The 68,861-nt window shown below is 56.7% G+C and overlaps 1 protein-coding gene across 2 annotated transcripts; it reads left to right on the forward strand.

Annotated features, from left to right (window-relative positions):
* Positions 1-8,517: 8,517 nt before the first annotated feature.
* GRM4 (glutamate metabotropic receptor 4) lies at positions 8,518-44,495 on the forward strand. 2 transcript variants are annotated; one of them, XM_064635805.1, is made up of 11 exons: positions 8,518-8,722; positions 14,915-15,673; positions 22,316-22,532; positions 29,309-29,444; positions 31,392-31,546; positions 32,035-32,175; positions 35,607-35,807; positions 36,494-36,630; positions 37,123-38,058; positions 42,433-42,679; positions 43,683-44,495. In XM_064635805.1, exons 2-11 carry the CDS (start codon positions 15,155-15,157, stop codon positions 43,730-43,732), a joined length of 2,739 nt encoding a protein of 912 aa, XP_064491875.1. In that variant the 5' UTR covers positions 8,518-8,722; positions 14,915-15,154; the 3' UTR covers positions 43,733-44,495. The 2 variants fall into 2 exon arrangements, with proteins under 2 accessions (XP_064491875.1, XP_064491876.1); XM_064635806.1 differs by lacking the exon at positions 8,518-8,722 and adding an exon at positions 9,281-9,674.
* The last annotated feature ends 24,366 nt before the right edge of the window (positions 44,496-68,861 follow it).

The following is a 68,861-nucleotide window of genomic DNA, read 5'->3' on the forward strand; positions in this document are numbered from 1 at the left end:
AACGCGCTCCCACCTCGCCAGAACCACAGAATTATGGAATCATTTAGGTTGGAAAAGCCAACGCTGCGGTTTCCTGCTGCCACCTAACGGGGAGAGGCTCCGGTAGCGGGGCGGGATAAGAGGGGGCTCCGCATCCTTCCCCCACCCGTTCCGTGGTGAGTCCCAGCATCCCGCACCGGGAGCAGGACGGTGCTGGGGTGGGCTCGGGCCAGAGCGGGGCCGGGCAGGGCTGAAGCGCGTTCCTGCCGCTCCCGCACGCAGCCCGCCCTGGCAGGGCCCGCGGGGACTTGCTGGGTGCCCTGGGAAGGGATGGGCGGGGGTGCTGGTGACCCCGGCTGCAGGGCTGGGCCCTCCACAGGCTGTTCGCTCTGTCCCCGCACTGCAGGGGCAGCAGTTTGTCTCCACCAGGGGCCCCCCAGGCACGTGGCATGTCCCTGACCCTGCGATGCAGCTCTGCCATTCCCGGGGAAATGTGACATCCAGCCCGGCCGGAGGATTAGAGAGGGCTGGAGGATTAGGGAGGGCTATAACGGGCCGGGTGGTCACCGACCGTTCCCGGCTCCGGTTACGCTGCCTGGCCCGGTGCTGCCTGGCCATGCCAGGGGCTCATCTTTCAAATGACAGGGACACACTCACAGGGGGGCTGTGGGGGGCACCCAGAGGGTCAGGAGCTGGGAGAGGGGGGCCACAAGGCTGGAAACCACCATGGGGCCGAGCATCCCACCCCTCCGTGTCCCAAACCCATAGTGGGGGGAGCAGGCTGTGGTTATCCCCCCGGCCCCTGCCCAGGAGGGGGGTCCCCCACGGCACCCGCCACCTTCATGACTTCACTGTGGGGGGCAGGAGGACCCCGTCCTCCAGTGCCCCCATCCATCACGAGAGCAGCCGAGGGGGTGTTTGCCAGGCTGTCACCCACCTTAGCCGGCTCCAGGCCTGGCAAATGGCTCCCTTGGCAACTGCTCCTCGTCCGTGGGTGCCGCAGGCGCAGGCGTGGCCCCCTCGAGGGAGCGTCACGACACGGGCTGGGGGCGGCTCGGCGTGACTGGGAGCTGGGGGAGGACAGCAGTGTTCCCGTTCCTGACGAGCAGTCCCATGGGCCCTGGGGGGGGAGAACACCCTTGAACAAGCCCACCCTCAGGCCAGCACCCACATGTCGCCCCTAAACAGAAGGATGTGGCTGCCTGGAGGGTCCCCGTTCCCCAGCACCCGCGGGGAGAGACTTGGGGTGCATCAACTGGAGGGGAGATCTTCCCTGGAGATTTAGGGAAGGCTCCTGGGAGTCGTGGAGGATGTGGCCTATGTTTCATCTGCTACACAAGGGTGACAGGAAGGTGTTTGCACGTGGGGCAGAAGGGGACAGCCCCCAATGCAGCCATGTGTGTGTGGGGTGGGGATTTAGGCTAGTGATTGCCCCAAACACCTTCCCCCCATTCCCCCTGGGCTGGAGGGATCCCAGTGTGCTGGATCTGTTCTGCTGCGTTGCTGCAGTGAGAGCAGCTGCCATGAGAAGGCACTGGTGGCCTTTGCTGGAGATGCTGAGCCCAGCTTTGAGCCCGGAGTGCTGGTGTGGGAGTGTGGGCTGGGCTCTGTAGCAGCCAGGGGTCCCAGGGGCTGGCAGATCCTGCAGGACCTGGCTCTGGCCAAGGTTGGCTCCAAATCCTGGCTGCACAAGTTGCTCCAGATTGTTTTTTCATCACTCAGTGAAAACCACCCCACTGTGCTGAGCACCCTCCTCCCAACCCTCCTCCCCCACTGCTGGGGTGCCTTCTCCCTCTGGGATCCCACAGCTCCCTCCTCCCCTTCCCCAGCACTGAGCCCCCCTGGAGCTGAGAAATGCACCCACCTCTGCCTCCCTCTTGTCCCAGGAGATAGGGCTTTGTTGGACTGTGCTATAGCCAGTGCAGGAAAAGCCCCAGGACCCCTCGCTTGGGAGCTGTGGGAGAGAGAAACAAAACCACCCAAGAAAAAATAATTTTGTGCAGCCTAATGTGGCTGAGGCCTTTGCTGAGCTCTGCAAAGAGAGGGAAATAGGAAGGAGCTCCTAATGAATTGATTAGCATCCAAATTGGGAGCTGAAAGGGGCTGGGGGGGGCTGCTGGCAGGCATGTGAGCCTGTGTGTGTGTAAGGGGCAGTGGATGCGACGGGGATGGGGCTGGATCTGATCCAGGGTGATGATGGGGGAGATGGTCCCTCCTGGTGTGGCTTTGCTGGTCCAAAGATGGAGCCATGAGGATGGGGAATCTCTTGAGATGCTGCTTAGCAGTGCGGGGTCCTTCCTCCCTCTCCCCAAACCCTTTTATGATGCTTCCAAAAGCCACTTTCTTGCAGAGGGAGGGGCCCTTCCCAGTGCAGCCCCTGCAGCCCCCGATCGATGACCAACATAATTACTCCTGCAAAGGCAAATCCGTGCTGGCCTCGGCTCTTGGTCGCACTCCAAGGAAGACAGTGTTTCCTTGCAAGGATGAGGCCATGAATATTTTATGTCCAAAGAGGATATTTCTTTCAGGAGGTTGTTGCATGAATTATGGAGAAGTTGGGAGGAGAAGACGGGTGCTGTTCTCGGGGTGGGCTCCGAGCTGGAGGCTCTGCTGGCACCGCGGGGCTTTACCCACGGTCCCTTCCCTGGGTGATGGGCAAGCTCTGCCCCTCGCCCCTCACCACAGCAGCAATCAGGGGTGTCTGGAGGAGCCTTTGCTGCAAATCCATCCTAGCTGGGGGCACTTTGTGTTCCAGCAGAGCAGGTTGGTGCCCGCAGAGGGAACGGGGCAGTTCTTGTGTGGGGCCGGACGCAGGAGGGGGGCTCAGTGTGGTCTGTGAGAGGAGGGCAGCGGCTTCCCCGGGCACTTGGAGGGGAGAAGCAAGGCAACAGAGGCTCCTGGCCTGCTCCATGCTCCCCTCCCTGCTTTCCCCTATATCCTGGGAATCCTCATGCCTGGCTGGGTGCTCGAGATGCCAATGATTGGTGCTGGGCCCATCCAGCACCCCGTGGCTCTGTGGTGCCAGTCCCTCGCTGGCAGCTCATGGCTCCTTCTGGCTGAGAGCCAGTGATGCTTCTCTCCTGTCCATCTGCCCTGTCCCCTGCCCATGTCCTGTATCCTGGGTGCTGCTGCCACCCTGCTCTGGCACGGCTGCTTGGGCAGAATGAGGGGATTGCCTTCCACACCATCCATGGATTCCATCTTAGTTAATATGTAAAGATTTTCCTCTAATTGTCCTGTGAGTGCAGAGGGAGTGTGTGCTGTCTGGCCGTCACAGTTAATTTTACCACCAAATGTTCTCTCTCTTTCTCTTTTCTCCCTTTTTTTTTTTCTTTTAAAGAAAACATTTCCAGCTGCTGACGATCCCTGTGGGTGGAAAAACCCCTCCTGCACCCAAACTGAAATGCAGACAGAGCCATCTGCCCCCTTTCCTTGCAGAACCTCCAGTGCTGGGGTTGGGGGACAGGGCAGTGTCCCTGGGACATTGCCCTGGGGACAGGGGGACATCTCTGGCTTTAAAGATGAAATTGGTGGGAGAACAGGAAGGTTGGTCCATGGGAGCAGGGTGGCACTGCCAGGACCCTGGTGTCTCTGAGGCCACATGGTGGGTGCAGGTTCAGGGGCAGGTCCTGCCCTCTCTGGAGCGTCAGCAGAAAAAGCTGCTGAAGGTGCACAACGAGGGATTTCCAACGGAACACTGTGCCTCAGCTTTTCATGTTTCTGTATTGTTTAGACCCAAAATCCGGAGAAATCACTGCCCAAAATAGCCTCTGCATGTCCCTGAGCCTGCGCCGTTTCCTCCTCATTTATTAGCAACAGCTTCTGACTGGGATGGGGCCCATTCACCAGTTGCATTAAGTGGGTCAGAGCGGAGGGCACAGCCCTCATTCCCCTGTGAGCAGCAGAGTGGGCTGCAGGGCTGGGGCCCGGGGCTCCCGAGGTCCCTCTCCCTTCCCGGGGTGGCTGTGCCGGAGCAGCAGCTGCAGGAGGGAGGCAGGACATGGCCCAGAGGGTGGAGTCAGCAGAACTCCCCATTTCTGGAGCCGCTGGTACCTGCTCATGGGGCAGGTTCTGAGGGCAAAGCAGCAGCTTCTTGGTTACCACAGTGTGAGCCTGGTGGGTCCATCAGTGTGCTGAGCTGTGCTGGCCTCTGCTCTGTGCCCGAGGGGGCCAAGGTGTGCCATGGAGTGATGATGTGGGTGCTGTGGGGTGCTGTCCCCCTGCCCTGGGCTGGCTGTCTCTCTCTTGCCATTAGGTGGAAGTGTTGTAGAGGAAAAGAGCAGTGGTGCTGCCCGACTGCTGGCTCAGTGAGTGGCAAAAACCAGGCACAGGTTCTTTGTCCTCTTGAAACACGGCAGCAGTGAGGTATAAAGGGGAATTTTTAGGCTGGATACACCCAGGAGAGAGGAATAAACCCCTGAGAAGAGGCTCTGAGGCTGCAGCAGGAGGAGGTTTGGCCGGGTGGGCATTGTCACAAAGCAGCAGTGCTGGCTGCTGCTCGCAGAGGAGCAGGGCTGGATCCCAGCACGATCCATCCCCTCGGTGGTGCCTTGAGGAAAGCCCCCAAGTCCAGGAAATGTCCCCTTGATGGCCTCTGAGAGGCAGGTCTGGCCTCTGGGCCCCAGCCAGGGTTCCTCTGGGGTCCCACAGCAGCCGGGTGGGATGTGGGTGCCCGGCAGGACCCCGGGCTGCAGGAAAGCTGCTGCTGGGGTTTGGCAAACTGGGTGAGGGGCAGCCAGGGGGGCTGCCAGGGAGTTGGCACGACTGCAGCAGGAGTTGTCATCACTCAGCCTGCAGCCGAATCATCCCTCCTTCGTTGCTAATTCCTCCCCCCGAGCCCGGATGGGCTTTTTTTTCCCCACATTTCTTTAAAATGCAACTCTTCCAATCGAGATCTGTTAGTCATGAGGCGTATAATGAGTTTTATATATATTTAAGTGGTCTGACATTCGGCATCCCATTATCCCCACTCCTCGAGAGAGGCACGGACCCGATGTGTGAATGTCAAGCCCATGTGAGCACAGGCAGTGCCGGTTCTGCTCTCTGAAAGATCCAGATCTATTGCCCACATTCATGTGCTGGGGGTATGTGGGAGTCTCTTGTGGAAAGAAATTCAAGGCTGGGTTTTTTTTTTTCCCCTTGGCCTGTTATTTAGGTATTTTTTGGGAGAGGGACAAGCTGCATTATTTTGTTGGTTTTGTTCTGCAGTTCTGTTTATCCCTTCAGTAACTGTCCCAACACAGGGTGACTCGATAGCTTTTTGTAAGCAGCTCAAGCAATTCCTGCTGAAAAATGTCTGTGGGGGCTGAGCCAGGGTCACCCACTCATGCCCAGCCTAGAACACCCTGCCAGCTTCCACTGAGACTTTTCCCATCCCCATCCTCTTGCTACAGCTCGTCTCTGCCTGACGTCAGTGAAAACCTTCCCTTTGCTGCAAAATCCCCAAGGAACAGGACAAAAGTGTCTTCTTCCCCTTAAATCCTTCTTCTACTCTTTTCTTCCAACCTGTCCCTTTTCTTCCTCCTGCATCACTGACACTGGCAGGACCCCTGTCCCTGTGCTGCTGCTCCTCCTGGCCACATTTCTCCCTCGGACAAGTGGGACACGGGAAAAACATCCCCAGCTTCTCCCCCCCCTTACCCTGAAAACGTATTTTTCTTTAAATACACATGAAAATAGCTCTTGCTGGGCCTCCTGCTTTTTAATTGTGTAGATATTACAGCTAATTACAGTTCTATTAATATTTCACTTTGAATTAAAGATTTATTTTCCGCACCCTTCTAATCAGGAGGGAATTAAATCCACACCCAAGGCAATTGCAGGCACTGGCAATGCAGCTCCCAGTTGAAAAGGACCATGTGTGATTCCTGAGCCTCCATCTCTTTGACAAGAGTGACCCATGAGGAGGAAGGAGGAGGTGGTGGCTCGGACATAAATTATTCAAAGCCCTCTTGCAGAGCTGAGCCGGAAAGTCCAGTCCATAAGATGAGGTTTCATGTTTTCCTATATTAAAAAAAAAAAAAAAAATTGCAAGCAATGTGTCTCCCTGCTGGCGCTTGGTGGCCTCAGCAGTGGACACAGTGACCTTCCTGGCTGGCCAGGGGCCAGGGCAGGGGGAGGCCAGAGCTGTGCCTGCCTGGGGGGCAGCCACGGGCTGAGGGGGGTCAGGGCACCCAGAGCTCCTGATGGGTTCTGTGAGCCCTGGAGTTCAGGGAAGGGCTGCAGGGGGCCCTGGAGGTGCTGGAGCACCCTGCAGCCCCTGGACAGACGTGAACACGGAGCTGGGAATCCACGGGGGTGTACCCCAACCCTGCCCCCAGGACAGGGGAGGCAGCCACTGGCTCAGTTCCTCCTGCTTTGTGCCTGCCAGGGAGATATCGATCCTGGCGACAGATCCGTGTCCATTTGCTGGCGGCACCGAGCTCTCCTGGAGGGTTTGATCAGCTTTGTCCGTGCTCTGAGCAGGAGCCCCGGCCATCGGCACAGAGACCTTTGCTGGGTCTGCACAGCCACCCTCGGGGTCACCCCGTGCAGGGGCTGTGCCCCTGGGATCCCTGGGGTATCTCCCATCCCTCCCTGCAGCCTCCCAGAGCCCCCTCAGCCCCCACATCGTGGCCTTTCCCCCTGTGCCAGGGGAAGTTCAGCCTGAGCCAGGTTTCCAAATGTTAATTGGGTTTTGATGTTCTCGATGGTGACACGAGCACTGTGATGGTATTTTGGGTTCTTGCTGATGGTTGGGAGAGGGGTGTGAGAAGGGGAGACGTGCAGTCCATGAGGCTTGGAGAAAACAAGAGAAACACTGCCAGCAAGAGCATCCCCAACCCCTGGGACTCAGGTCCCCAAGACTTTGGGGATGAGGATTTTTCATCAGAGCCAGGGCAGCAGTGAGCCAGGGCAGCTCAGCAGCCCAAATTCTCCATAATTTATCCCAGAGACCTTCCCCCAGGGATTCTTTGGGATCTGAGCAGAGCAGTGCAGGGTGGGCTGGTGTCCTCGTGGCCAGGTGCTGCAAGACCCCGGGCTGTGAGTGGAACACCCTTGTTTCTCCTTGAAGGCAAGCACGTGTTTTAGAAATCCCTGGGAGCTGAGGGCTTCACCCGACTCGCAGCAGGGAGCTTGACCTCAGGGTGCTTCTGAGAGCTACTTTTGGCCAAGGGATTTGAGCTTGGCTTATCCCGAGGTATCTGGAGTCCCCTCAGCCCTGGCTTGGGGCAGGCAGGGGTTCCTCTCCTCCCAGGGGCTTGGTGTTTGTGTTCCCTCCCTGTTGGCCACCGTGCAGAGGTCCTTTAGCTTCAGTTCCTGGCATCGGCGCTGGCGTGGCTGAGGGATGCACACACATGGGGCTGCATGGGGCTGGCCCCCCCCAGCTGCCCTCCCCTGCCCCAGAGCAGAATAACAACAAGCACCAGGGGTTCTTGGTGAAAACAAAATCACTGTGACAGCCTGGTCGCTCTGCAGGAGACAGCACTTGGGCATCATCCGTGAGCACCTGAATCCATGGGAATGTTGCATTTATTTTGATGGCAGGAGGGTGGCTGGGCAGCTTCTTAGAAGATGCATCTCACTGGAGAGCCCAAAGCTCCTTCACAGGCCCAGACAGGGCGTTGTGCTGGAGCTGGGCAATCTCGAGTGCTTTTGGAAAACTGGCTCCTCTCTGGACTCCTAACCAGGATCTGGGCAAAAAGGAGCCCTTTGCAGGGGCACCCTGCCTGCCTGGGCCCTGGCTGACCCCTCTATTACAAACAAGCAACACAAGTCACCCCTTAGGGAAGATGAGGCTGGAATTGTGTGTTGGAAGGTCCGTGCTTTGATCTTTGGTGCTGGAAGGGGCAGGTGGAGCGGCAGAAAGGCCTCCCCGCAGCCAGACCCCGCTTTGTGTGCAGGGAAGGGTCCCCGCAGGGTCTGAGAGCTCTCAGCCCCGAGTGCCGGCAGGTGAGCGCCGGGTGTGCCCTAATTGCTCCGGTGACCGAGCAATCAGCACCGTGTCGTGGCCGTGATGGATCGCAGCAGTTAACGTGTCAATGGTCATTACCGGGGGGTTGTGTTTTCTCTGGATTAATGAATCGACACAGCACGACAGGCTCCTCAGAGCCGCGGGGGCTTGGGAGGGGATTCGATGGGGAGAGAAGGCGATGCAAGAGCCGAGCTCGGTGGGCATGTGTGCGGGCCGGGAGGTTGGCATCGTTTTATGGGAGGGCGAAGAGAAGGGCATCGGCTTGGAGGGACAAACATTCTCCCGCATCGCTGACTAGGGCAGCTGCTCCCACCTGCGAAGGGAATTTGGGGCTTGGCTGTCAGTGCAGGGAGCCGGAGACCCTCAGCAGCCTGGCGAGGGAACCCTTCCTCCGGGAGCCGGGGGACCACCGGGGCGGGGGTCCCCGCGCTGCGCTAGTGCTTTAAGAGGCTGGCAAAGCCGGCGGCGGGCTTCCCAGCTCCTCTTCATGCAAAACTTCCCCGGCCTCGGCTCTCCTCCTCCTCTTCCCCCTCCTCCTCCCCCTTCTCCACCTTCTCCTCCTCCTCCTCCTCGCCGCGGCTGCGGTGCGCGGAGCGCGGCGGGTCCCGCCCGGCTGCGGCTCGCTCGGCTCCCGGGCCGGGCCGGGGCTGGGGGGGCCGGGGTCACCCCCGCCACACGCTGCAGGGCCCCCCCGGGCTGCCCGCGCCCCCCGGGCCGGGGGCGGATCGCGGCACCGGGCACCGGGCGGAGACGGGGCCGGCGGCGCCGCCAACTTGGCGCTGCCCGCGGGTAAGTGCGGGGGGAGCATCCCCGGGGCGCTCGGTGCCCCCGGACTTTCGCCAGGGGCTGGAGTGCCCCCCGCTCCCCCTCCCCGCAGCCTCGCCGCCCCCCCCCCCCCCCCCGCCACGCTCCGGCAAATTTTCCACCTTTCCTTCTTATTTTTGGTTTTGGGGGGGCTGCGACAGCGGGGGCTGTAGCCCGGAATCCCCAGCCCTCCCCCGGCTCTCCCCTTTCCCACTCATCGCATTATTTATTCATCGTTGGGGGTTGAGAAGCGCTGCCCCCCCTCTCGCCCCGCTGCCCCCGCCGCGAGGGGCACGGGGGGCACCTCCTGCCCCGTTCCCCAACCTGCCACCTTTGTCCCCTGAGGTGCCCACCGCCCGGCGGGGGCTCCGGGAGGGGAGCTGGGGGGCTCATCTGGACGGAGGGGGCTGGAAGGGCTTGGGGCAGGAGGCAGCGGGGGTGGCCGTGGCCAGGGCCGAGCCGCCGGCGGGGGCTGCCCTCGCCTCGCCGCAGCGGGCAGCGCCCGCAGAGCCGCCGCAGGGCAGGGCAGGGGCGGCAGCGGAGCGAGGAGGGGGCTGAAGGCGCTGCCCCTTCCAGCTTGGAGGGGCTGTGGGGGGTAAGACCCGACCCCGCGGAGGCACCCCCGGGCCGGGCAGAGCCCCGCTCCAGCACGGGCTCGTTTCCTCTCCCGAGTGCTCTCCCGCTCCTTGGCGCTTTCCGGGCGAGCGGATCTGAGGCGTCGGGAGCCGCTGGGGAAGTTGGCAGCCGTGGGAAAAAAACGGAGAACTCTCCCACCGCCTGCCCGGGTGCAGCCCCGCCACCCTCCTCCTCCTCCTCCTCCCCCTGGTGTGATGAGCTTGCCGTGCTCTGCCAGCCGGGCGATTTTCCGGGGGCTGCTCCCGCGCTGGGGGATGCCCGCTGCCTTCGGCGGCGGCTGCGACGGAGAGAGAGGCTGCGGGTGAGTCACTGCCTTTGCCATCGCCATCGCGCTGCAGGTGACCTGTGGCTCGGGGCTCGCCGGGGTGGCACGAGGCAGGGCTGCGGTGACCGGGGGAACCCACCGGCACCGGCCGCGTGCCCCGGGCAGGGCCTGGGGAGGGAGGGAGGGAGGGAGGGAGGGAGGGAGGGATGAAGGGAAGGAGCAGAGCTGATCTGTTGAATGCAGCGAGGAGCTCGGGAGAACGCCACGAGAACTGCCAAAAGAAAAAGCTCATTTCCTTCTCTCCCTTCGCTCCCTGTAAGCAGCATTTATCTGCATCCGGGCAGCGGATGGGGGGTGCAGGGGACGTGCTGGGCAGGGCTGTGGTGGGGGGAGAGCTGGGGCAAGACCTTCTTCCCTGTGACCTGCTGCCTCCGTGCTGGGAGCCACGGTCCGATGGGATGTGCAGAGATCCCAGCTGATTTTGGCCAGCCTGGCCGAGCTGGAGGGGCAGTGCTGGGGGCTGCAGTGAGGGTGGTCCCTTTCTGCGAGGGTGGAGGGACCCCATGGGCAGCACTGGCTGTGGCTGCCCCAGGCTGGGGGTACAGGCAAAGCCCTTTTGGGGAGGGCATCAAGCACTGGGCTGGGGGTGCTGAGCTGCATCCCACAGCAGAGGATCCTCCCATGGGAACCGAAGCTCGGGTGCAGCCGTGGCCCGGCCCCGCGGCCCGGGGGCAGCATCGCCCTGCAGGGGAGCCCCATGGCTCCCCGAAAGAGAGCATCACGTGCTTCAACTTTGGCATCAGGCAGGAGGAGGATGGATTTGTCAGCTCAGCCACCCCCTTCCAGCTCTTCCCAGAAAGGCAACGGCTTGGAGAAGTGGCAGGTCCTAATTATAACATCGCGAACCCGCGCCCGCCGCGGGCACCGGCTCTTCCTCCCGGCTCCTCATGGGGGGCTTTGCTCTGCAGTTCCCCGGATGGCCCCGCTCAAAGCCTGGCTCAGGATGGGGGTCTCTGCTGCAGCTGGGGGGTGCGGGCAGGGGCTGGCACTGCCAGGCCGTGGTCTTGGGGTGCGGGTGCGTGATGGGGAGCGGGAACGCCGTGTGGTGACACGGGCACTGCCGGGCACCGGCAGTCAGGCCGCGCTCCCGCTCCGAGCCAGCGCCATCCCAAACTGCAGACGATGATAAAAAATTAATTGCGGGATTTTGCTGCACGTGGCAGGAGTGGGGATGAGCAGCATCTTCCCTCCCTCCAGCCTCTCCTGCTGGAGCTCTCTGCTGCCGGCGGAGACCCTGTGCCGGCCCCGCAAGGTGAGCTGTGTTATCTCTGCTGTTCCATGGCCGTGTCCCGCTCTCGCCTTCCCCCGCCGTGCCATCCCATCCTTCAGAGTGAGGGATTAGCCCTGACCTGCTTGGCAGCAGGAGGGAGGCGGAAGGAGAGGGCTCACTGCAGCTAAGGATATATATGGTGTGATAAATATTCCCTGGGTCTCATCCGCGCCCCATGGGACCACTTTTGTTTGGACTTCAGCATCCTTCAGGGGATGCTCCAGGGCAGTGAGGTGGGTGGTCATACCCAGCTTTCCCCCCCATGGGGCTCTGAGCTGGCCACTGACAGGACCTGGTTGCAGAGAGGACGAGTTGGCACCTTGGCAATGGGCTTGGGCTCGTGCGAGTGTCGTGGTATCTGTTTGTGCATCGATCGAGAGGTTGCTGGGGCAGGGACTGCGTTTTGGAGCTCCTTGGGTGGGTTTGGGTGGTACAACCTGGGGTCTCTGCTCACCACTGCCTGCTGAGCCGTGGCCTTGCTTCTCCGAGCGAACGCTGGGTACTGGACCTGAATACTTAAGGTTTTGCCTGTTGAGAGAGAACTTAACTGCCATCCCCTCCCTCCCTCTGTGTCTCAATTCCACTGTACTTCATGGAGCTTTTGCAATTAAAAAGAGCAGGAGCCAAACTCAGTTCCCTGTAACTGCTTGCAAGCAGGAAGAGCGAGTGTGTGCTAATTGGGATATTGTGCTGCCTGCTGGCTGGCCCTGCTTGCTGGGGAAGTGCAGGTGGGGAGAGAAATGGCCTGATTTTTGAAAAAGATGCTGTTGAGCTGGTGGAAGCCAGCGTGGCTTAAGCTGGCACAGCCCTCCCAGTGCTGGGGCCGGGCTGGGGTCTCTGTGGTGTTGTGCTGGTGGCACTGGGCTCCTCGGCAGCTGGGGATGGGGACGTGCAGGCGAGTGCTGGGCACAGCCTCTTGGCTGCTCATTCCTGCATCTCCTGGGCCGTGTCACTGGCTCAGCCTCTGCCTGGTTTAACAACCCCAGAATGTCCTGGCTCTGAACTGGGAGGTGATGGGTCCTGCTGCAGGCAGAGCTCTGCGGTCCTTGGGTGCGGGGTCTGTGTCCCACTGCAGCCCAGCTGGAGCAGCACTTGCAGGGATGTGCAGGAGGAGCTGTGGGAAGGAGCAGCACAGGTGATGCCTGAGATGGCTGGTACTTCTTTTGGGCACTGGATGTAGTTTTGCAGTAGGAGCTCTCCATGGTGTGGGGGAATTTTTAAAGTGTTTGATTTCATAGAAGCACAGAATGATTTGGGTTGGAAAGGACCTTAAAATTCATCCAGTTCCAGCCCCCATGGGCAGGGACATTTTCCACTAGACCAAGTTACCCCAACGGGGGCTCCCTTGCCCAGGTGAGTCCTCCCCTGCCCTTTCCAGGGACCCCTGTGTCTGGCGATGCCGGTGGCCCAGTGGCTTGGCCACCACTAGAGGGGGACAGGATGCCACCGTGCTGACCAGCCCTATGTCCCGGGGTGCCAGGCCCCGCAGGGCTCTGCCCATGCCCCCCATCTCTGCCTGTCCCAGGGTGGCAACATCCCCAGCACCCGGCACCTGCCTCTCTGCCCTGGTGCTCCTCAGCCCACCCCGGCTTGGACAGGTGATGATGCAGCCCTGGGGGCTGGAGATCTTCTCAGTTTGGTCTGAGAAGTCCTTGCACTGCGTTCCAGACCCGGGCCAGGCTGTGGTGTGGCTGGGATGAGGGCAATGGGAAGGCTCCTTCCTCACCGATGTGTGGTGGAAGCAGGAGGAAGCAGCACTGCTCCTTCCTTTGGGGCTGGGGAAGCACCACACCGGGCCATTCCCACCTGTTATTCCCACCCTTGGGGTGCCCCTGTGGAGCTGTGCAGGGGGCAGAAGGGCAGCTCTGGCCCCTCGCTGCCTGGAGCACATGGGTAAGGCTGTTCCCTGCTCCACGAGCACCTGCTGTAGGCAGGTGTCTTCTTCCAGATGTGCATCTTCCTCCAGATGTGCAGCACCAGCCTCCTGGTGGAGGGCCTGCTTTGGGGAGGCTCAGGCACGATGGGAGCAAGATCTGGGCTGTGCAGGAGCAGTGGCTCGTGTGTGGCTGTGGGGATGGGGGAGGCAGGTGGAGAGGACAGGGATGCTCATCTGCCCCCCCTTCCCGGGCCGTTTGCAGCCCGGGCTCATCGGGTGATTCACACTCCATCTCCCCTAATGATTCCGTGAGGGATCTGAACCAGCTCCCTCCTCCCCTCCCCATTATTGGCGCTTTCTTCTTGCCTGCCGTGATATTTTTACCTTCAGTTCGTTCAGATTATGTGATCAAAGGAGCCACAAAGGGGAGAGAACAGAGAGGAAAAAGCTTGAAAGAAGAAAGGGAGAAGCAGTGGGCTCTGGGGGCACTGCCAGCTCCGTGGGAGCTGCCATGGGCTATGAGGGTTTTCCTGGGAATGGGTCTGTGTTGTGACCAACCCAGCTTTGATGGGCAGAAATGTCGCAGCTCCAGGGATGAGGGTGGGAGCAGTGACCGCTCTCGGCTGGTGCAGGGCTGCTGGGGGGGACAGGACTGTGCTGTCTGAGCATCCCTTGGTCGCCCCATCATCCGCCTCCTTGGCACGGGCAAAGCATGACCCGCTTCCAGGCCGTGCCAGGAGCCACGTTCCCCTGCTCCGTGCCCGCCGGAGATGCATGGGGTGGTTCTTGCAGAGGGGACAGGACTGTGCAGAGGGCTGATCCCTGTCCCTGATCCCCACCCGAGCAAGGGCTGTGCTCCCAGGGGCTCTCCCAGCAGGCTGGGGCGGGCGATGTGCTGCAGCATTCCCAAGTTCCTGCCTTTGGAAGCACCGGGTAATTCTGGTTCCTTAAAAGCCCTGGCTGTCAGAATCGCTTTGGAGATGGGCCTTCAAGCGGCTGCGGCGGGCAGGGACGTGCATAATTTATGGAGGTGAGTGGAAGCCAGGGTCCTCCCGGCCGGGGGAGCCTCCCCCGCGATGTGACGGGCTCGGCACCGGCTCGGGTGGGCAGCACCCCCGGCGCCGGGGAGGATCCGGCCGCCAGCCGTGGGCTTGGGTGCCGGGCTCTGTGCTTGAGCTGAGATTAATTTAAGCTGTTTCCTTGGTCTCGCTGTTGCAGCCTGTCCTGCCTGGGGAACGCATTTGCCTGCTCGGCTCCGCGCTGCTCTTGCTGCCTGCATTAATCACGCGCTGCCCTCGGCATCCATCAGTGGCTGCTGGGAGGCAGCAGGGACGGGCTCGAGGGAGAGCCTGCCGGGGGGAAACTGAGGCAGGGGCTGTGCTGCCCGGGCAGGGGCAGCTCAGGTGCTGTCGATATTTGCTGCTGGAAGCTGTCGATAAGGGAAGTTTGCAAGGAAGCAGCTGCTGGTTCAGGAGTCAGCCTGAAGGCAGAGCAGCAGGAGCACAGTGCTTTGGGTAGTGACTGGGGTCCATAATGCTGGATTTTGTCAGTGCCTGGCTCTCGCTGAGGACACAGACCAGCACTGAGCCTGCTCAGTCTGTGGCGCTCAAGACTCGTGGGCTCACGACAGGTGACTGAAAAACCCGTTGGGAAAGAGGAGGGATGCTCTGGGGCAGGCAGGGACCAGGGCTGGGGGTGTATGTGGGATTTGCCCCCCACTCCCCACCCAGTGCTGTCCTGGGACCTGTCCCGCCCTCGCAGCTCCCTAAAGAGGCGATGGGGGTGAGTTCCAGGGCCTCCCTCCAGCCCTGAGCTGGCCACTGACCTTGTCCTGCTCTGTGGGACAGAGCGTGTGTGGTGCCCTGACCAGCCCCTCTGCCCGGATGCAGTTTGGGCTGAGCCAAAGCCGCTGGCATGAATCAGAAATCCAGTGAATCCCAAACCTATTTTTTGCAATAACCTCCAGTGGTAATTTCTGCTGGACTCCCTGACAAAAGCTCGGAATAGCCGATGTCCTCTTCATGCTCCTGCTTAATTTTCTCTCTCGCCCCTGTCCCCCTCCCTCTCAAGGTCTCCAGAGGAAGGACGCGAAGGGCTCGTGTCTCTGCTGCTGTCTCTCCACCCTGGTGTAGCCATGCAGAGCCCGGCACCCTCCAGCAGCCCGCCCGCCCACTGCTGCCCTGGGGCCGGCGGCACCGGCGGGAGCCGCTGACGGTGCCGGAGCGGGATCCCCCCGGAGCGATGGCACCCGCCAGCCCGGCCCCCTGAGCGCCTTCCCGGCCCGAGCTCTGCCCCAGCACGGCCTTGGCGATGAGCGGGGGTCACTTCTGCATGGAGCGTCTCTCCTTCTGCCTCCTCCTGAGTGCCTGGAGCTGGGGGTGGGCGCCCGGGGGTGCCGCCAAGCCCAAGGGCCAGGGCTACCCGCACATGAACTCCATCCGCATCGACGGGGACATCACGCTCGGGGGGCTCTTCCCCGTGCACGGCCGGGGCGCTGAGGGCAAGGCCTGCGGGGAGCTCAAGAAGGAAAAGGGCATCCACCGCCTGGAGGCCATGCTTTTCGCCCTGGACCGCATCAACAACGACCCCGACCTGCTCCCCAACATCACCCTGGGCGCGCGCATCCTGGACACCTGCTCGCGGGACACGCACGCCCTGGAGCAGTCGCTGACCTTCGTGCAAGCCCTCATCGAGAAGGACAGCACCGAGGTGCGCTGCGTCAGCGGGGGCCCCCCCATCATCACCAAACCCGAGCGGGTGGTCGGCGTCATCGGCGCCTCGGGCAGCTCCGTCTCCATCATGGTGGCCAACATCCTGCGGCTCTTCAAGGTAGGGCTCGGCCGGGGGGAAGGGACCCCCTCGGCACAACCCCCCCGGGTGCTTTGGCAGTGTTCCTCCGTGCGTGCCTCTTCCTCCACAGCTGGGGGAAGGTGTGAGCTGGTGTCGTTAAAATGCTTCTCCTGCCTCCCCCGGGTCCCCCGGGATCCCTTCCTCCATCCCCCTCCACTGACGGCACTTGGAGCAGGAGGATTTTTATTTCTTCTCCCCTGGCTTTGTGGTGAGGGGGGATGCTGGGGGGGGAGGTGGGCTGAGGATGGGTTATGACACCAGTTATGGGGGTGCTCGATAAGGGGTGTGGGTTATACCCCAAAGTGTAAGGTCCCACCTGAGCCAGAGGGCTGGGCAGCTGAGGACAGGATGGCTGAGGAGTGCAGGGACAGCTGGGATCGCTCTGCTCCAGCCCATGGGACATCAGCCAGGCTGGGGGCACTTATTCTGTGCCACCAACCCCAGAGGTGCTCAGGCTGTGATGGGATGAGGGCAGCTCTCCCTCCAGTCAGCTGCAGGAATGCCGAGGTGATAATTCCTCTCCCCCTTGCTGTGTATTTATTTATCTGCAGCCACGTCCATCCCTCTGCAGGAATGAGGGAAGAACGTAAATATTCTGTACCCCCAGCAGGGTGGGAGCCCCATCCCAGCTTGGCCTCCCCCCAGCACCCTGTAACCCCTCTGTTCTGCAGGATTGGTGCTGTTTCCCTTTCTCTCTTCCCCCTCCTCTTCCTCTGCCAGCCCAGCTGAGAGCCGGGTGCCCTCCTGGGAGGGCTGGGAGCTGTTAGTGAAGACAGAAAATCCAGATTGCTGATGGAGTTTGATTTTTCTGGGTCCCTTTTTTTTAAAATGTGTTAATGTTCCAGGCAACGAGTGAGAGGGCTATTCAATAATTAAAATAATATAAATTAGTGGGAGTGGGAGGAACTTAAAAGCTATTTGCTGAGACAAGAAAGATTGAATGCTTGCTCTGGAGGAGGCAGGCAGGCAGTGGGGAAGGAGGCAGGAGAGTGACAGTCAGAGGTACCTACAGTCTTTCTAGGTTCTTGTTTTTTTTTTTTTTTCTTGCCCTTCTCCAGTTTTGATCCTTGTGTGACCTGTGCAGGAAGGATGTCCCCGAGCTCAGGTGCAACCCTGCCCCAGCTGTGCAGCCAGACACTGGTGCTGCTGGTGGTACATCTTGAGCCTCAGCAGCTTTAATCCAGAGCTGATCCCATCCCAACAGGACAGGGAGGAAACTCAAATGGGGGGAAGGGCAGGTAAAGAGAGGATGGAGACCTCAAAACCCTCTAGGAGGGGAGGACAAGGTCAAGCTCAGTCCTTCCTAGACAGCAGCAAATCCTGGTGTGGGGCTGAGCAGGTGCACAGAGTTGGTGCACTCCCAGTGGTCCCCAGCACAGGAATACCATTCCCATGGGATGGGGTCTTGTCCCACCCCACTGTCTGGGCACAGGCAGGGGCTGGGGAGTTCTGGGGTCTCTTCCTCCTGCCAGGACCTGAGTGCTGCTGCCGCTCTTTGTTATTCAAACACTGGTTTAATGGCTGGGACATGCTGAAAATGAAAATAAGGCGACTTCCATCTCGCGCCGCCGCTGACCTTTAAGTGTGGGTGACTCTGCTCGGGGGCTCAGTGAAGCTCTGCTGCCTGTGCCCATTCTCTGGGGAATGGCACTTGCTGGAGCTCTGCTCCTGCTTGGCCCTATGTTGCTGTGCCACTTGTGTCCCCCTTGGTGCTCCCTCAGCACAGGGACACTGGTGTGAAGTGCTGGGAGCTGGAACGGGGGATGTCCCCTCCCTGCGGGCAGCGGGGGCAGTTGTGCTGCTGTCTAAAGCACCCTCTGAGTGCTCTGGTTTCTGAATTGCTGAAGTGCTTCTCTGGGATGGCTGCAGCACATCTTGGGGGGGGTGTAGCATATTTGGGAGGGCTGTACCATATCCAGTGAGCGGTGATGGCACAGGATCAACTAGAAAGTCCAACAGGATGAGGAGAAAATACAAGTCCTGCCGAGTCCTGGCTGGGAGGGGGCACAGCAGCCCCCCTAGTTTTCCCTGGGAGCCTGGTGCAGCCCATTCTGTCCTGTGACCAAACACACAGCAGGGGTGGCTGTTCCTGTCTCTGGATGATGCTGTCCTTGCCACGGTCCCTTGCCACATCCCACACTCCCTCCTGTGCACCTCTCCCTGTTCCATCCCTGCTCTCCGTTGCACAGCCCCCAGCCCTCCCTACCAGGCTGGTCCTGCCCCTCCCTGACAGGGCTTTTCTCGCTCCTGTGCTACATAAATAAATAACAGGTCCTTCGTTAGCTGCCGCTGCCTAATTAAAGCTGTACATCAGTAGAACAACTTGCAGATGCGGCATCCTCTGTCCAAGCTGGTTTCATCACTCCTCATCGCTCTGCCTGCAGAAAATCCTTCCCCCAAGCCGGTGCTCTCGGCTCTGTGTGATAGCATCTCTCTGGCGTCACTGCCAGAGCGCTCCGGCACGTTCCAGCTCCTTCCCACCCCTCACTGCTGGCTTTCCAGCCCCAGCTCTACCCACTGTCTCCTGAACCACCACAGCGGGGATGGTGCGAAGAAACCAGATCCGTGTCCTGTGAGTGTGATCCCCAAAAACCTGCGTCAGGGTTTGGGGGGCGTTTTCCATCCCCATCCAGAAAGAGCTGTGACAGGATGGAGCCCAAGTGCTCAGCCAGGTTGAGGAGCATCCTTGGCCAGAGGATGGACTTGACACGTGCCAGGGCACTTTGAGAGGCTTGTTTTCTCCGTGTCAGTGAGTGCAGCCGCTCTCCTCAGCGCAGGAGTGTTGTACAACATGAATAATTCACCTGGGGACGGTGCTGCCTGTGGTGTGTGCGGCACAGCCACGGGCACTTGGCACCTGCAGGCACACGAGGTTGTGCTGCCTGGGGCTGGGGGTGCAGAGCAGGATCAGCCCCTGGTGCTGAGCCCCCCGGCTCGTGTTGGGGTGCCCGAGGCTCTGGGGGCAGGAGGGATGCTGCGTTTGGCACACGCTTCCCCACGAGGTGGGTGAATAACCTTCACCAGGTGGGAAGGTGGCAGCCGGCTGGGGACGCTCTGATTAATCACCCCCTCCTGCCACTTCAGTTCCTTGCTCTTCGCTGGGTTTATTTAAACAAATTGCAGCTACCTGGCTCCCCTGGGCTGCCCTGGCCCCACAGCCCTGAGCTGTTCCCTGGGCACGGCTCGGTGAGGAGGAGTGGGAGGCCGAAGGGACAGTGTCGAAGGGCAGCATCCTCCTGCACCTGCTGTGCTTCCCAGGGCTCTATTTTTACCTTACTGCTCCCCGAGGAGATGCTGAGGGCTGGCCCCTGGCTCAGCACTGGGCCAAGGAGAAGGGGCAGCAGGACAGAGCTGCAGCTCCTCTGCTCCGATGCCCGACCAGCCCCGCTCAGCCCTCGCTGCTCCAGCCCCTGCGGTGCTTTACGCTCTCCCTAATTAAAAGCTGCCATCCAAATGGCTCGATGATGGAAATTCTAATTAAATCAATTCCATCTTGTCAGTGAACCAGAGGTTTGCATAAGATATGCATGAAATTAATAATTATGGGTAGGGAATTGGCTGTTCCCGACCCTGTTTCTGGGATGGGGGGGCTGGTGCAGGAGCCCCTGCTCGTGGGGTGCTCCTGACAAGTGTGCCCAGCTCTGGCTCTGCAATGGCCCTGTTGGTTTGGGGTAATTCCCTCCTGGCTGCTCAGGCCGGTGTTCTGATCGATGGGTTGAGCCTTAGCTGGGATGTGCTGAAATTGCTGCCTTTGATTCTCCCCAGGCTGGGGGATTCTGTCCCACACTGGTGGAGAAAAGGCCGCAGCAGCTCCTGAGCCGTGTTAATGATGGGTGACAGTGACGGGCACAAAATCCAGCTTTTCCAGCACATTGGAAGTCAATCACACCAGTGCATTGATCCAGGACGCTGGGGGAGCAGGATGACATCCTGAACCCTGGCTCCCACCTGCTCTCTTATCCCAAGGGACATTTCTCCAGGCTGGGGGTGCTTCTGGATGATGCCGATTCTGGTTTTTGGTTCAAAAAAAGAGGAGGAAGGAGATTTTATCCCCTGCCCTGGGATTACTCCCCACTCTGACTCACAATGAATTCTTGGGGTGCAGGAGAGCTTTCCTGCCCCCTCCTCAACCTGGTGCTTGTTCTAGGCTGGAGATGAGCCAGGCAAGGGACTACCAGTGGCCAAATATGCAGCTGAGATATATTTCCAGCTCCCCCTTCCTGCCATATCCTTCTTTCTAAGAACCTTGAATTCCCTGCCTGCATTTTGCTTTTATGGACCTAAAAGGACTTTTGTCTTTTATCTGAGAAAATAGCTGGTGCCAGGAGTTGGGCTATCAAAAAGGCAGAGGGGGAAAAGGCAGAAGAAATCTATGAAATGGTCATTTGGGAACTGGTGTTTTATTTTCACTTTCATCCAAGGCAGAGGAGCGAGAGAAAAAAAAGCTCTTTTCTTTTGTTTATTAAAATACAGCTTCCAGTTTGTAGCCTGTGGATCAACAGGTATTTTCTGGGCTTTGTTTTCCAGCTGAGGTTGGAGCAGGATGGGCAAGCCCGAGGTTGATCCCAGACCACCTGAGCTTGGATGGGGTGGTGCTGGCATGGGGAATAGCTGGGAAGCCTCTTTCACCAGTGCCCTGTGCAGAAGGCAGGGGTCTGTTTTGGTTAAACCAAAACACTTCTCAGGGGAAAAATCACTGGGAAAGGATCCTCTGGAAGGGCAGGGTTGCATCCCTGCCTCCAAATCACCTCTGAGGTGGGCACTGCTGCCTCCTGTCCCGGTGGTGTGGGCACCCTGCAGGCACTGCCTCCGTCCTGAGCCCGTGTGGGTCCTGCGGGCACGGCAGGAGGGAGGGAGGAGCGGGCTGGGAGCAGCCCCCCCTGCCCGCGGGATGAGTGATTGCCAGGCGGGCGCCTCACCTGCTGAGCAGAATTTTAATCGAGTCTCAGGCACCGGCTCCAGTCACAGATCCCCAACGAGCAGATCAGAGCCCCTCGGAACGGAGCACAAAGCAGATTGTCACAGGGAGTAATCCTATTTGTGCCTTGATAAAGATTCCTTCCTCTCCCACTCCTTCTCCATCTTTCCTTTTTTCATCTCCTATTTCTCAGGCAGGTAGAAGGGTGGCTGCTCCTTTCCAGGGGCCTTTTAGCATTCAGGTGGAGTCATGGGTTTATAACACAGGAATTGCATTTAACAGAGAGAGAGGCAGGAGTGGGAGAGGGGAAATAACAGAGAAACAAAGGAGAAACTGGGAGCTGCAGGAGTGGAGGAGGATGGAGTGGGTTCTGGGGCCGGGAGACCCAGGAGGATCTGTGGGATTGCCCTGGTGCCCATCTCTTTATCCTCGGGATGCTGTGCCCCAGCAGGGCTCCCAGAAAGCTGGCTGGATTTTATAACACAAACTAGGGTGTGTTATAACACAGTTATAACAAAGACCCCAAACCTCCCCCTGGCCCCTGCAAGCCCACCCAGGTGTCTCTGCTGCTGGGAATTGGCTGACTGCTTATTGGGGAGGGGCACTGGGTGAGGCAGCCTGAGCTGATTTGGGCATCCCAGTGCCTGCTCAGCCTGGAGGATGACTGGGATCCTTCACAGTCCCCTGTGGTTCTGGCAGCTGCAATTACTGAATTATTCCTAAGTGGATCAGAGGGAACAGGAGAGGAGTCCTGGAAGAGCTTGGGATCATGCTCTGCACCCGCTCACCCCTGAGGCACGGGGTGGTTTGGGGTCAGTAATGCCCTGGGCTGTTCCTCCTCTGTTTTCTCTGTCCTGCAGTAAAGCAGCACCTGCAGGAAGGTGAGAGGGTGGTGGGTGGCCAAAGCCTTCCCTAGGATGCACCAGCTCCAGGCAGCCCTGCTGCCCTGTGGCTCCAGTCCCTGCCATTATTTAAAACCTTGCCATTATTTAAAACCAGGTTTGGGGCAGGGCTCTGCCAGCCCTTGCTGCACCTGGGGCAGATACCTGCTGGGGACTGGGATGGGGAGACGGTGGATGGGGCTGTCTGGATACTCGGGATGTCTTTGGGAGGGAGCTTCAGGCTGGTGGTGAGAACCTGGGCTTGATAATTTAATAAGCCTTTTCCATCTTGAAGATAAATGAGGATGTGTGGTGTGGTTTGGAGATGGAAAGTGCTGTGTAAGTGTTAAACATCGCCCGATCCTGCGCTGTTAATCACCCCGTGCACTGCGGGAGGGGCGGCGGATCTGGTTCATTTACAGGGCTTATTTATGGCTTGGGTGGGCAGGACCCGGCAGGGGGGTTGGATCTGTCCTTCCTGGGGGAGGAAGCCGAAAGGAGTCCTTGGCAGTGCTGGCCAGGGCAGAATTTGGGTTTTCTCTTTGGCCTTTTCCACGCCAGGCACATCCGATGCTCAGGGAGCCCCTCTGGGGTCCTGCTGGGTGTCCCTGAGCTGCGGGTGGTCCCCAAGCCCCGATGTCTCCCGGAGCCCCCCCTGCCCACCTGGTGGCTCGTGCTCCACCTGACCCACGGTCTTCCTCCACTCCCACCTCCCTCTCCCTCAGATCAGGGCTTTGGGAGCAAGGGCCAGGGGAGGGCATCGCTGTGGGGTGGAGATCACCTGCTGCCCCTGATGCTTTGCCTTTCCCTCCTCCACCCCAGATCCCCCAGATCAGCTACGCCTCCACCGCGCCCGACCTGAGCGACAACAGCCGCTACGACTTCTTCTCGCGCGTCGTCCCGTCGGACACGTACCAGGCCCAGGCCATGGTGGACATTGTCAAAGCCCTCAAGTGGAATTACGTCTCCACCCTGGCCTCTGAGGGCAGCTACGGGGAGAGCGGCGTGGAGGCCTTCATCCAGAAATCCAGGGAGGATGGTGAGTGGATTTCTCCTGGGATGGGAGCAGCTGTGGCTGGAGGAGAAAAGGCAGTGGATGGGGTGGAGGGAACACGTGAGCTCCCTGTGCTGAGCTGGGATGTGTTTGGGGTGATGAATAGGGTGGGTGGTGCAGTTTGGGGCATGACCCCAGAGCAGTGCTGGTTTTGGGGCTGCTGTGCTGATTGCAAGGACAGTGAGGTGGCCAGGAAGGATTCAAGCTTTCTAGCAAGGGTTGGGACCGGCAATACTGGGCTTCCCTCTGCAGGGCAGGCTGCTTTTGGGAAGCATCTCAAGATCCCATTCCCTGCTCCCCAGGAGACCTCAATTCCTCCAAGCTGATCCCTTCCCTCTGCATCTGAGCCACGCGCTGGGCATCTTCCAGAACAAAAGGCTTTTACGAATATTCCCAGGTTTTAACAGAAAATAAAGTTGGCACTACCGTGCAAGTTGCCCAATTTTAGTGGAATTATCCCTGAGGGCAGGTGCTTTAATTTGTCTGTGAGCTTTGGACAGGCAGAAAGTCCATGCTCAGCAAAACTCTTTGGGAGGATTTGTCTAGAGCCAGAAAGCGTTTTGCTGATGGGAGCTCTGGGATGCTTAAGGGGGATTAGCAGCCTCGGGAGCAGTGGGGGAGCTTGTGGGTACCTGAGCATCAACCCTGGGGCAGCTGGGATGGGTGAGGAGCCCTGGGAATTGCTGCTGCAGGCACTCTTACTGTGCACTTGGAGCTGCCCCACGGAGGGCTGGCACAGCACTGGGGTCCCTCCTGGCTCTGGCAGCACCTCACCTGTGCAGCATCACGTGCACAGGGTGAGATGGGAGCTAAAGGGTGTTTTTTGAGGCAGTTAAAACCCTGCAGCGCTCAGGCTGCTGCCTATTACTGGCTTAAGTGTGTCTGAATGGCACATTAGGTTCTGGCAAAGTCGGTGGGACACCAGCCTATCTGGAGCCAGTCAAACTGTGTTATGGCCTTATAAATGGATAAAGGGAATAAAAACTTCCAGGTGACGAGCTCCTAATCAAAGCCCTATAAATAGGAACAGCGTTAATTCCGTCTCGCGCGCCCTGGCACTGGAACCAGCCACGCTTTTAGTATGCAGAGAAACCCATCTGGGGATCCAACCTGGGAGCTGCTCTTCAGGATTTTCACTTGAAAAGCAGAATATTTTCATGGGGCTGTGGTTTTCCAAGAAGGAGCGCGTGGGGATGCTCCGGAGCAGCTGCTGCAGGGGGTGTGTGAATCTGGGGTGCAGAGGTGCTGCTGGGGGTGTGTGGATCTGGGTGCAGAGGTGCTGCAGGGGGTGTGGATCTGGGTGCAGAGGTGCTGCAGGGGGTGTGGATCTGGGGTGCAGAGGTGCTGCTGGGGGGGTGTGGATCTGGGTGCAGAGGTGTGCTGAGGGTGTGTGGATCTGGGGTGCAGAGGTGCTGCTGAGGGTGTGTGGATCTGGGGTGCAGAGGTGCTGCTGGGGGTGTGTGGATCTGGGTGCAGAGGTGCTGCTGGGGGTTGTTTGGTGCCTGGCAGGTCTGGGGGAGTGGCTGGAGGATGCTCTGCTGCCCCATCCATGGGTGCAGCCCCCCGGGGGTCCACGTGGCCAGGAGCACAGGCAGGATTCAAACCCGTGCTCCTCCTCCATCAGGCACCAGTTAAGGAGCAGTGGTTGTGCCTTGTGGTCCTGCTGCAGCACAAGCACTTCTCCTTCGAGATACCTGTGGTTGCCACAAACTCCTCTACCCAGATGTTAACGATCTGACAGCGTAATTGCAGAGTAAACGAGTGTACATGGAGCTGAAACAGCCCCGTGTTAATCCAGGGCTGAGAGAGTCCTGTAATTTGTGTATCCACATAACCCAACGATTATGTGCATTAGTGATAATTTAGTTATCAAAAAGCATAATTCCCCAGTGACTGCAGTGTAGCAGTGGTGTGAGGGCAGCCCAGTGGTGACGCCACGTTCCTGATGCGCTGCAGGAACAGATATTTGTAAGAGCTGTCGTGTGCCAGCCTGAGCACAGGACCTGGGTGGGCCCTGACCTGCTCTCTGGAGCATCTCCCATGGGGGCGAGTGCCATGGCTTGGCCTCAGATCCTCAGTGAATAATGGCAAGGCTGGACTGAGAACATGGTTTTTCTTTTCTTTCCTTTTTTTTCCCTTTTTTTTTTATCTGAATCCCCCCCAGCCCTGCCCTCTGTGGTGGTGGCTGCCAGGCTGGAGGAAGAGCCAGGCTGTGCCCACTTCACCTGTCTGTCTTCCCCTTTGCAAAGGGCTCTGCTGACACCAAAACCAGTGTGGATCCACTGGGAAGGATCCGTCCCCTCAGTGATAGCTGGGTTGGATATGTTTGGCTCTCAGTTGCATTTCTCCAGCAGCCTAAAGGGTCCTGTGATTTATTGCTGCTCCAGGGGCCTCAGCCTGTCAGAGGGATGGAAAGGGCTGTCAGCTGAGGGAGGATCTGACCTGTGCCAGGGGCTCTCCAGCTGTTGGTCAAGCAGTGGAGATTATCTGTGCAGGGGTGTTTATGCTGGGGGAACAGCCAGTCCCAGCCCAGCCCCTGTCCCAGCCCCAGCAGCGACCACGCTGGCTCTGCCCAGGGCGTTCTGCACCAGCCCAGCTCAGGGGGAGCATCTCCCCACTCTCATCCCCACAGCGCTCGGCTTCATTTCTCATGCCAAGCCTGAGCTTCAGAGTCGGGTTTTATTTCCATCAGGCAATAATGCTCATTGCTGTCGTTAGCAGCTCGCACTCAAGCTGTTTGCTTTCTGATGCATTATCAACTTGACCTTCAGTTTCAATTTTTAGCAAAGCCTCACGTTGAAGCTTCACATCGCAGAGCAAAGTGTTTCTGCTCGAGGCTCAAACCGACCTCCAATGACGAGGGGGGAAGAAACTCACCCTGCAGATGGGTTATTCTTGCAGCTGGGGCTGGCCCTGGGCTACCACAACACACTGACCCGTCTGGCTGTTATATCTTTATTTATATATCTTTATATCTCTATGCATATTGCACTTACTCTGGCGATGATGCTGTTGGCCCCTGGCGATTGCTGGTGGCTGCACTGGTGGCTGGAGGGTCCTTACTCACTAGAGTGCTGGTTTTTTGGGTGCCAGAATTGCAGAGATGTTAAGACTGCAAAGGACGAGAATTCTTCAGCCATTTCTGAGTGTTTTAAGTGCTCCCCCAAAGCATCCTGCTCCCAAAAAACATCCTGCATAGGCAGTGGGTGTCAGCTGGATTTCCCTTGGGCACCAAGGTGCACAGCAGGGCCAGCATCGAGGTGTCCCTGGTGTCCCCACCTTCAGCCCTTCTGTCCAGCACCTCCCCATGCCCCTGACCCCTGGCATCCTTTGGGTGGTTGGATAGACACATCTGCAGCCCTTTGGCTCTGGGTGGTTGATGTCTCTGCTGTCACTGAGCTCTCAGAGATGAGGAATTGGATTGATGTTTATGTAACAGAGCTGGTGAGCACAGCGTGTTGTGCTGTGTGTTGGAATGTGCAGTGCTGGGTTTGTGAAGAGGGGAATATTTCCAGCCCAATACAGGACTCCTTAGTCATGTGTCTGGATCAATTTTACTGTCGTTTCCCCCCTCTATTGTTTTATCCTTCACTGAGTTTTCTATATTTTTAGTTAAGAGCCTGATGTATGTTTATGATGCATTTGCTCATCCCCATGTGACATCCCTGGCTGTCTCTTTCTGGTTTTAGCTGGGTTCATTACTTTTGGTTGATGCACCAGGATGTTGCCCCCAAAAAGCCACTCCCAGGTCTTAAGGCAGGAGGTTTGACCACAGCATATCGGTCTCACCACGCGTGGGAGCTTTGCCTCCATGAAGACACAGATCCGTGTTCCTAATGACTTCCCCTTTAATGAGTTGGTTCCTGGAGGCTTTGAAGTCACAAGAATAATGAATCCTGGAGCAGGGGAACAGCCCATTGCTCCCAATTAAGACTCTGGGCTTGGGAATCTCATGTGAAGGGCTGGGGTTGGGACGGGAGCCAGGGGTGGGCACGGGAGCCATGCGGGTGCTGCTCACAGAAGGCCACTGCTGCTGGGCTGTGCAGAGCCCAGTCCCTCCTCAGGGTGCCCAGGACTGCTCGGGGTGCCCATCCTGGCGGGGGGAACATGCACATTGCTGTTCCCAGCTCGGCTGGGCCAGGTCCCCCTTACCCAGGTCCCTGCTCACCCCGTGCTCGGCAGCCGCCGGCTCTGCGGGAACCCTGGCACAACCCCCTGAGTGCTGGGGCAGTCAGTGCCAGCAAAAGCTAATTAGCCACCTGCAATCAGGAGGGGAACCCGGAGTGGCTGCACTCCCACTGAGCCATAATGGTGGAGATTAAACCCTGCCCCGTGTTTGACAACAGGCACTACCCCAGTGGCGTGAGGAGAGTCCCCGGGGCCCTGGCGAGGTCCCCCCGGGCTGGGGACGATGCTGCTGGCAGGGACATGGCCATGTGCCTGAGGATGGTGCAGGCAGCCTTTGAAGGGGGAGTTTGGAGATGGCTCAGGTTGGGTTTGAGGCTGTTTCTTGCTGCAGGTGCCCTCTGTGCTGCCATCCATCAGGGACAGCAGGCACGGGATCTCAACTGAGCATCCTCCAACCCAGAACCTGCCTCCAAACTGCCTCCAGCAGCTGGTTGTGGGTTCTTACCCCCTTCTTGGAGGCTTTCCCCTCTATTCCTGCTCCTCTTGGCCTTTTCCCAAAACTGGGGGCGGAAAGGGGCCCCCATCCCTGACCTCCTGCCTTCTCCTGGAGTCACATCACACCTTCTCACGAGTCAGGGAGCAGTGCTGTGCCATCCTGCTGGAAGAGGGAGAGCGGTCGCCTCCTCCCCATCGCCTCCACCTCCTCACTTTGATTTCTTGCTTTAGAGGAGTGTTTTGACTAAATGGATTTTTGTGCGAAGACAGTGGGAGCATCGCTTGGCAAATCCCTTTCCTCTGCGGTGCCAGGGGCTGTGAATAATGCAGGTGCTGAGAGACAGGGCTCCCCAAAACACACAGCTCTGCCTCCCCCGGCCACTGCCTGCCGACCCCCCGCACCTCCTTTTCATTATTAACTTTTCATTAATTAAGAAGATAAAAACATTAAATGGTGCTGTCAGCGTCTGCTGTGGCAGAGAGGGGCTCCCAGGCCCTGCAGGCTCTTACCTGGAGGAGCTGCTTTCCTTGTTAGCTTGATTTAGTGGAGAAGCTGAGTAACGTGGTCATATCTGAATTGCCATCGATTTAGTCTCTTTTCTTGTTTATTTATGGGCTCATCTCCTCTGTCCCCACTCGTTGCTGTCTCAGGGAAGTCCTGAGGCTGGGTTTGCTCTGGCCGTGCTGGGAAGGGCCCGGTGGGCAGCTGCCAGGTGCCTTGAGCCCCCTGTCCCTGCATGGCACACTCACGAGTGCACACGTGTGCAGTGGCACGTGTCACAGCGGGGTTTGTGTCACGGTGTGGCCCTTCCTGCACTCCCTGTGCCCAGGGCCGAGCACACACAGCACGGGAGCCCTGGGGTGGTGGTGCCAGGGGGCATCAGGGCTGTGCCCGTGCCAGGGGGCATCGGGGTGTGCCCATGCTAGGGGGCACTCAGGGCTGTGCCCGTGCCAGCCCCACACTGCCATGTGTGTGCCATGCTCCTGCCTGGCTGTGCACAGGCTTTTGAAGGTTCTCCTGTTTGCAAACTGCTGCTTTTGTTGGATTTTCTCCATTTATTGCCGTGGAAACTGTAATTAAGCTGCAGGGTGGCCCCTGGCAGCGTGCCCTGCCCCCTGGCCTGGCCCGGGGCTGGGTGGTGACCGGGGGAGTGTCCGAGTGTCCCAGGGACGTTCCCGTCCTGCCGGCACTGCCTGACGCTGCCGGTCTCGCCTGGCTGATCTGTCTGTCCGGGTGTCTGTTTATCCAACTCCCTCCTCTCCATCCATCTGGCTCCCCATATGGGAAACAAACAGCAAATTGGCCCAATTTCTTACCATAGGAAAAAAAAAAAAAACAAAACCCCCTGAAAAGTGCTGGCCAGCAGGTTCAGGCTGGGGATGCTGTGCCCCCATCCCCACAGCCCCCCTTGCTGCCTGCTCAGCACCCAGCAGATCCCCCTTCTCTCCTTTTCTGGCTGCAAGGGGCCAAATTTTCAGTTTTTCTGCAGCCCCATGTAGGGACCAAACCCTCCCAGAGCCTGTCCCCATCCAGTCCTGCCCTGCTCCTCTCCAGGGCTGTGCACTGGGAATCTCTCCCTGCCCTGAGTGCTAATTATGCCGACCTTTGCTTAATCTGGGATCTGTTAGTGGCAGGAGGCATCAGCCGTGTCATTTACTATGCAAATTAAGACCATCAATTACATCCAGAAGGTCCCACAATGTTTAATTTTCACTCTCATCCCTCTCTTTATTGGCATCTGCAGAAATGCAGGAGCAGGAGGGCTCTGGCTTTCCGGAGCTGGGAGCCCAGCAGCCATGTGTGTGGGCTCTTCCAATTGCCAACTTCCCCTTATCTCTTTTAATTTTAATTACCTGCTTTTGCAATGGCCCCTTGAAAAGCTGGGCTGGAGCTCAGCCGGTGCCGCAGGGATGGGAATAAAACCCTCTGCAGGGTCTGGCTGCTGTCTCGGGGTGAGGGGCTCATCTGCTCTTCCCACGAGCTGGTTTTGCCAGAGTTTGACCATTCCATGTGCAGAACCCTTTGCAGCTCCTGGGCTGGGGAGGGGCTGGTGCTCGGAGCTGGAGCCCTGGGAAGAGGCTTTCCGGGGGGACGGGAGCTCCGGGGGTGTCTCAGTGCCGGGCTCTCTCTGCCGCAGGCGGGGTCTGCGTGGCCCAGTCCGTCAAGATCCCGAGGGAGCCCAAGCCAGGAGAGTTTGACAAGATCATCCGGCGCCTCCTGGAGACCTCCCACGCCCGGGCCGTCATCATCTTCGCCAACGAGGACGACATCAGGTGTGGAGGGGCCGGCCTGGCTGGGAGGGGTCTGGGGCAGGGGGGACTGACGGGACGTGTCTGCAGTGGGGAGAGGATGCCCCATGAATGAAGCGTGGCAGGGACACGGTCACGGCAGGGACCCACCAGAGCTGACCTCAGAGTGGCCACTTGGCCCATCATTGCCATCTAGCCACAGCCACACAGAGCTGAACAGAGGGAAAATCCACTTTCCGTTGGGTTTGGAAGCCGTGGCTGCCATGGCCCACTGCTTCCCAGCTGGACAGGGCTGGCCTGGGCAGGACCCAGGCACTGGTTCTGCTTTGCTGTGCAGCCCCAGCAGGGCAGAGGAACAGGTCTGGGGGACCTTCCAGGGACCCCCCCCCACTCTGCTGCCCAGCAGGGCTGGGGACGAGGCCACGCTCCGGGGTGAGGAGCTGCTCTGCGGGTGAAGAGGCGTCTGTGCCTCTGTTGTTTATGGAGCAGAATGATTCACATGGAGCTACCCCTGATTTCCTAAGTGTCTAATTTATTAATCAGCAAACATTATGTAAATGTGGGTAAACTGTGAGTTTAAATCAGTTTACATCAGATGTGCAAACGCTCCCAGTTTCCTCTTTCCTTCCTCAATAGAAATGTCTGTGGAGCTGCCATCAGGTGGGGGTGAGGGGGCAAGGGGGTTTACCTTGATGGGTAAATGGCAGGTCCCGTCACCAAGAGTCTAGAAATAGTTACCCATCCAAATGGGACTGCAGACCTGGGCAGTGGGGTTCCAAACCACCTGGCTTTAGCTTGGGCATGGGGTACTCCATAATCCTGACCCTCTTGCCAACTTGAGCTGTGGAGCCTGGAAGATGGGGATCAGGGCCATGCTGCTGGACAGGATGGACTGGGAAGGTAGTTGCTGGAATTCCTGCCTGGCTCAGACAGGGTATAAATCAGTGATGCCACAGGAATGTCCTGAGTTTGCCCCGGGGAGATCCTTCTCCTCCCAGGGACTGTGGGCAGCTGGAGGTGCTGCTCGTGCCTGGAGTGGTTCGTGGGCTGTGCCCGCCCTGTTGGATGTGCCCGGAGCTCGGAGCAGCCAGCAGAGCTCCCACTGCACGCCTGCCTCTTCCCATCTTGTCTTCACTCTCTGCTGGATTTCTATGGGCTTTTTTCCTTATTACGCATTTCAAACACCATCTGGACTTGAAATGATCAGCTCCGACGCGGGGGGTGAGTCACAACCTGCCTCTGCTCTGCACGGGGAGCTGCCCCGGGCCCGCTCCCGCACGGCCGGGGACCCTCCGACCCCGGGGGGACCCTCCGACCCCGGGGGGACAGCGAGCCCTGGGGGGACAGCGAGCCCTGGGAGGCAGAGCCCCGAGGGTCGGACCCAGGAACACTCCCTCCCATCCAGCATGGAGAGTTTCTGACCTGCTGGCGCCGGTGGGGTGGGCAGGAGTGTGTCTGACTGTCTGGCACGACGGGGGTGCTCAGCAGGACGGATCCTTCGGCATCTCCACCCCCAGCTGCTCCTCAGCTGCCCGGCTGAGCCCAGCAGAGCCCACCTCAGCTCCGTCCTGGCCACTGTCAGCACTGCCTGTTCCTCTCCCATGGCTGGTGATGCTGAGGAGCTGGAAGCACAGGCTCTCCCTGCTGCTGCTTTCCCTGCCTGCTGCAGCATAACCTGATTTTTTTTTTTTCTTTCTTAATGTTGGGTAATTAAGGGGAAATTCAATTACCAGTCAGCAAATATGCAAATGAGGTGGGAGAGGCAGCCCAGGCTATGAGGGCAGAGGGTGTGGGAGTTGAGTTGCACCATTTACTCCTGTCTATCCATATACACCAGATTGTGCCTGGTGCCAGCTGTGTGCCCGGAGCAGGAGATGGCACCGGCGCTGTGCCCTGCCCCGTGCCAGCATCCCCACTTCCCTGGGGACAGCCACGGAGCTGGTGCCCCAGCGCCTGCTGTTCTCTCCACAGAAGGGTGCTGGAGGCGGCCAAGAGGGCGAACCAGACGGGGCACTTCATCTGGATGGGCTCGGACAGCTGGGGCTCCAAAATCGCCCCGGTGCTGCACCTGGAGGAGGTGGCCGAGGGCTCCGTCACCATCCTGCCCAAGAGGGTCTCCGTCAGAGGTAGGGGCTGCGCTCGTGGGACCCTCAGTGACCCCCTGGGTTGGCTGCTCGCCCTGAGGGCAGCCCCATAACTGCAGGGTTTGCCTGTGAAATCATCACAGAATTGCAGAATGGTTTGGGTTTGAAGGGACCTTAAAGACCATCTGATTAGCTCTTGGTGAAGCTATGTTGGCTGGCACCAATCCCCTCCCTATTTTCCGTGTGCCACATTTTCCCTGCTCTTCCTTTTATCCCTGGCGTGCCTAGAGAAGTGTTTCTTGCTGCCCTCAATGTCCCAGAAATTTTCTGTGTTTTGGGTCTTCCCTGAGTGGGTTTTCCACTTGCAGCTCTGCCCAAGGGGTGCCTCGGACACAATCCCACCACACTCTGGTGTGTCCCCATCGCCCAGGAAACCCCCTTTCCCCTCTGTCTGGGGAGTTCAGGGACATGTTATGCATCTCTCTGCCATCCCAGGGATTTAGCCCCTCCATCCACTTTTCCCCGGGCAGGTTTCGACCGCTACTTCTCCAGCAGGACACTGGACAACAACCGCCGGAACATCTGGTTTGCTGAGTTTTGGGAGGATAATTTCCACTGCAAGCTGAGCCGGCACGCGCTGAGGAAAGGCAGCAGCATCAAGAAGTGCACCAGTAAGAGCTGCGGGGCTGCTGTGGGCGAGGGAGGGCTCGTGAGAGGGGTTGTGGTCCTGGTTGTGAGCGTGGTTGTTCCTGAGTGAACATCAAAGCCAGGTGGGGATCCTGGCAGAGCCTAATTCCAGGTGCCCGACCCCCTCCTTAAACCCCCCCTGTGCATTTTCAGCTATTTCCAGCCAAAAGAGGCTTTAGGGACGAATGCAGTAAACAAGGCAGTGGGGATCTGTCTTGCTGACAGCGCTGCTGTCAGGTGATGGTTGGAGGCTCGAGGAGGTGACATGTTTACTGAGAGATGGGAGAGATTTACTGCCTGCCTGGCACTGGCCGAAGACAGATAACGCCGCGGCGGCTCTCGGGCTGCGACGTGGCAGGACCTGGGGACATTTGCACGTCCCTCCATCCCCTTGGGAGGGATGTCTGTGGAAGCTGTGGTGTGCCATCGGATGGAGCTGGCTGTGCCTGGGAAGCTTATCATTAAGGGAGGTTTTTTTCCCCTGCTTTCACCACTGAGGATGAGTGGGATGGTGCTTCTACATCCTTGTCCTTGCTGGCATTCCCCAAATGTTCATCTGATGATCTGGGCTAATGCATAGGCGTGAGTTGGGTAAGCAGCAAGGGCATGCAAGGAAACTGGCCCATGGCCCTGGCCTTGGGTAGCCAAGAGCTCCTCATCCTTCCTGAGTGCATCACAAACCCCTCAGCACCAGGAGATGCATGAGCAGGTCCCAAGAACACTGATCTTCTCATCTTCACAGTGATGTAGCTTTTAAATGGGTGATATTTCAGGGCCAAGGTGTCAGTGGAGGCAGCTGAAGCCATGACGTGGCAAATGTCCTAGGAACTGTCTTTAAATTATCTGAACTTGTCAGCAAATAAACCATCTCCTGAGTGTTTGCTTGGCAGATAGAGCAGGGAACTAACACATGGTGAAGCAAATCACCTGCCCGTGCAGATCCGTGAGCTCCTGCCTCGCAGGGCTGATGCAAATGGCCCATTTGGGGCCGTTTTCTTCAGGTTTGGGTAGAGCCCAATTTGCCCAGAGAAGTGCCAGCTTTTCTTGGTTATTGCACCCCAAAAACCAGACTGAAGCATCCCACCCTGAGCAGGACAGCTCGTGGCTCCCATTCCTGTATGGGAGCCCTGGGAGGAAGGTGAGGGGTGAGGATTGGGGGGATGGAATCCTGATGGCAACTGCCTATGTTATCCCCGAGAGCAGCCCTAGCACCCATCATTTGTTTGCCATGAGCATCCCTTGTGGGGGAACCATCCCTGCTCCTGGATGGGCTCACCCAGCCCAAAAACATGGCCATGGGTGCTGGGTGCTGCCACCAGCTTCCATGAGATTTGGAGGTTCTCCATCCCCAGCTCCCTGGAGCAGCACTGTGAGTGACTTGGATTAACTCCTGCCAAAAGCCAGCACAGTGGTGTGATGGGAAGTGATGCTAATCCCTTCTCATCTGCCTGGAGAAGGGATCTGCATCCTCCTCCGAGGGGGCCGCGGAGCCTCGTCACGCACTTGAAAATTAATTACCAGCCCTGTAGAAGGATGCACGACCCTGCTATTATAATCAGCAGGTCACATCCCTTTCGTGGCCCTAATCTATTCGAGTTTGGCAGAGATTTATTGTCTCCATGTTGGGAACAAGCCTCAGCTGTCTGCTCCACATCTCCCCTCTGTGCACCAGCCTAATTCCCGTCTGGAAAGAGCATCTGGGGCCTGGGGCAAGGTGCCACAGATGGCCAGCCAGCCAGCCCCAGGGATGTTTCCTTATCTGCAGTGCTCAGCCTTGGCACCAGATCCAGCTTTCCCACAGCCCCAGGCTGATGCTCGCTGCAGGGCACAGGGATGTGTGGGATGAAAGTTCAGCCTCCACAGCCTGTGTTGTTGCAGTGGGTTGGATTTGGGGACCTCTGTGGGATTGAGCTGGCTGCTGGGAAGCAAAGTAGCTGTAAGGGACCAGCCCTGGGTCCTTTGTGTCCCCTGGGCAGGACAGTGCTGGGGGTGATGGCAGGGCTGGGACATGCCTATGGGCTCAGCTCCCCTGGACAGTCTATTACATCCCTTCCTTTAATGGGTAATTATCTTGACAAGACAGAGTGGCTTGTCTGCACCTTTGGAGATGAATGTGGGGAAGGGCTCAAAGTTGAGGGAGAAGATTAATGGCTCCTGTCAATAATGTGGAAGGAGGGATCACCTGGCAGGGTTTGCATGAGTAATCTCCACAATCCAAAAGTGTTTTTGTAACTTTGAAGGATGGGCTATGAGTTCACCTCCCTGATATCATCTTTTCCTGTCGGTCAGCTCGTTATCAATTCGCTTTAGTGTCATGTCAGTGGCACGTGTCACCTCCTCCTGGCACAGGGACCTCCGGCACAGCCCACGGGGCCGGCCCCTCTCAGCAGAGGTTTGCTCTGCACCCAGAGCCAGCTCCATCCCCCCCTCCCACAGCAGGGATGGAGGGGATCAGCACCCAATGCTTGCTTGTGCCTTTCTGTCCCCACCTGCACAGGCTGAGTGCCTGGTCCCCCGTGGCCCCCGTGAACCCCACCTCACATCAGGGCACATCTGAGCACGGCGGAGCCAGAGTTAATTCTGGACACCCTTGCACGACTTTCTAGGATGTGCTGCCCCTCTGGAGGAGGGAGGCTGTGCCCTTGGCTCTCTGACAAACCCTCCTTCCCGTTGGCTGTGGCTGGAGGTGGCGAGGGGGGGGCAGAGGCCGAGGCTGTGTCGTGGCAGTGCCCCCTGGGAGATGTTCTCTGGGCTGTAATTAACAGCATGTTACATTAAGCAGTGTCTTCTGCTAAGTGATTAACATGTTTCTGGTCCCATTAAGGGCAGTTATGGCAGGGATGAAGGCAGCTGTCACTGGTAATTGCCAGATCCTTGCAGGATCCTGTGAGCTGGGAAGGCTGTGGGGTCAGTGAGGCCAGAGGGTGGCAGGGGGTGACGAGGGGAGAAGGGGGACAGGAGGTGTTGGAAGTGAGATGGAGGACACATAGACAGTGGTGGATGCTGCCTGGGCATTCCTTGACACCACTGATAGAGACTGAGCCTGTGGGAGCTCCCAGGAGATGAAGGAGGTCAGTTCATGGGGGTGAGGGTGGGAAGTCAGTCACAGCCCAGTTGGGCACCTGGGAGTATGAGGACGGCCCATGGCACTGGGATGTGACATCCAAAGGCTCTGGGAAGCACAGCAGGGTGACAGCACCCACATTTTCAGGACTATGTTACAGGGAGGTTGGTTGGGTGTTTCCCCGGTGAATGTTTTTTGGCTGCACATCACCTGGGTTTTCAGTTTTGGGAACGGGGTTGGAGTTTCCAGCTGCTCCAGTCCAGGGTGGGCTTGTCTGCCAGGGACTGGGTGCAGCCCCAGGGGTTGGCTGGGGCGCAGGGAGATGGAACCTGCTTCCCCCTGTACCCGCAGACCGGGAGCGGATCGGCCAGGACTCCTCGTACGAGCAGGAGGGGAAGGTCCAGTTCGTCATCGACGCCGTCTACGCCATGGGACACGCTCTGCACAACATGCACAAGAACCTGTGCCCCGGCAAGGTCGGGCTGTGCCCCAGGATGGACCCGGTGGACGGGGTGGAGCTGCTCAAGTACATCCGCAACGTCAACTTCTCAGGTCTGTCGTGCCCGGGGCGGTGGCAGGAGCGGCCCCAGGGGCCGGGTGTCCCTGCTGGTCCCCCACTAAGGGTCACACAGCAGCACCCACAAGTTATTCATGTTGCCATTTGGCACCCACTGCACTGCAAATGAGGGGGGCAGAGGTGGGGCAGTTTCACAGCAGATCAGCAGATGAGGAGGTCTGAGCTTCCACATCTCCTGGGAGCCTTTGGAGTGTAACCCGGCACCAATCCTGCCCTCACCCGGGCATCCTGCCTGGGCTCTCCCCTTGCCTGCTCCCCCCCCACCTCCTTTCCTCCTACCTGGCAGAGGTCCCACTGAATCCTGCTGCTCTGCCCTTGTCTGTCTCAGATCTCCTCTGGAAATGCCATTTTCCCCTGCTGTATCTCCTTAATAAACATTTTCTGTCCTGTCCTCTTATTATTTCTATTTATCTCCACTCTGTGATCTCCTCCACAGTGTCTCTTCTATTTACTTTTCCCTCTTGCTTGATTTTTCACTTTCTTCCTTTCATTAGTGTTTATCTGCAGACTTCACTTGATTTAACTTTAAAGCTGCTTTTCCCCCTTTTTTAAAATAAGCAGTGAGGGGGGGGGAGTATCAGACCAGAGCCCCCTTGGACCCCATCCCCAGGACTCCCCATGCTGGGGGTGCTGTGGGTGCTGAGCCCCCCCTGTCCCACAGGCATTGCTGGGACCCCCGTGACATTCAACGAGAACGGGGACGCGCCGGGGCGTTACGACATCTACCAGTACCAGATCAGGAACTCCACCCCTGAGTACAAAGTCATCGGGCAGTGGACAGACCACCTGCACCTCAAGGTAAGGGCTCGCTGGTGCTGCACTGGGGCCCTGAACAGGCTGTGCTGAGGGGAGGTCCTGCAGGTTTCTCTTCTCACCAAGCAGGGTCTGCAAGCCCATGGGTGCAAAGTCAGGCAGACAAACATGGGGGGGTCAGAGGGGAGGGTGTACTGCAAGTACACACCTGTGCTTCAGCTGCAGTGACCCACCAGCACGTGTGACCATCCCCACGGGCTCCGGGCATCGGGCAGGGAAGAGAAGCCACAACAGAGCAGAAGGGGTTTTCTCAGAGAAGGAGGGACTTTGGTTTGGGTTTCTGATGTTGAATTTTCCCAAAAGGCCAGTGGAGAGCTTCATCACCACTCTATCCCCATGCCAGGTTGGGCGCTGATGGGGTGAGGGGCTGGATCTGGGTAGCTCTGCTGTGAGCAGGGCAGGGCATCCCCTGTGCCCTGGGGGTGCCCGGCTGAGGCCAGAGTGCCGTCAGCAGGGCTGGTGCCGTGTTCCCCACAGGTTGAGAACATGCTGTGGCCAGGAGGTGGGACCCAGCTCCCCAGCTCCATCTGCAGCCTGCCCTGCAAGCCGGGCGAGAGGAAGAAGCTGGTGAAGGGCATTCCCTGCTGCTGGCACTGCGAGCGCTGCGACGGCTACCAGTACCAGCTGGACGAGTTCCACTGCAAGCGCTGCCACTTCAACGAGCGGCCCAACGAGAACCACACCAGCTGCACCCCCATCCCCATCATCAAGCTGGAGTGGAGCTCGCCCTGGGCCGTGGTGCCCGTCTTCATCGCCATCGTGGGCATCATCGCCACCCTCTTCGTGGTGATCACCTTCGTGCGCTACAACGACACGCCCATCGTCAAGGCGTCGGGGCGGGAGCTGAGCTACGTCCTGCTGACAGGGATCTTCCTCTGCTACGCCACCACCTTCCTCATGATCGCCGAGCCTGACCTGAGCACCTGCTCCTTGCGACGCATCTTCCTGGGGCTGGGCATGAGCATCAGCTACGCCGCGCTGCTCACCAAGACCAACCGCATCTACCGCATCTTCGAGCAGGGCAAGAAGTCGGTGAGTGCCCCCCGGTTTATCAGCCCCGCTTCCCAGCTGGTCATCACCTTCAGCCTCATCTCGCTGCAGCTCGTCGGCGTCTGCATCTGGTTCATCGTGGACCCGTCCCACTCTGTCATTGACTACGAGGACCAGCGGACTACAAACCCCCACTTTGCCCGGGGCATCCTCAAATGTGACATTTCGGACCTGTCCCTCATCTGTTTGCTTGGGTACAGCATGCTCCTCATGGTCACCTGCACTGTCTATGCTATTAAGACCCGTGGAGTCCCGGAGACCTTTAACGAAGCCAAACCCATCGGGTTCACCATGTACACTACTTGCATTGTGTGGTTAGCCTTCATCCCGATATTTTTTGGGACGTCACAGTCGGCGGAAAAGGTAAGGGAGGAGGGGAGAGGCCTGGCTGGTGTCTGGTGGGCTGTGAGGAGCAGGGCTGAGAGAGGCTGTCATGTCTTCAGGTCGCTTCCCTTGGCCCAGCCAGCATGGGAATTGGGGTGGGAAGAGCTCTGCTGACCCCGCTGCCCCTCTCCGGATGGGAGCAGTGGCAGCACAGGATGCTGGTGTGTGGGAGGGGAGGATGAGTCCCTATGGCAGATCCAGGTCCCAGTGTCATGAGCACTTTTTCTGCATGGAAAGGGACCAAGTGCTGCCCAGCCGGCGCCTTTCCCCAGCACTGAGTTCCCATGGGACTGAGGCCAGCCCGGATGAGGCTCCGTGCTCGAGTGCGAGGGATTAAGAACAAAGAATAAAAATCTCATGAATGAGCCCCAAATCCTTTTGCTTGCCAGCCAAAACAGGAATCATCTCGTTTATGTCAAATGCAAACAGCTCCCGCCTGCCAGCCCAGAGCTGCTCTGACAAACAAATCTTGGAGTTGCTGTTCCCTGGAAACCCCCGGGGTGACCCACCATCCGGACCCCTCTCTGGACACCTCGAGTGTGTCCCCACGGTGCTGAGCTGCTGACACCATGGCTTTTGGGAACAGCCACTGCGAAGGGCTGGGGGTGGTTTGCTGAGGGACCTTTTGCTGAACTGACTCTGCTCAGAGCATCCAGCCCCGGTGCTCGAGGAGGCCGAGCCTGCCCAGCCAGCTCGAACCTTGGCTCAACCAAAAAGTCTCACCAAGCCGGTGCTGGCTGGAAGTGTGGAGGAGAATTAAAGGAAATAAATGGAGCCTTTTGCAGCATTTCCATTTTGATGAGATGGCAGGGGAGATACTAACAAGAAAGCAGGTTTTTTAAGAAATTATTGCAAAACAAAAGCTCCCTGAAAGCCTCCTTAATGTGCTCGGCATACTGTGGGTAATAAAGATGGAAATGATAATGATTGTAGATTATGCGCAAGGTTGCTCACCTCTTCACTGCAGCTTGTCACGGGATAATTTAGGGCTGCCGAACGCTGGCTGTCAGGCAGCAGCTCCACAATAGGCTGTGCCTCACGTTGGGGGTTGTAATGCACAGGGCTGCTCTGTTATTAGGCTGCTAACAAGCTGATTAGAGGCGGAAAAAGTGATGTTCCCAACTCCCCTTGGACCAGAGCTCTGTCTCGAAGCCTTCAGTCTGCCGAGTGATCCCTGGAGGGGTGTTGCCATTCCAGCTGGTGCTGTGCTGGGGGAGTGGGCTCTGAGTGTCCCAGCTGCCAGGACCAAGGGCCTGTTGGGCTCCAAGGAGCACCTGCACACCCGGGAACAGAAAAGCCAGGAGCTCGGCCGGGCTGTTGTTCTCCCCTGAGAGCACAGCTGGAGTCCTGAGGATGCCACGGGGCAGACCCTCACCCCAGACCGCTGGCACCTCTGCCCAGACCCCAGCTGAGGCTGCAGCCGAGGCCTCGTGGTCTGGAGGAGTCGGATAATAATAATCTCCGCTTTTATTTTAATTCGCTTTACCTCGTGCCCACAACTTTGCATGGAGGTGGCATATTACTGTAACAAGTCCCCCAAGCCTTTTCTGAAAAGAACCTCTTATCCCCGGCGATCCCTGCGGATTACAGAAATAGCAATAACAGAGGATCTAAAGAAAGAGACAATTTCCTGCGCTGATAAGGCGGCAGCGGAACAGTGGAGTCATTGTCTGCTTCCCTGTTTATCACATTTGCTTTCAGCTGAGGGAAAAGAGGGAGAGGGAAGGAATGAGAGGGACTGTCCAGTGGTGTTAGTGTGCTGGAGAAGGGCTGAGCAGATCTGCCTTTCCCCAGCAGCCATCCCGGTGCAAAATCCCTTGTAGTGGGCCCAGGCATGAATTTAGGGTGGGGGGAGTTTCCAATTAATGCAGAAATTTGCTGTGGGGCAAGCACAAGCTGTGCAGGGCTGTGCTTTGAGCCCGGGCTGCTCCCTCAGGCAGGACAGGATCAGCCAGCCCTGGGCAAGGGCTGAGCACAGCACGGGCTCGGGGGCTTGTGCGGGGTCACTTCAGGCTGCTGCAGTCCCTTGGTGCAACGTCATTGTCCTGAGTCAGAGATGGCTCTGCTCTTTCATCCTGCCCATGAGGCAGCAGTTGCTGCTGGGCCAGGAGCTGGAACTTCCTCAATAGCCTCAGCACACACCTCTGAGGGCTCTGGAGAAAGCTCAAGTCTTGTTAACGGAGGGGCGAAGTGGGGTTCTGGGCTGGAAACCAATTAAGGGAGTAGGAACTGCACTAGTGAGAAATGGTCATTTTTTGCAGTGGCAAAAGGTTAACTGAGCAGAGCTCCATGGCTGTGTTGAAGCTCCGGGCTAAAAATACTCCTCCCTGAGCTGTCGGGGGTTTGGTGCGGCGAGACGCGGCTGCGGGGGCCGGTGTGGGCTGCGAACACGGGGCTGTTCTGGCACAGGCATCACCGGGGTGGAGGTCACCACGGTGGCCCTGTGAGACCCCAGGAGTGTTGCAGGAGGTAAAGAGGTGGGGGAGCGTGGGGAGCCGGAGCTGGTGCCGGTGGGAGTCTCGGCAGAGGGGAGTCCCTGGTGTGTGGGGTGCCCTGGCCCCGGCGCGTGGGGGGAGCACACAGAGACGTCTGAGCTCAGCTCAGCTGCTCTCCCTCCCTGCTGAAACGCCCTCGAGTCCCGAGGCACGGGGGGGGAGTTGCTGCAGAGGCACAAAAACTGGAAATTGCTGGAGTGAGGCTCCTTGGAAAGGCGTTGCTGAGGAGCAGGAGGGGGTCTGGGAGATGAGGGGTGCTGAGCCATGTCCCACCAGGGGCACGCTGTGCTGGGCAGAGTTGTGCTGGTTCCCAGGCAGGGGTTGGGGTGCCTGGAGTTGGGGTCCCAGTGCTGCCCTTGTTCCTGGCCAGTTCAGGACACTTGCAGCAGAGTCTGGAGAGTTGGAGTGAAAAAAAGAGGAAGAAAGAAAAAAGCGCACATATTCTGGCACAGAGATATGTTTTGACTTTGCTTGATGAAATGACATTTTTATTTCCAAAAACTGCCTAGAGAGAGAAGGTGGAACAAACAAACCGGTGCATGTGACAGCAGGAGGTTTTATTCTGGGGACAAACCAAAGTTTTCTGTTGACTCAGAACAAGCTTTGTGGCATTTTCCCTTCAGGGCTGAGTTGGAACAATCTGGGCCATGTGTTGATTTGCTTTGCACAGTCACAGCTGGGACCTGTGGGTCCTGGGGGGGCTGACAGCCCTGCCTGGGAATGGGGGTCTCCCACCAGCTCTCCCTCTTGGCATGGAATGGCCCCAGGGAGCCGTGCAGAGCCCCTGCCTCAGCACGTGCCCTCCACCACCTTTCTGCTCTACTGACTCCAGAGACTGAGCCCCCAGGGCAAGTGTGTGGCCCTGGAGAGGTGGGGACCCCCTGCCCTGGCTGCTGCTGCAGTCCCTGGGCTTCCCTGGCTCCTCCAGGTTGTGCCTCCTCACATGGCATTAAATCCCACGTGGGAAACACCTGCAGGACAATCCCTGGACACTGTGCTGTGCCAGAGTCAGGGGCGAAGGTCAGGAACTGCTTTAAAGCTTCTAAACCCTTGTCAGCACTCTGCAAACCAGGGGTGTGCAAAGGCACCTGGAGACCCAGAGCCCCCTCCCTGCTCAGCCTCACTGGCCCAGCACATGAGCTGTGTGGAGGAGAGGATGCTGGAGAGGACGGAGCCCTGTGCTGGATGCTGATGGAGCAGGGATGTCTGCAGGGATGCCTGTGGAGCAGGGATGTCTGCAGGGATGCCTGTGGAGCAGGGATGTCTGCAGGGATGCCTGTGGAGCAGGGACCTGCACTCCTGGCCACCCCGGGAGATGGGATGGGCAGAGGGAGGGGGTCTCTTCCTCCTCCAGGTTGCCACCTGCTTCAGATGCCCCCGGCTTGTGAGGAGCCTGCCAAACGCTCTCCATAGAAAAATGGATTATTCTACAGTCAGATTAATGGGCTTTCATTTTGCAAAACATCTGTCACTGTTAGTCCTGGACAGTGAGCGTGAAATTAGTTTTGACTGCAAAAAGGCAGTGTCGGTGTGTAATATGTGACTTACATGACAAGGGCCCAGGAGCCAGCTGGGGAATGGGAATTACCTGTTGAAGGGAGATGGGGCACGAGGGTGCCCCAGGAGTGGGTGTCCTTGCTGTGCCCACCATCAGCGTCAGAGCTCCTGCCCTGCAGCTGGTGGAGCATCAAGCCTAATGTTAAAGATCCAGGAGTGCCAACATTTCTAGCACTGCCTCCCCACTCTGTTTATTTAACTCCAACTTTTCCATGGTCCCCTGTTTCCTCCTTTCCCAGCTGACCCTTCTGGATCCCACAGAGCTGGGGGGGGTCTCAGCTCGTGCCCTTGTGTCTTGCAGATGTACATCCAGACCACGACGCTCACCATCTCGGTGAGTCTGAGTGCCTCGGTGTCCCTGGGCATGCTCTACATGCCCAAGGTGTACATCATCCTCTTCCACCCGGAGCAGAACGTCCCCAAGCGCAAGCGGAGCCTCAAGGCGGTGGTGACGGCGGCCACCATGTCCAACAAGTTCTCTCAGAAGGGAGGTTTCCGCCCCAACGGAGAGGCCAAGTCGGAGCTCTGCGAAAACCTGGAGACACAAGGTAAGGCGGCTCCCGGGGGGACTCGCAGCAGGATCCTCTGAGGATGGCAGGAGCTGGGAGAGGGAGAGCAGAGTCTGTATCTCATGGGGGTGTGGGAGCTCGGCGTGAGCAGGGCTGGCAGTGAGCTCCTGGCTGTGCCAGGCAGCAGCACTGGGGGCAGGAGGCACAGGGGGGATGTCGGTGCAGCACCGAGGGGACATTTTTCACTCTGTCACTGGCGGGTCACGTATCCTTAAATAAACAACAGAATAAATAATTCACAGGGCTTCGATACGGGCAGATCGGCTACGAAAACATCGCAGCTAACAAATAGCTCTGTCAGCTCCAATTTCTTCTGCTCTATCTAATTGTTATCTGGGAACACCAGTTGGAAACCTGCAGCAAGGTTCGATTGTCAGCGAGGCACCACGAGCTGCCAGGTGTCCCCTCTGTGCAGTGCCAGGGGAGGGCTCCACAGGGGACACGTTTGTGCTGCTCAGGGTGTCCTGGGCTTTGCCATCTGTGCCAGCACTGTCCGTGTCCTTGGCTGGAGGGTGTCCGTGTGCCCACTGAGCCCTGTGGTGCCTCGGGACCTCATGGGGGCATCTCCACAGAGCATCGTGCCCACTGAGGGCAGGATCCACATTGTGCCTTGCAGGGCTGTGACAAGATGAGCTTTGGGAACATGGAGCACCCGTGGTCTGTCTGTAGGAGGTTGCTGAGGGAAGTGAAGGGGAGCCCGAGAGCACATTCCCATGGCTCGTGTCACATCCTGGGTCACTCTTTGGGATGAACTGTCTTTAGAGAGCACCCAGAGGCTGCCCTGGGCTCAGCCCCTCTGCCACGGCTCCGTGCCCTCCCAGGGGAGGATCCCATGTGCTGGTGCTGGCTGGATCCAGGAGCAAACCCTGTTCACAGCCCTGCCAGCATCTCCTGACGCGACAGACGGGTCGGGGTGGGACGGGAGCCAGGAGGGGAGGGTGGACTCGTGAATGATCCATGTGAGCTCTGTCTCTCCCTCCAGCACTGGCCACCAAACAGACCTATGTCAGCTACAGCAACCACGCCATTTAGCTCCAGGGGCTGCGGGAGCCACGGCCCGGAGGGAGCGGAGCCGCTCCCGGCGGGACCCTGGAGGGAGGTGGCAGCCTGGGGAAACGCTCCTGCGGGGCCACTGGGGCAGAGCTCCCGGGAAAACGGCCATCAACAGCAGCAAAAAATCCACAAAGAACCAATAAAACCATTCCACGCCCACGGTGTCGGTGCATGGCTCCCGGAGGGAGCGGGGGCACGGAGAGCAGGGAGGAGGTGACGAACTTCGGCAAGTCTTCGGGTTTTTTTTCTGTATTTTGGCAAAAAAAAAAAAAAAAAAGGAGACCCAACATTTTCCCTTTTCTGGAATTTGTGAGATTGTTTGTGGTTGTGCAGAACCTTCTGTTTTCTCTCTTTTTTTTTTTTTAATCCTCCATTTTATTTTGTTCCTGTCTTCCTCCATCCCTCTTCACTCTCTCCCCCATATCCTACCAAATTCTATATGTTGCAAAAAGGAAAAATAAATAAAAATACATAAAATTTACATAAAAAAACAGACAACAAAATAAAATAAAATAAAACCTAGACTGTGTTCAAAGTGCTGATTTTTATAGGTGGTTCCTTAATGTATGTGATGACCATATGGATTGAAATACGTCTGCTTTATGTACTGACCAGTCAAAAAACAAAAACACACAAAAAAAACAAAGTTCAGTGCCTGGATGTTTATGAATTATTCGATGACTGTGTAGAGCATGATCATTTTTATACAAGGAGATTTCTAATAAAAGACCCTGGTTTTGCACTCGGTGTTTGCTGTCTCTTGGTGACTTGGTTTCAGGAGGTGACTTGGTTTGGGCTGAAGGGAAGGTTTTGGGTGGCCAAGTGCTCTGGGAGAGCAGGGGGCTTGGTGTCCTTCCTCTCCAGGCATTCCTGCTGCCAAGGGGTCCTTCTGGGAGGGGATGGGGCAGGGAGAGGGGAGCTCAGCATGTCCCTGGCACGGGGCACTGGGGCACACACTGCAGCCTGTGCCTCCCCAGTGCTCAGGGCTGGAGCAGATCCAGGGTGAAAAGGGCTGATTTCTCCTCATTTCCCCTTCCCCCAGGTGTGGGCTGAGGGGGGGAGATGGACCCGAAGGGATTTTCCAGAGATTCTCCATTCAGGCTGCTCAGGGAATGGTGGAGTCCCCACCCCTGGACGGATTTGTTTAAGAGTTGTGCAGATGTGGCACTTGGGGACATGGTGGCCTTGGCAGTGCTGGGTTAATGGCTGGGCTGGATGATCTTAGAGGGCTCTTCCAGCCTGAAGGATCCTGTGATGCAGAGGCAGGGCCAACTCCACTCTCCTCATCAGGAGCAACCTGGGCTAATTAGGGTGTTGCCCACTAATAAAAGCAGCTCTGCCCCCCCCTTGGGGGGGGATTTTCCTGTCTGCCTGCAGCTCCTCCGTGGGACAGCTCAGCGTGTGAGGTAGGTGGCAGTTCTGAGTCTTGGCTGTACCTGTTTTGGGGTGGTTTGGAGTGTTGGCTGCTGCTGTTTCTGGCTCTGGATGGGATTCCCTGTTGGAAAGGGGGTGGCTGTGCTTGTTTGCTGCTGGCTGGGGAGAGGAGGGTCCAAGCTTGTCTGTGTTTGGGGAGGTGGGGAAAGGTGCTGCTGGGGAAAGGTGCTGCTGCCCACCCTGGTGGGGTGGGTGCCTCCAGCTTTTGGATGAGCTGTGGTTTCAGGTGCCCAGTAAAAGCACTGGAGCTGGTGGTGACTTGGCCTTGGAGAGGGTGCTGGGATGGCTCCCCATCCCTGGGCGTGTTCCCCTGCCCCTTTGTGTATTATCACAGCTCTGCTCTTGCCTTGGTGGGTTGCCCAGGGAGGGGGGCCCTGGGTGCCCTGAGCCCCCCAGGAGCTGCAGCCAGTGACTGGTGCCAGGGGGACCAGAAAGGTGCCCGTTCCCTGCCCATGCACAGGGGACAGAGCGTGGCTTGAAGGCAGGAGTTAAAAAAAGAAAAAAAGAAGCATAATGAAAAGCTTGCAACTTTGATAAGATCATACTTGTCAAAAGAGCTTCTCAGGAGAAAAAACTGCTCCGTTCCCAGCGCATCCATCACTGTCAGATCAGATGTGAGGCGCTGCCTGGTTCAGAGGGCTCCCAGAAAACCCAAGCTGATGTCTGTGGGGCTGTTTCTAGCTCAGAGATACTGCTCTACTGGCTTTACAAGCAGCTTTCACCCTGAGCTTTGCCTGATAACGACTGGAAAGGCTGATCCTACCTCAATTACAGCATCCCCCTCCCTGTGCCTGGGAGGAGGGATGCTCTGAGCCTTCCAGAGATGGCCCTGTTTTTACCAGCCCCAACCTGCCCTGGCTGTCACTGTCCCTGTGCTGCTGGAGGACCCGTGTCCCTCCCAGTGCTGGGCACATTCCAGTGGCTGCAATGACCCCCCAACACAACTGGTTAATTTTATACAGTGCTGTTTAATTCTAAATGCTTATTTGATTATGAAAGCTAATTAAGAGGGAGCTGTCTACAAGCCATTGAGATGGATGGGGATCTAGCCAGGCCCTGGAGTGGATGCCTGGGGAGCTGGTGGATCCAGGATCCAGTTTCTGCTTTGCTTAGTATTTTTGAGGGTAGTTCTGCCTGTGGCTGAGCCGAAGAGCAGAGTAGATTCCGATTCCTAGATATCAGATTCCTAGTTTTGGTACTTTGTGTGTATATATTTTTTTAAATGAGGTGCCTGTCGTGCTGTGATTTCTCTTCCTCGCCTCCCTTACAGATGAAAAGCACTTGTCTGATTTTCCCTGTGTTTCTGTGAAGGGCTATTGAATTTAAACAGCAATAAATTGCTTGAGTTCCCTGAGTGGTTGACCTGTGCATTTTCCACTTTTTCTGGGAGTTTGAGAAGTGGGGAGAAAAGCCTGGGCTGGTCCCAGCTCCTTCTGTTGCCTGCTCGTATCTCCCCTTGCCTGGAACTTCCTATTGTCCTTGGCTGCTGTTCCCAATCCTCAGCCCTTCTCCTGAGCTCCCTTCTCCAGGCACAAGTGGGAGCTTTTGGGGTGCCAGGGCACGGCTGGGGGCTGGAGTGGGAGCTCTGTGTGGGCTCGTGGCCCCGGCCCCGTGCGGAGCGACAGCAGCCTGGAACCAGTCATTAACTCTCTTCTGTGAGAGGCAAATTACAGACTTCAGTGGCATAATTAGGCCAACTCGATAGGAAATGGAAAAACAAGATAATTTCTCTGTGAATTTTGCAGTCTGCCAGCCACCTCGTGCCTCGCTTCCCATGTCTTGGGAACAATCACCCTCCTGCTCCTCAGCCCGAAGGTCTCCTGTTGCAGCCCTGGCAAAGCTGCTGAGGGAGCAGGTCTGGAGCAAGGGGATGGAGAGAGCAGGGCTGGAGCAGAGTGTGGCTTGCCCCTTGCTCTGGGACAGAACTCCATCCAGCTCCCCTCCCACAGGGAGAGCCTGGAGGTCCTGCCTTGTGTTCAGAGAGGAAGGGCAGCAGAGCTGAGCAGGTCCTGTGGGTCCACACAGGGTGGGGGACTCTGTGGAGCTCGTGTCTGTGCTACAGGGCATTGGAGGAGCTGTGATGGGCACATCAGTGCTGCTGGGAGGATGGTGATGCCTCTGAGGGGCACACCCAGTCCTGTGGGAAGGACCAGAGGCAGAATGGAGCCCGGTTTCTCCTTGTTGGAGCAATCCCAGTGGCTGGAGCCATGGATGGAGGCATGTGGGGTGTACCCAGGGGGCTCTCCACAGCACCAGTGTTCTCTTGTAGGGCCCAGTGAGTCAATGGTGGCCTGTGCTGAAATCTCACTTCAGTGGTGAAAGCTGCAATTAGCATTTAATGAAGCTTTTTGCTTTTATTTTTAGGTAACCTCCGATTCCCTGACTGTGTAATTTAGTCCTCCATTGCTTGGAGATAATTAAAGTATGTCACTATAATTTGCTTTTTTTAAAAGCCTGTAATTATGTTTTTATTGAGAATAAAAAAGGGGGGGAGGGGGAAATGAAAACAATGTTAGGGGAGGAGAAGGCTTTGGATGGGCAAGGGGACTTCTTCCAGCTTGAAGGCTTTGGAGATCATTCCAGGATGCTGGGTAGGCTGGGGACAGGGAAGGGCTCCTGTGTTAGCATGGGAAATAGTGAGGTGAGATGTTTCAAGAGGAGGGGTGAGAGCTTCAGGTCTCCTCAGCCCTGGCTGTGCTGGCTCCTGTTCTAACTGCAGTGTAACTGGGATGGGGGCTGCATGAAGGACCAACTCTGCTGCCTTGCTTGTGGTCGTACCCATCCTTCTCTTCCCAGTGCCCTGGGAGGGGGCAGCCCCACTCCCTCTGCCCCCAACCACCAGGCTCTGGTGTGGGGGCAGCCCAGGGTGGGCTGAGCCTGGGGCAGCACAGTCAGGGTCTGCTCCATGTGCCTCCCACCCTGCCCAGCCCCCCAAACATCCCTGGGCACGCAGGGCTCCGTGTTCAGCTGCAGCATCTGGTCTCTGTGACCAGACACGCTTTGCTGAAGCAGGGGTGAGCTGCTCTGCCCTCCCTGCACAGCAACAAATTAACAGGGAGGAATTAAATGTCTCTTCCCAGGCCTGACAGGGCTGCGCAGCCCTTGGGGGATGCTCCTTGCAGCTCAGGCTCTATTTGCATCTGTAAATGCTGCTGCTGGATGTCAAACAGCCCCTGTCCCTCCAATCCCCCTGGCACTGTCTGACGGAATGTGCCAGCCAGAGCATCCTGCTCTGCTCCTGGCCCTGGGCCAAGCGCTGCTCCCGGGCAGCCCAGTGAAACCACTGCCTGCAAACTGGTCTGGGATGGGAGCGGGGCCACGGCAGGAGGAACTGCTCACCTGCAATTCACAGCCTGGAAATTGGCTGTCGGAGGGAAGTTGAATAACGAATAAATTCAAGATAATTGATTGGCCTGTGGCCAGTTCACAGCCAGAGAGCTGAAATGAGTTGGATTGTTGGCTTTTTCTTTAAGTTAGTCTCACTCAAAAATGTGAGCGCTAAGAGGTTACATTTAGTTTAGAATATATTTAATTCATTAAAATGTTGATCTCTGCCGCAGAGTTCACATCTGATCCCGGGCTTTATTCCTTATCTAAATGCAAAGGTTTCTTGCCAGAAATGCAAGGCAGAAAAGAAATCTTGGTGCTTGGGAGAAGTGACATGATGAAAGGGGCTGGTGCTGGACTGCGGGAACCTGCTGTGACCGGGGCTGACACCTCACCAGTGTGTTCCTGCCTTGCTTCTTCTCACACTGGGGTGCAGTGTTTAGGGTCTCAGTCCCACAGTGCTTGACATGTCCTGGGTGCTGCAAGCGTTATCCTGGGGTGCCTGCAGCCAGCCCCTCCCCAGGGCACTGGGATGCTGTGGAATTTGGTGCAGTCCCCTGCAAAATTCTGGAGCTGTTGGCTCCTCATGGAGCTGAGGCCAAAATGACTCATGAAAGCCTCTTTGACAGAGTAGTATTGGGTCAGGGATTTCTGTTCAACTGTGTCCTCAGGCTGTGCATCCACCCCAAAATCCGTGCTCCCCAGGTGTGTGAGCTGGATGGCACTGGGAGTGGGCTCAGCCCACCACTGTGCTCACAGCACGCTGTGTCCCTACCTTGCTGTGCAGAAATCCCCCTCTCCAGCCCGGTGTCACTGCACCTTCCTCGCGGAGCCTTTGTGATCTGCAGGGGATGACAAAGGGAAGGAACAGCACTTAAAACCCACTAAAACCCACACACCATCACCAGCTTTTGTACTGGTTGCTATGGGAACCCCATACGTGCACCGGAAACGCTGGAGTATGCAAATGAGCTTCTTAATTAGTTCTCCTCAGCCTTTCATGTTCCTGGTGCAGCAATTTGATCATTAGATGAACATGCCACTTCATTATTGTCAGCTTAACCAAACACGAGCTGGGGTGACCTTTGGGGAGGGCAGAGTGTCCTGGGAGCTGGCTGGGACTGAGGGAGGATGGGGCTGGAGGCTGCCCGGAGCTGGGAGTCTTCTCCAGCAGCTTCTGGACTGGTTGGAGGTGCCGGTGTGGGATGGGGGTGTGTGTGTGTGTCCCCAGCCTGCCCAGTGCCGTGGCTGCAGCCGACAAAGGTTGGTTGGCTCGGGCTGCAGGACCGAGCTCCTGCAGGGCAGTGATGGAGCAAAGTCCGTCTGGAAAGCCCCAGCCCTGAGCCCCCGAGCCATGGAGCAGGTTGCAGTGTCACCCTGCGCCCCGGGGACTGGCAGTGTTGGCTGTGCTGCCTCCAGCCCGGCGTGCCCGTCCTGCCGGCCGGGTGGGTGCATGCAATGAGCCCTCGCTGTAAATGCTATGAGTTTTTCACCAAACAAGCTTCATTAATCGTCTAATAACCGGATTAATTAAGGACACTGAAAGTAAACAGCAAGAATGTAATTTGCCTCTGATTGCCGTGTAATTGCAGGAGTATGGTCTTATTTGCATATGCAGAAAGTGTTGTTGACAGCGGTACTGGGGCCAAGAGTACAATATATGGAGGGCAAACGTGCCCTTGGGGTGGCCAGACCCCTTCAGCCATCACCCCTTTAGCCATGCTCTTTGCTGCCTTTGGTGCTGCCTGCGTGTGTTTTTCTCTGTGGTTCTCCGGCTTCTCCCCAATTAGCCAACCCTCCTGCTATTTGTGGAGCTTTCCGAGCTATTTGCTTAGGCAAACATTGATGTTCCAAACAGACTGACAGATCCGCTTGGGAACACTCCCCTGTGTCCTGTGAGGCAGCAGAAATAGCTGAGCAGGAGCCCCTCTCTCTCAGGGCTGTCCTGTGAGGGGTTAGGACCAGTTCTCCCTTTGACTCTGCTTATGGGACACTTGGGGATTTTGGTTGTGCTTGGAAAAACTTGCCCTTGGCAAATCCCAGAGAGCTTCCAGTGCTCCAAGAGGAGACGGGGACCAGGAGGTGAACTGGGGCACACAGAGTGGGAAGCAGATGCTGCATGAACTGGGGGCAGAGCCAGGGACTGAATTGCAGTGTTGTCCCACACCATCTTGCATCTCTCGTGTCCTCCACCCCTCCTCAGCTGGTCTCTTTCCCAGCAAAAGCAGACATCTGCATGGTGACTAATCTTCCAACTCTCTGCTTCCCGTTAGCCCAGGGTGAGTTTTCTTCTTGCATTTGACCTTGTCAGCACCAGATCTGGGCTGCTCGAGGAACAGGAGCACGTGGTGCTCTGTGAAGGTGACTGTGAGCTCCCTCCATGTGCACGTGCCCAAAGGGGGGAATTCAGAGGACTAATTCCACCTTGGAGAGCCCCAGCCTTGTGTTTTTCCCTCTCCCTGACAGACATGACTTGGTGGAAAGCTCCAATGAGGAGGGACGTGACCTTTTGGGAGAGGCTCAGGGTGTCTGGGCAGGCGTGATTTGAGGCGGATCCATTTGTTCTCCCGGGGCTGACGAGCTCTGGGGCTGCAGCTATTTCAGCCTGTCCTTTGCACATGGACTGGGATTAAACCACTGTGCATTATTGGCTCCAGATGGGCACCTGCTGCTCCCTGCTCAAGCAGGGTAAGAAGCAGCAAGCCCGATCCTTTGGGCAATTGTTTTGGAAGAGAACTGGCTGGCAGAGTGGAGGGGGGCCCGTCTGCCAGCAGAACGCTGGTGACAAATACCCGTGAAGAAAAATGGGGACTTGGGACCCCCCTGCCTGTCCGTGGGCATCCTTCCCATCAGCCCTTTGTTTCCTTGCAGTGTCTGAAGGTTTTGGGCCAGTTTCCCATGGTTTTCAGTGCCATACCTGTCCCCAACAGCTGCCAGACTCCATTCATCACAGACGGCATTTTGTTTTCCTCCGCTGGAAACTTGAAACATTTAGAAAGAAATCAAGTTTTCCCTTGAAATTTGGAGGAAGTGGGGTGGAAGGCAGGTAGCCTGGTGTTTATTTTGCACTGCTTTTCTGTGAGCTGCTATAAACAGCCTGTCATCAGATCTCCAGTGCAGCCATTGAGCAGCTCCCCAGGTGCTGTGCTTGGTTCCTTGCCATGCAAGGTCTCGTTAGAGGTGGTGTTTGTTGCTGGTTAGCCATGGACTCCCTTTGAGCTTGGAGAGCAAGACAGGGAAATAGCAACGATTATGATTAGGGCTTTATTTTGAACTTCTAAAACCTCTCTCTCCCGCGGTGAACAACATCCTCGAGCGGCTGGAGGCTGCACCCCTCGAGTGCTTCAGAGTGAATGTTTCAGAGATAAACAAGGGAACAATCAGCCCCTCCTGAAGGAGGGGTGTGGGTGGTGGTGCCTGCCGTGCCTTTGAGACCTCCCCCGTTGTCAGTGTGCTTTCTTCAGGAGCCGAGGCCAAGGGGAGGGCTCTGCCCCTGCCAGGTTTGAGCTGTACCCGAATGTCTCCAGATCTTCCCTACAACAGGGACTTCCTCCTCCTGGAGCAGTGTTGCTGCTCTTGTCTGGGTGAGCCAGTTTGGAGAGCCAGCTTTCAGTCTCTCTGCATCTTGGCTCCTGAAAATGGAGTGTTTGGTGGGTCTTGTGAGGGTGAGTCGCTCTTTAAGGCTCAACATCTTTCCCCCGGATGCCTCTTCCCACATCCCTCCTTTCCCTGTGCACTGGAGTGGGTGTGAAGGAGCTGCCAGAACCTGACCTCAGTACCCGTTGGGGAGCCCCAGGGATGGATGTGGAGGCCCATTGCTGTGTCCTGGCTTGAGCAGTCTCTGGCTTTGAGGACACTGAGATTCCAATTCAGTTCCAATGTGTCCTTGGCACAAGCAATTAATCTTCCCCTGCCTCACTCTGAAATCCCTCTTGTTCCAAGTGGGCTTCTGTATTCCAGTGCTGTTTTTCGAGGCTGATGGGAAAGCTGCCCCTGCTCTGATTGTCAGTGCTGCTGCTTTTCTATTAGTTTTCAGATGCCCTGTGTTTTTTTGGGGAAAAAAAAAAGTCCCAAACCCTGCTTTGTGATTTTTCTCTTCTCTGTAATTAGATGTAGCAGGGATCAAAATATGTTGCATTGCACTGCAAGCTTCTCCAGGCAGATGTTTCATCACTGGAGGAGAGATGACTTCCTCATTTACATTTGGGGAAAATCAAAAGAGAGGAAAAAAGAAAAAGGCGAAGGAGAATGTTGGATTTCCTGTTGTGTGAATGCATCTTGCAAGGCTTCAGGAGAGTGACGTGTGAGGGAGGAACCAGGGCCAGGAGAGGGAGGGAGGGCAGATGTTTTTTACCCTGCTGGCATTCAGATCTTGTCGTGCACCCCTTGGTGTTTATTTTGCTGCAAAACCCAGGGATGGTGGCTGTGACCCACCCTGCTGCTTCCTTGGGGAAGGATTTTTAGCACAGGGAAGTCTGTTAGCTCCACATTTGGACTTTCTGGGGTGCACAGAGCCCCTCAGCTGCTGCCACCCCTCTGCAGCTCTTACGTGGGAGCTTTCAGAGCCACTGGGGGGGTTGAAAAGGTGGCACCAAGTCCAATTCCTGTCCTTTGGCGTCCAGAGCTCTTTGGTGCTTGTGGTTTGTAGTAGTGATCAGAACAGATTAATTGCCCAAATGTGACCAGGAGAGGAAGGTGGAGCAGAGAAAGAGATGGGAAAAGGCCTGTAAGGTGCTGGCCCCATTGCTTGGGGATGCCAGCACCAAACACCACCAGCTCTGGGGTTTGGCTGGGGAGAGGGTGAGCAAGCAGGGAGAGAGCAACTCCCACACTGGGAACACCGAGCACGATTCCTCACGCTCAGCTCAATAAAAGAGTCATCAAAAGTAAAAATGACAGCAATTCTGCAGTCAATATAATGTGGCTGCAGGTTAAATAAATAATGTTTGAATGATAATAATTGCAAAATGATACTATTTCATCTGCCACAAACATGTGGTTAAGCTCTCATTAGCTGAGGCTGGAGCTTTGCGGGAAGCAGAGGCTCTTTGAAAGCAGATCTTTGGATTATGCCTCTATAGAAATTCCTGGACTGCTTTTGCAAGTGTTTAATAATGCCTGTAAGTTTGCTCATGGGACTGAGAGGAGAATTGGAAGGGTTGGCACTCTAAAGTGAAGCTGGATTTGTATTTATTTATATGAGGTTTGCTTGTTTAGGCTCTCGGAGCTTCTAAAAACAATAGGTTTATAATTAATGGACTATATTATAGTCCTTGAGCTCTGTAGGGAGAAAAATGTATTTATTTTCAAGTGGCTTTTTTACATTTATAGATATGTGTATGCAGGCAAGTCCAGGCACATCTAGCAGAGTTTTCTCTGAACTTCAGGTTTGGTAAAAAACTGCTCTGTCTTTTCCCACCTCCTTCCTCCATCTCCATCCTGGAGCAATGCTGCCCATGCCCTCCAGAAATGGTGCTCAGACCCAAATTGGGGAAACTGGTGTGCTCAGCACCTCGCCAGACAGGGCTTATTTCAGACTTGGCTGCAACATTGATCCTCACTTAACATAGTAATGAGAATCTGCTTCCCTAATCAGCGAGGGAAAAATCTTATTTTCCAGCGGCTGGGAGGAAATGAGCTTTGCTGAGTCCCGTTGGCTGTGGGGTGTGCACAGTGGGGTGAGCTGGCCTGGCTTGCCTTTGTGGCTCAGTGGGAATGGGAGCCTGTTGCAGTCGCTTGGGTCGTGTGTCCTTCCCCTCTTGGCCTCCCTCACCCCCCCCGTGGTTGGGGACAGTCTCCATCTCGTCCAGCTCGGCTTTCTGCGATGGAAACTCCTTCGCCTCGCTCTTTGAAGCCCCTGGGGCAGCGGTGGCTTTCCAGCCACGCTGGGTCACAGAGATGCAGAGCAGTGTCCGTGCCAGCCCCTCAGAGCCCAGCCTCGCGCCTCCCCTTCCTCACCCAGTGTGTTTTTGAGGAGGAAAAGCCGTATTTGCCCTCTGTTCCTGTCTCGGGTCTCCCAGTGCTCCTGCTGTCCGTGCCTGCCCCGGCCCCGGCTCCTCACTGGCAAATTGTTTTTTGATGGCTGACTCGGTATAACTGAACTCAATTTGCCTTTCAAAAGCAGCTAATAGTCGCATTAAAAAATCCATTTTCACTTGTGATTGAATTTGACGGCGGCTCAATCAATAAGCGAATGGAGTGTTTCACACGCGGTGCGAGCGGGCGTCGCCATGGGAACAGAGCGGCCGAGCATCCCCGAGCGGGTGTCACTGGGGGTGTCACTGGGGGTGTCACTCGGGGTGTCACTCGGGGTGTCACTCGCTGCCGTCACCCGGGGCTGTCACCGTGCCAGGGCCGCCCCGGGCAGGTGACACGCAGTGAGGGAGGCCCTCCCAGCGCCCCTGGCAGCGATGCTGGCAGGATTCATCTCCTTTTCCTCCTCCCTGCCGCTGCTGGGCGGGACGAGAGCTTTGTTGGTGGCTGGTCCTGTCCAGCCTGGCGGGGAGAAGCTGTGGTACCACGGCTGGGCCTCGTGAGGGAGGTGCCCCTTGTGTGGCATGAGGGGATGGCAGCCCTGGAATGCCCTTTACACATCTTTCCTACCCGTATCTTCTCAGGCAGGGGAGGAAAGTGGGAGAGAACAGCTGGAGCAGCTCTGGGGCTGCAGTTTAGGGCAGCAAGGCTGGGAATGAGCTGTCCTGAGGGGCTGGTTTCTCTTGGGAAGGGGGGGGATAATGAATTGAGGAAATGGATATAGATGTACATGTATATTTTTAATAGGGTTCATCCACGTTTGATGAGAAATGAACGTGGCACTTTGGTTCATGACAATCAAGCTGTTTCCTTTCAGCTGTTCTTTGGTTCCTCTTATTATGGTGCAAAATGGGGATGAAACTGTTCAGTCAGGAACTCTGCAATTGAGATTTTTATTTTTTTTTTTTTTAGTTATTATTATTTTTTTCCTTCCAAAGCGTTTTTCTGGGAGATCTTAATTAGGAACTCTCCCCCTGCGTGCCCCGCTGTGGAGGCAGGGAAGCCCTCCTGCAGGCTGAGTGATGCCAGCGTGGGGCAGGACCCCTGCACGGTGCCACCAGCAGTGCTGCCCACCCGCCCTCACCTCAGGCTTCCCTCAGCCCGAGGGGGCCACAGTGAAAGGAATAAGCTGCTTTACAACACGTTGGTGTTTTCTCGGCAGGGAGTTTGCCTGGGGCTCCACTGCCTTAAATTGCCTCTCTAAGCATCCGCCAACAAGGCATCCTGTCTTTGAGCTCAATTCCATGGATTGATCCACACTAGAGGAAGAAAAGAAGAGTCTGTATTGAGTATGAGCTAAAAGAAGAGGGAATCCAGGCACGTTGGGCTCAAGTCAAGCTGGAGACTGGAGCCCACCCTGCTGAGGACTGGCTGTGGTTGAACTTGTGCTACCTGGGTTAGATCTGAGTTCTTTGCCTCCCCAGCTCACCTTCTCAGCCCCCCATGCTGCTGTGCCAGGCCCAGGTGGTTTCTCAGGGCTGCCCCTGGCCAGGCAGAGCTCTTGGCCGTGGCATTGCATTTTTCACCTTGCTCTTGGGGTGTGAGCCATGTCCTGGGGGGACCTCAGAGCTGGGGGTCAGGACGTGGGGCTGAGGCTGTGCCAGCCCATCCTCTCCTCTCCCAACGTGCCAGAGGTCATGGTATTTGCCAGAGGAGGCAGAAGAGTCTCTGAGTTTGCAGCCCCTCTGCTGAAGGCTCCTCTGCTCCTTGTGGAGGAGAGAAGCCACTGCCATTAATTTCATGGGCTGTTTCCACCATGGCTGTGCTCAGTGCTGGTGGCTGAGGATGATCCTCTCTTCCCACCTTCACAAGTAGAAACAAAGCCTGTAACAGCGGTGCTGGAGTGATCTGCACAGCTCTGGAGGCAGCCTGAGGGTCAGGGCTTTGTTTCCTGACAGATGCAGGGCTCCCCTAAACTGTAATTTCATTGTCGGTGGGAGCTGATCCTTTGTTTTCCGTGCTGGAGGGAGCTGATGCCGGAGCTGGTTTGGGAGTGGGGAGGGGGCCGTGGTGGGGAGGGGGCCGTGGTGGGGAGGGGGCCGTGGTCTCTGCCACCCGAGCGGGCACAGCTCTGCTGCACGTGGGGCCTGTGGGGGACAGGGACCCGCTCCTGCTCCTGATGCTTCTGCTCAGCATCCTGAGCCAAACTGCTGTGCCCCAGCTTTGCCCCCACCATCATCTCCCCAGGGCTTTTTTTACCTGGGGTCTCCGGGGAAGGAAGGGACCCCTCGCCCCTGTGCCTCCCAAAAATCAGGGACAGAACTTCACCCCCCAACTGCTTCCGCTCCCCTGAACTTGGACTGCTGGCACTCTGTGCAGGTTGGGGGGGCTGGCTCCAGTCCTGGGGTGCTGGGAGAGCAGTGGTGGCTCCCTGGACTGTGCCCAGTCAGGGTATTGCTGGGTACCTGCCCTTTCTGTTGGGAATCACAACTCTCCCAGAGGCACCGTGTTCTCCCTGCGAGAAGCCGAATGAACAGAGTGCCCTGGTGAGATGCCTGTGGGCTCCTGCCCTCCCTGCAGAGACCCCTCAGGGAGATAAAGAGCCCCCGACAGAACCATGCCCGTGTTTATCTCGGCTCCTTGCTTTCAAAGCCCTGCTCGAGAGCGGCAGTGAGATGTTTGCCGGTGTTCCTTTCTCCCAGATACAAAGCTGCCGAGGTGTAATAAGCCGAGGGGAAGGCGATAAGCTGCTCGGTCAGCTCCGCGTGCCGCGGCAGCACGTGTGCTGTCATTAGCCCTCGGAAGCTGTATCTCGTGGAGGAGTCACTTGGGAATTAATGGTTGGCTGGTGCAGCTCCTGTGCAGAGATGCTGTTGCATCCTAGCTTGGGAGCAGGGGGAGCATTTGAATTGCCATCACAGCTGGACCCTGCCTGTGTGGCCGGGGACCCCTGGTGCCAGATGCTGCACCTAAACCTGGGGATGGTCTTTACCCCAGAGATGCAAAACCAGAGAGAAATGATCCCTTAGAGGAAAGGAGGCACCGAGATCAAATGGTTTGCTTGAGTCGTGCAGAGATCCCCCAACGCTTGGGTGGCGAGCTCGAGGCGGTGCTGGAGCTCGGGCTTGAGGTTTACAGTTTGTGATGAGGCTTAACAAGCTTGGCTGGAGGAGCTCAGAGGGAGAAAGCAGCATCACAGAGGATGCAAGTGTGGAGCTCTGAACTAAATCTAGTCAGACTGGGCTGTGCCATGGTTTGGGCCAGGCCATCGCAGGCCAGAGGCTCCTAAAGCTGAGAACTGGCCCAGGTCTGCTGAATCCTCTTGAGGAGACTGCTCCTGGGTGTGAGTGTGCCCAGCGCTGCTGTCGAGCTCTGCAGAGGAGCTGTGACAAGGGATGAATGTGCTCTGACACCAGCTGGCATCCCTCCATCAAAGTCAGCGAGGACAAGGGATGCTCTTCCCAGTGCAGGGGCTCCAGCAGCCGTGGCTGTGGGTCCTGGGGTTGCCTGGAATACCTGTCACCCACCTCTGGTGTCCATCCCACAGCCAGCTGGTTTGTGTGCATTTACATGGCCAAAGGGGGCTCCGGCACCTGTGAAATGATTTCCTGTCCTCTGTGGCCGTGTGATTGTTTCCAGATCTTTCCCCCTTGCAGTCGTGTGGAGAAGAGTTAAGTCACGAGTCTGGTGATAATACAGAAATAAATAAATGGAAGAAGAAGCAGAGAAGCCTCAGGCTGTGCTGGCACTGTCCTGACCATCAATTAGTGGTCAGCTGTTGCTGTGTGTGTGACAGGGCACTGTCACAGAGGGCTGTGTGCACGCTGCTGCAGGAAAGGTGTGGGACAAGCTGCCAGTGGAACAGGAAGGCATCAACCCTGGAAAGCATTTTCCTTCTGTCTCCTCTGCTACCCTCTGCCTTGGGCTTATCTGTGTGCCAAAGGGCTCGCTGTCTGATAATAGAGCTTCCAGGGGAAATGAGGCCCTTGTGATTGCATTCCATCCGTCTGTCCTGCCCTTTCCACCCCGGTAATCTTCTAGCACATTATCCAATTTGAGCCACATTTGAGAAAAGAATCATGGTCTTGGGGATGTGCTGTTTGGTAACTTAGCTCAGTCTTTCTGTTGACAGCAGTGAAAGGAGATGATCTCTGAGGTCACGGGGCCAGGAACAGTTTTCCTGTTCTAGAGTTCTTCCATAGCCAGGAAGAAAGAGTACAGGTTGCCTGCTGATATCCATGGCATATCTCAAAGCAATTGATAGCAAGGGGGCCAAGAAATAAGATAATCTAGAAATAAGGATATTTTCCCCACTTATGCAAGTGGGTCGGAGATGGTGCCTGGATCCTGAGGAGCAGCACACACACACATGGAGACTGAGCTCCTTCCCTGAATCCCCAGCTCTGGGGACCTGCCAGGCTCTGGCAGGGCTGGGAGCCTGGTGACTCAGGCCTTTGGCACGTGCCCAACCTGATTGCCCCGTGCTGGAGAGCCCTGCTGGGCTGACAGAGAGGACACTCTTGGAAGGGAGACCTGGAAAGAGATGGGAGACAAACATCTCTTGTGGGAGCAGCTTGGCTGGCCCTGCTGTACCTGCAGGCTCTCCTGTGCCCAGGCAGCTGTGCCAGCAGAGCTCTGGCACCCTCTGACCCGGTGCCTGTTCTGTTTGTGGCTGCTGCCCTCGGGGTTGGTGAGAGCAGAGATGATGTTCTGGGACGGGGCAGCTGTGTTAGGGCACTGCAGCTCCTGGGTTTGACTGGTAGCCTGCTGCAGGGCTGTGCATGTGTCCTGCTGCTGCCTGCCGTGCTTTTGCTTTCTGTTCTCTGCATAAGTGCTGGGAAAGGTGGGATGAGCTGTGAGTTGGGGAGCAGAGGATGGAGGAGGTTTGTGCAGGGAGGACTGGCTGCACTGGCAGCTCGGCCTTGCAGCTCTAATTGTGCTGTTAATGGCAAGGGAAAGCAAACATTGTCAGGGACCTTTTCATTAAAACAAACACGGCAGAATTTATCACTGCCATTAAATGCCTTAAACCGTGTCTGGGGGAGGAGGAGGAGGCAGGGCAGTTCCAAATGTCAGTGCTGGCATGTCCCTACCCCAGCTGCTGGCTGGGAGCGTGGCAGGGGCTGTGCCACCACGCTCAGACGATGTTCTGTATTGCAGCCCCGGTTGTTGGAGCTGAATAGCTCTGAGCGATTCATGAAACCCTGTAACTGCCTGTCTGTGCTGTGTGTAAGCTCTCCCCAGGGGCAGGAGTGTGTGTTTGAATGTCTTGTTTTGATAGGGCACTGCTGCTGGGTTTTAGCATGCACAGAGCCACAGTCTGTGCCTGGGATCTGCCTTTGTACGAGGATCAAGAGAGATGAACCACCCTCTTTTATGAGCTTTAGAAAAATAGGCCTGCCTGGTTTTGTGTCTCTGTGTGTATGTATGTGGGAAGGGATTGTTGTTATTTTTATTTACTGTCCCCGGTTAAACACCAATCAAAGATCTGGTGCTTTTTTGCATGCCTAGTCCTAATTACAGCACTGGCACGTTTGTTTTCTGAGAGGCTAAGCTCTAAAGCAATTTTCATCTGTGCCTTTGTTTTCATCACCCTGCAATGTGAGAGATCTGAGCAGCTGTCTCGGGTGCTTTGCTCAAAGTGAAGAACAAACCCTAGTGAGAAGGGCAGCTGGAAAGAGAGATTAATTAACCTGGCCTTGGTCGGCCTTGTAAACAGGGGGAGAAATCTCTCTCAAACTGCTTGTTGCTTATTTAGCTTGTAAAAAGCCACCCGATCTCACACTCAGTCTTAATCCAATCTGCCTTCCCACAAAGCTAATTGCCAGTAATGTACTTGCACATCTCTGGTGTCCTTCTCTTCCTGGCCGGCTTTACCAGCCAGGGACCAACGTGATGGAGAAGTACCAGTGTCCTCTCCTTGGCTGCAGAACAGACAGCAAAAGTCAGTTCATCAAGGCCATTTGTCTTGATAATCCCAGGAAGATACCTGTCTAAAACTGGGGAAAGGAACAGGGAGCAGAGGTGGTGGTGAGAGTGCCTGTCCTGTTCCCGCTGTATTTACTGTGTGATGTAATTAAATGAAGGCTGGGCAGTCGGATCCATTGATTTTCATCAGGGGCAACCTTGCTATGTTATCAGAAGTGAGTAATCCCTGCTCTGGAGAGCAGACATTGATAGATCAATAGGAGAGAACATGCTGTACCTCCTGGCAGCTCCATCAACCTTGGAGGGAGAGCCATCAAGGGCACCAGCATTCTCGTTCTGCTCCCAAAGCTTCACCACTTCCTTCCCACAGTTCCTGCACTGTCTCCTCCATCCTTGGGACAGGCTGCTCAGCAGCCCAGCCTGAGATTCCTCATCTCCCTGGAAGTTCTGCTGTTTCCTTCCTACCCCATGGGACGATCTGCCACTAAAGCAATCTCCCTCTTGGTTTGCCTGTGCTAATTACTGTGTTGGATCCATTATTTCCAAGGGCATGGCTCTCCAACAGGAGAGTTCCTTCTAGCCCAGACCTGGGCAGGCTTTAGAAGGCAAGTGTTGGCTTTTTGGAGACCCATGGAAAAAAGAAGTGAGGACCTCTGGGGGGGACCTGGACCTGAAGGTCTTACCCGTGAAAAGACTCTGGTAACAGGGAAGGCACCTATTTTGTGTATGGTTTGAGCATGTTCTGGTTTCCTTTGGGAAATGGGACTCTGAATGTGAGGCTGGCACTGAAGGCTTGTAGGACAGCAAATTGAGATGGATATTGATTTTGATTGTTAGCAAACAATTGCAAAGAGCAGGTTTTTATCTGACGGTGGCAGTCAGCAGAAGTTTTAATGCCATTAAGCGCTGGATACACAACTCAGCTGCAGAAAGGCAGTCACAGCTCACAGGGAAGGCACTTGGGACAGGAGGGAAAGGCGGTGGGGTGAGAAGAATTAAAGACTATCAAGGCTGTTACAACCCCCTCCGAGCTCTGCTGTTGAGACTTCTGATAACAAAGTTGTTTTTGAAGATTTCACGCAAAGCCGCTCCTGGCTGGGGAGTGAGAAGATGCTGCAAATTGTCTTGATAGAAAATAGTGGTACTTTGGCCATTAGCTGCATGAAGAACCACTTTGTTCTGCTCTCTAATCGCTTTGCCTATACATAATTTGGTGCCTAACACACCACTACAAATACTGTGATTATTCTTAACAGTCATATACAGTGTGTATAATTTGAGGGTGAATGTGGGAGCTGTCAGAAGGAAATGTCTATCCTGTGAGCAGCTGAAGGTCATGTCACTGCACTGGTAGCTCTTCCTCACGCTGGGAGAGGAAATGCTCTGTGCCAGCTCTTGAGCTGTGTGGGGCAAGCAGGGAGGCAGGAAGAGGGAGAACACGTGTGTGGCAGGAGCCACGGAATGTGTCTGCTTCCATCTGTGTCTGTTTTGGAGAAACAGAGCCCAGTTTTGTCCCAGGAGACTTCAGCTGAGGCTTTCTAGTGGGATGTGCTTGAGCAGTTCCTCCAAGTGCCCTAAGGGACAGCTCTGCCCTCCTCCTTGGGTGGGCAGTGGGTGCTGTTCCCCTGGCCCAGCACTGTCCCACTCTGTCCCCACAGTGTGGGAGGGACATGTCATGAGCATGGGCAGCTGGAGCTTCCCTTTGCCACAGGAGCTGAGGAGCAGTTGTTTAAGCCTTACCTGGAATTAAAACATGACAAAGAGTCGTCTTTGCCTCACCTTCACAGAATCAATTAGATTGAAAAAGACCTCTGAGATTATTGAGTAAACCTTGAGTTTAAAGGAGACTGTGTGTGACTCCTGTGTGATGGTGGGACTTGCTGTCCTTATCTCACAATCTAGACCTTCTATCTAATATTCCTTCCTCTGTTCATGGAACAGATTAATAAAATGCTGCAGTCCAGGGGGTAGAGTCCTAGGAAGCATCAAACCCCCGAGAACAAACAGCTCACGAGTGGTTCTTCTCTCGCACATCTTATCTTCAGCATTAGACACAGAGACAATCAAAGCCAGTGCCACTCTCCTTGTGCAGTCTGACAGTGTGGCCCTGCAGAGGGTACAGAGGAGCTGGAGTTGTTCCCTGGATAAGTGACATTCTTTTCCCTTGCTCTGAAGCTTTCCAGCAGGGACTCTGCAGCAGGTGGGACTCACTGGGATCTGTGTTACCTGAGCAGGGAAGTGCTGGTCATGCTTGTGTTCCCCTTTTGCTCCTGCCTCTGGGAGACTTGGGAGACACCCAGTGTTACCAGTAACCTGCAGGTGCACTGGATGAAAACCCAGGCTTTTGCCTTCACTTAGCCATTGCTGAAAAATGAAACTTTGGGAATGCACCTGACACTGTGGCTCCTGGAAAGCTGGAGGACTGTGGGGGAGGCAGGAGGGAGAGGAGGTTCCCCCTGGGACCAAGTCCTCAGTGTTTCTTTGCAGCAGGTGCTGAAGGTTCAGTTCAATAACCACAGAGTTCCTGTGAGTCCTGTGTGCACCCTGAGCCCTTGGAACATCACCCCTCATGTGTCTGGAGCTGTGCTGAGGAAGAAACCCCCCCCCACCCCCGTGCACCCCCTCTCCACATTCCAGCTGTCCCTCACTGCCCTGTGCTTTGCAGGCAGAGTCTCTCGTGTGCTGAGTTTGTGCATCCCCAGGGGCCTCTCCAGCCCCGCTGGCTGGGCAGGGTGGGATCCCTGATCCAACAGTGCTCCTTCAGCAGCAGGTGTGCCTGGCAGAGGTGAGATCTGGGAAGGGTGGATGTGGAGAGTGAGTAATTGGAGGCCAAGAGGCAAAAGTGTCTGACGGAACAGGATTGATTTGAAGCTTTTCACTGGAACACTTGCAAAAAAAAAAAAAAAAATCAATGCTTATTCCCTGGACTTGAGAGTGTGTTTACTGTATTCAGCAGCCAGCATTAAAAGTGAATTCCAGCAATTGCAATTACAGCTTTCTCCTTCGTTGCCATCTCCCCTCCCTCCCCCATTCCCCCTTTCCCCCCCTTGCCGCCTGGATTTCGTCGTGTTTTGGAGCCCAAGGCAAAGCTAATGCAGTCAAACCAGAGTGGTTTTATAAATTGTAAAGCCCAACTTCCCCCTTCCTTCCCTTTCCCTTGGGATTTTCTTCTCCTGGGCGCTGTCAGACTGGATTCAGGGAGCAGTGGGGGTGCCTGGCCGAGCGTGGCTGGGCTGGGCTGTGAGGAGATGGCCCAGCCCCAGTGCCCCCTGTGCCAGCCCCAGTGCCCCCTGTGGCCCCCTGTGCCAGCCCCAGTGCCCCCTGAGGACCCTCCATCTCATCCTGCCTGGTGGCAGGAGCCCAAAGCACGGGCTGTCGGGGATGGGGAGCGGAGCAGGGTGGTGGGATGGGGATGGGGATGGGGATGAAGGAGCCTGAGCGGCCCCCGGGGAGGACAAGGCACTTGAGCAGGTACCTCACCTGTCCTGCACCCCCCGGGGCACACCCAGCCCTCGGTGGAGCTGCACGGGGTGCCCAGCCCTCCCCCATAGACCCTTCTGACTGGTCCCGGTAGAGGGCACTGATGTCTCTGCTCTGATCCTCCTCATTAACCTTTAATTAACGTGCAAGACCTGCACTGGTGCCAGCTCCGGGCAGAGTGGGGAAGGGGGGTCAGCTGGGAGCTGTGTGTTCATGGGACAGACAAAGCACCAGATGTGGGGGTCCTCGGGACAGGCTCCAGAACTTGGGGCATCTTGAAGTTGGTTGATCTTTGGTTTATATTTTTAATTTTTTACCACCTGGGGTGGGGGCTGCGTTGGGGTCGGGGTGTGAAGTCAAATGGCTCAGCTTGACTTGTGGACCCCAGCCTGCAAGTCTGGGGGGCAAAACACACTCACTTGGGCTTCTAAAGTGACTGGGTTTGATCTGGAAGTTGCTGGTGGGGAAAATAAAGTATGGGAAATCAAGAAATCATTGTTCCTGCTCTGCTTTTCTGACTGTAATGGTTTTTGGCTGGTGGTTTTTGTTTTCTTTTGGTTTTGTTTTTTTTTAACGTGAGTCTGTGTGGAATAAGACAAGGGACTGCTGCCTGTGTGCTGCCTGTGCTTTCCATCTCTGTATTGATCTAATCCGCCTTTCTGAAGTGCTTCCAGAAGTGCATGAACCTGCTGCTTTTGGGTGTAACAGAAGCTTCTGATTCTGTGGTTTTGTTTTTTTTTTTTTCTTTTAATGTTTTTGCCAGTTTAATCCAGAGACCCAAGCTGCTTCTCGCTGAACCCAGGGGTTACCACTCACAGGGATGCCCAGGGGTGCAGCAAACCCTGCTCAGCCCTTCAGGCAAACCTGCCAGGAGAGGTGGGCTCAGCACTGACCCTGCTGGGAGAGGTGGGAAGTCCTGTGGGAAGTGAAGAGGCTCTGGGCAAAGCAGGAGGGACTGTTGGGAAAGGTCCGTGTGCTGCTGTGGGAGGGTGTTCTGCACATCCTGAAGGTCAGGTGTGATGTGCAGCTCCGGTGCCACATCCTCCTAAACAATTGCCAGGCAGGACATGGGAGCACAGGGAGGGCTCTGGGTCTGCCCACGACAGCCTTGGACAGGCCCTTGCATTTCCTCTGGGTCCTGAGTGCTCTGCATGTGCTTAATTCCAAACCCAGAGCTTGAGGAAAATGATCTTCCTCTTGGTTTTGAGGGACGTTGAGCCGGGCACAGGGAAATGGACTCTGTGATGGCCTGTTGTGAACTAATTCTGGGCTGCTTTCCTTGGAGATGCTGTAGAGATGGAAAATTCATGTTGAGCTTTCAGATGGAGCCGTTGTGCCTATTTGCATGTATCAGGTGGACTGGGCTGGGGCTGCTGGCTGCAGAGCCTTCAGTTAAACTGCCAATCCTGTGCAGAGCAGAACACATTCCATTGGTCTTGGTGACTGCAGGGGATACAGGCAGGTCCCCAGGCTGCTGGTGAGAGCAGCTCGTGCTCCAGAGGAAGTCACTGGAGATGGTGCTAAGTCAAAACATGCTTTTTCCAGGCAGTGTGTGCAGGAGTGTTTGTTTTCTTGAGTCCCTGACTAAAGTTGCCATACACAGCGAATAAATATTGACTTAAACACAGTTGTGAAGACAAGACCATGGTGAAGCAGAGGAATTCCTTTTCCAGCTGTTTGCAGAAGCAGGGGATGAATACAGAGAAGGGGGAGCTGCTGCAGGAGCCCTTTCCCACCACTTTCCCTGGGTATCTGTGACCAGGGACAGAAGTGTCCCCATGACCTCTCTGACTCTCTCAGGCTGTAACAAAACACTGCTGCAGGAGAGAATTTAGGCTGGGATGGTCCAGTGGTCAAATCCCCTTCCAGCTTGAAAAAACATCTTCATTTGTCTTGAGAGGAAAAAATAGACAGACTTGGGTCTGGATTGCTCAGCCAGGGCAAAACTCCCTGTGCATGGCACAGGAGAGACCGTTCACCTGCCAGGGATCCTTCCCCTCCCGGGAATGCTCCTGCTCCCTCCTGGAGAAGGGGTTTGGTGCCAGACAGCACACGCAGCCAAACCCCAGAGGGGCTGGCTGAGCACACATAAACTGATGTTTGCTGGAATGGATCAGGGAGGGATTTGGAGCCTCAGAGCTGGGCTGTGTGCTCAGGGATCCCCCGGCACGTAGAGCAGCCTCTTTGCTGACACTGCCTTTCTCTGCAGGTTGTGCTGCTCAACCTCTGTGTCCCAAGATAAATCCCTTCCTGCTGTAATTACAGAAACTCATTTGCCCGTGATTAAGCAGTTTGGTGGAAGGTGTTGGAAAGGTGGGAGCTGAGCTCTGCCAGGTTGTGCTTTAATTAGGATAAAAGGGCTTCTCCCTCCTGCAATTCCCCTGGCCCTTCCATAGGTCTGACAGAGACAAGTTAACTGTTGGCTTGACCAGTCACTGACTTAAATGAGTTCATTCAGCACAGTGCAAGCTGGAGGGTGTAAATATGTTGTAATTATTAGTGTTTGTACTGGCAGGATTACCCCATCCCTGCTGGGCAGCAGCTCCCTGCAGGTCACCTCTCCAGGAATGGAAGGAGGGAACAAACCAGTGGGTTTAAATAAAGAAAGGGTGGCCTGGGGTTCAGGAGCACTGGTGAATGGGGTGTGAGGGAACTGAGGTTCCTTCAAGCCCATCAATTGGCTTGGACAGACATGCTCAGGTTCCTTATGCAGGCCCAAAGCCACGAGGGGGTTTGGGGATGTTTGAGCCCTGTGGGCTCAATGGGAGCCACTGTCTGGCTGAGGTCCAGGAGCACTCCTGCATTTCTGGCTGCCAAGGCTGGTGACTGCACTGCCTGCTCTCCTGGGGTGGGTGGAGGCTGTGAGGGTGCCCGGCCCGACCTGGAGGTGATGGGCAGGGCTGGGAGTCAAAGATTGGTCCTTGTTTGGCAAAACTGGAGTGTGAAAAGAGTCCTCTGAGAAGGATTGAGTAAATGCAGTAACCTCAGCTCCTTCTCTGGGAGAGTTCCCTGCCCTTCCCTGGGAAGTGGGAGCAATCTCACAAGCGAGGAGAAAACACTAATCTCCTGGTGTCAACAAACTAATCTGAGTTTCTGTGCTTGCGCAGAGCGTGTTCCCTTTAATGTCCCCGCTCCCCGGCGGGAGCCCGGCGACGCTAATTGCTTGCGAAGGCTCTCTGAAGTGTTCTGTCGGAGGATGTGTTTGCGTGATCTCCAGGCTGCACTTGTGAGAAGTGGCAATTCGTGTCGCCTGATCCGTCCCTGATCGATTCCTGTGGGCTGCAGTGCTGAGTTAGACGCTGCCAGAGCCGTGGGGGAGAGGAGAGGGTCACTGGGATGAGATGGGGAAGTTGTCAGTGCTCAGAAGAGTCAGGGAAATCCGTGGAGTTGTAGTAACTGCTCTGGGTCTGCTGTCTCTTGTTTCTCTCCCCTCTCGGCTGCAAGAGGAGTTCTAAGAACACTGCCTGGGCACCTCTGTGGGATGGAGACTGGGTCACTGACACTGAAAGAAGTTGTTGGGATGAGCAGAATGATCTTCTGCAGAGGGTCATCTGAGATGATGATCTGCATCTGTCTGGGAGCTGCTTTTTTTCTTGTAGTTCACATCTGGCCAGTGTGGGCAGCTCTCTCTGGTGTTCATTCTCCTGCAAAGTCATTTGACTTTTCTAGCTAATAAAATCCGTGGTTTATGAGAAGGAAGCAGTTGTTTTCCCTCCTCCCCGTGGCTGGAGCAGAGCCCTGGGAGGGCTGTGCTGGCTGTGCTCTGCTGACGTGCGTGGGATGCTCCATATCACACTCAGCCCTTCCCCTACACAGCCCATCTGCAGGGGGAGTTCGGAGCCCTGCAGGGCTGTAGGTGCTGGGCAGCCCCCAGCACATCCTCTCCCAGCCCCTCGTGGGAAGTTGGAGCCCTGGGCTGCGAGGAGAGGAGAGGAGAGCTCGGGTCAGCCCCGTGCAGCACAGCAGGGCCACGGCTTGTTCCTGCTGGGACCCTGGGGAAGTACTTTAACCTCTCAAGCTCTTAAAGTTCCCTCACCCTGTGTGCTGGACATGGACTGTGCTGGTGTGAGGGCAGGGTTTATCCAGCCTTTGAAAAGCTCTTGGGATTAAGCCCTCAGCCTTTGGGGACAAGAAGGTGACTATAAAACCAGCCCTTTGTGGCTGTCAGTGTGGGCTCTCTGTACCTGTGCCAGCCAGGGCTGGTGGCTGCAGTTTGCTGGTCCCACTGGCCCTGCTGAGCTGGCAGGTGCCAGGAGAGGACCTGGCTCCCTGTGTGCCTTCAGCAGAGCAGCTGGAATGACTTGCTCTGTGTGGCAGGAGCCCAGGACAGGTGTCTCCTCCCGGCCAGCAGGATCAGCCCTTGGCTCTCAGATCCCAGCAGGAGAGCACGGCTGGGGCAGCCAGTCCTGCCAATGCAGGAGGGCTTAAAGCAAATCTGACTTGAGTTGCCAGGGCAGGAATGCCCACGGTGGCTCTCGCAAAACCCCTCAAAGCCAGGCTGCTTCTGAACACCAATTAGTCAGTAGTGAAGCTGCTTTCATCCCCTGAAATCGTTTTAGCAGTTTGTGGTTCACTTCCAATTCATCTGAAGCCAGGAGTGTGTTTTCTGTATCCCGGTGTGCCCTCTGAGTCAGGCTGGGGGGCCGTGTGCTGCTGCTTCCCCAGGACTGGCAATGCTGGAATGCTGCCTGCTCCTGGCTCACTGCACAGGGCAGACCTGCAGAGGCTGTGCCCTGTGGGTGGGTGCAGAGCCCTTGGGATGGGCAGGGAACCAGAGGGAAGGTGGTTGCCCTTTCGTTCCAGCAATTAGATCTTCTTAAACTGGAGCCGTCCGTGCCAGGGAGGGTGTGAGCTCTCAGCAGATGAGAAAGATGTTGCAATCTGAACAGTCAAGGTGGGCAGGCACAGGATGAAAGCTCAGCTAAGGCACAGCAGGTCGGTGACAAACCCAGGACGTGACCCTGAA

The sequence above is a fragment of the Pseudopipra pipra genome, chromosome 25 (genome assembly GCF_036250125.1).
Source record: "Pseudopipra pipra isolate bDixPip1 chromosome 25, bDixPip1.hap1, whole genome shotgun sequence".
NCBI lineage: Eukaryota > Metazoa > Chordata > Aves > Passeriformes > Pipridae > Pseudopipra > Pseudopipra pipra.

Excerpts from the sequence above, each read along its gene's own strand:
- GRM4 (XM_064635805.1), top strand. The coding sequence starts at position 15,155 with ATGAGCGGGGGTCACTTCTGCATGGAGCGTCTCTCCTTCTGCCTCCTC. Across the intron at positions 22,533-29,308 it reads CCAGAAATCCAGGGAGGATG|GCGGGGTCTGCGTGGCCCAG; the intron begins GTGAGTGGATTT and ends TCTCTGCCGCAG. Across the intron at positions 36,631-37,122 it reads CAGACCACCTGCACCTCAAG|GTTGAGAACATGCTGTGGCC; the intron begins GTAAGGGCTCGC and ends TGTTCCCCACAG.